Here is a 70027-nt window from a genome sequence, read left to right as displayed (position 1 = left end):
AATACTACTACTCCCTCCATAATACTACCACACCCTCAATACTAATAGAAGTACCTCTGTTATACTACGCTACAATACTACTACTCCCTCCATAATACTACCACACCCTCAACAGGGCGAATGCTACCCCATCACTACTACTAGAAGTACCTCTGTACTACTACACTTCTACTCCCTCCATAATATTCATACTACCACTCCCTCAAAAGGAATAATACTAGCTCACTATGACTACTAGAAGTACCTTTGTACTGCTTCTATATAAAGAGAATTGAAGCTTTTTATACTGGGCTCAAGAGATTTAAAGTGGTCCGCTGAAGCGTGGCGAGTGTGTTGACACTTCGATCTTCTTTCCAGAAAAGGAGGTGAATGAGCTTCTGGAGGAGCTGTTTGACACGGTAAGACTTTTAACTAGGCCAACCTCTTAACTAGGCCAACCTCCTATACTATAACCAGTATACAAAGCTGTCTGTAAACCAATAGAAACCGTTTTATATGCTGTATGTATCAATAGAAACCCCTTTATAAGGCTGTATGTAAACCAATAGAAACGCGTTTTTATATGCTGTATGTAAAACAATAGAAACCCCTTTTATAAGGCTGTATGTCAACTAATCACGGCTCTGCTCCCTCAGTTCAAAGAAGAGCTGGTTGTGGAGGAAGCCCCGTCACAGACGGTGGCTAAATTCAATGTCCCGCAGGCGCTACGGTAGTGCAAACACACACACACACACACTCACATGACCTGCACATGGAAACAAACGCAGTCCTCCCGATGGGACAGCGCAGCAGAGAAGTGCTGTATCTGCTTGGGTTGGGAGGAACAGTAAAATATCCCTCTACTATTCTTCTTCTTTAACAAAGCACCAACAATGAAGTTTTAACTCAGAGGGGACATCCTGAAACACCATTATAGTCTTCTGCCGGCCTCACCATGTACTGCCAGAGTCTTAAGTGGAAATGTTAACAGAGTGCATTTCTCTGTACGTTTTTCCTTGTTTTGTGGCGCCACTAGCCAACATGCTAACAGAGGGCCCTTCTCCGTACTGTTTCCTCCTTGTTTTGTGGCGCCACTAGCCAACATGCTAACAGGGTGCACTTCTCTGTACTGGTTCCTCCTAGTTTTGAGGCGCCACTAGCCAACATAATAACAGAGTGCACTTCTCTGTACTGTTTCCTCCTAGTTTTGAGGCGCCACTAGCCAACATGCTAACAGAGTGCCGCCGGGCTGTGAGAGAGCAGTTTGACGCCCAGCAGCAGCGGAGGGCCGTGCAGGTCACGTCCAGCCGCTGCCCGGGTACCCCCACTGTGGCCCGCAACCCTGGTACCCCCAACACGGCCCGCAACCCTGGTACCCCCACCGTGGGCCGCTGCAATGCCACCCCCACCGCCCCACCACTGCTGGTGCTGCAGCCTCAACTCCGCCCCGCGCGCTTCTTGAACCACGTCCAGAAAGGCCATCTGCAGCAGCAGGTCCAGCAGGTGAGCTCATCTCATGTTGGCTGCCGTTGACTATCACGGCAGCGTTACCCAGTCGAATCCTAAAGCTGACAGGATGCTCCGCCGCCACACTGAGTGGCTCCAGAGGAGCTGTCACACTAAACCTAAACCTTGCTGCACACATTTGATCTTGACGAGTAACGGCACAGTGATGCTGGGCTCCAGTGTGAGACGGTTCTGTTTCCTGTTTCCTGTTCATCAGCATGTGCAGCTGCTGACTCAGGTCCACCTCCTGAGCCGATGTGTTAAAGCTCTTCACAATGAGAGCTCCATCACCAAAACATACCTGGTGAGTAACCATGGCCTGTTCATTTACCGTGACAACACCCGGTCATTATCCAGAAACAACACCAACAACAGGCCAGCAACCGTAACAACACCACACCACTTGGTCAGTAACCATGACAACACCTGGTCAGCATCCATGTAAACACCAAACCACTTGGTCAGTAACCATGACGACACCTGGTCAGTACCCATGACGACACCTGGTCAGTACCCATGACGACACCTGGTCAGTACCCATGACGACACCTGGTCAGCAACCATAACCACACCAAACCACTTGGTCAGTAACCATAACACCAAACCACTCGACCAATAACCATGACAACATATGGTCCGTAGCCATGACAGCACCTGGTCAGCAACCATAACGACGCCAAACCACCTGGTCAGTGACCATGACAACAGCGGGTCAGTAACCATGACGACCCCCGGGTCCCCACTCCGACAGCGGGTCACTCATGACGACGGGCTCCTTGCTCCTGCAGGAGGAGCTGCAGCAGTTCTCCGGCCGCGCTGAGGCCACGGGCCGCAGGAGCAGCTTCAGAGCGTCCAACCTGGAGGAGGCGCTGCTGCTGCTCCAGGAGGTGGAGGAGAAGGAGAAGGAGAAGACCCCCGTCAGCCCGCGGCCGTCGGCCCCTACAGCCGGACGCTGGCTCCCCGAAATGAGCTCTAGCATCAACAGTGAGTCTGGAACCTACCAGGTTAACCCTAACCCAACTAGGTTCATCCTAGTCTCAGTCCTACCAGGTTAACCCTAACCCAACTAGGTTCATCCTAGTCTCAGTCCTACCAGGTTAACCCTAACCCAACTAGGTTCATCCTAGTTTCAGTCCTACCAGGTTAACCCTAACCCAACCAGATTCATCCTAGTTTCAGTCCTACCAGGTTAACCCTAACCCAACCAGATTCATCCTAGTCTCAGTCCTAACAGGTTAACCCTAACCCAACCAGGTTCATCCTAGTCTCAGTCCTACCAGGTTAACCCTAACCCAACCAGGTTCATCCTAGGCTCAGTCCTACCAGGTTAAACCTAACCCTGCACGGTTCATCCTATTCTCGGTCCTACTAGGTTAACCATAGTCTCAATCCTCCTAGTTAACCTTATTCTCAGTCCTACTCGGTTAACCTCAGTATCACTCTGACTAGGTTAACCCCAGTTCCAATAGTTTAACCTTTAGTCTCAATCCTACTAGGTTAACTCCAGTCTATGTTAGGGTGAGGGTTACTCACTCATTTTGACCTGTTTGACAAAGCTTTTCATAGTTCGGCTGGCACCCCAAAACTCAGCTTTGAGTAACTTGGTGCCTAAACAACAAACAGCCAAGTAAAGTGTGTGTGTGTGTGTGTGTGTGTGTGTGTGTGTGTGTGTGTGTGTGTGTGTGTGTGTGTGTGTGTGTGTGTGTGTGTGTGTGTGTGTGTGTGTGTGTGTGTGTGTGTGTGTGTGTGTGTGTGTGTGTGTGCGCGCGTAGGTCACGTGTACCCCTACATCCCAGCAGACATGGCCTGGCTGATGGCCACCAGGAGGCTGTTCCTCCACCCAGAGCTGCTCCCCATCTGCAGCATGGACCCCCAGCTCCACTCCCCCCGAACCAGGACCCTGTACACCCCCGCCGAGGACTGGTAAACACCAGGCACACGGACGCACCACAGGTGTACTCTACATAAAGGAACCGGTCCTGTGGTGGGTGGTTAACATGTGTGATGTGGATGCCCACAGCCTGATAGCCCTGGGGCTGAGGAACTTCTCCGGGACGCTGGACCTCCATCAGATGCTCAGCTCCTACCTGGTGCTGAAGAAACCCTGGAAGCTGCGCAGGAGAGTCTGGGAGATGAGCGGCGCCAAGGCCCCGGCCAACAACCCAATCAAGGTCTGTTGTCTAACACACACACACACACACACACACACACACACACACACACACACACACACACACACACACACACACACACACACACACACATTGGTGTCTGTAGATATTTATATAGATAGGCCCACATGTAGAAAGATTATTTTTTAAATCTATTACAGATTCTCCTTTTGTTTGGATTGACAAAAAAGGAAAAAGGTTTTGTATGAATAAAAAGAGAATTAATCATCGAGTCCCCTTGGCTGACCTCAGTGGTTGCCTACGTATGCCTCTATGGTATGATCGCCCATCGGGACGGGCTCAATCATACACATCGCCACAATACACATTCATTAGGTAGTCTAGAAATGACCCACAGAGGGGCCCCCTAACCTTGACCTTGCAGAGCGTCCAGACCCCGTGACTCTGGTGTCTTCCTGTCAGGTGTTCCGTGAGGGCGGGGGGCTCCCGGCCATGCCCTCGGCCTGCGGACCCACTGAGCCCGGAGAGCAGCGCCCCCCGGTGCACCGGGAGACCACCTGCATGCCCGAGTGGCTCAAGGTAATCCTCCGCTGTTCGCCCGGGTCACGGGTCGGCCCTGTAGCTAAGGAAGGGATTCGCCTCGGAAAAACCTTTTGTTGGGATCGCGATGTGAGATGACTGGATGTGTGATGTTGGTCTTATGTCTCAACGGAATATACGTTTATTAGTCCCTCCAGAAAAATGTGGCGTTTTTTTGTGATAGTTGTGGCCAAAGGTCCTTGATCATGCGACACGTTTTCTTAAAAAATTCGATGAAATGTGCGGCATATATATGCATTTTTATGCGATGAAATTGCGGAAAACTTGCGAAAAATGCAGCTTTCGATGACGTTCACGTCGCGTAATTCCGTCACTTCATAACGTTTCCATGGCAACAGGGGGAAATGGCTGCTCTTGTGTGAAGTAAACGCACCATTTTTCAACTTTCTGCCAAGATATATGTGACTTCTTTGCAACGAAAATGCGGGGATTATGAAATCATGCAAGCCTCGCATATTTTGCGCGGAAATAGGCAATTTATGCGGTGAAAGTGCGGCATATTTGAAAAAATGCGGCCCCCGCATAAATATGCAGACTTCACGTTTTTCTGGAGGGACCGTTTATTGTACTCTGGCGCCTGGCTCTTGGTTAGTGATTTAGTTGGTTGGTTTTTTTATGACTTGAGGTGGAGATGGATGTCGATTGCTGGAATAAAGGGAAAGGTGGATGTGCCTGGTAATCAAGGGCTCAAGGGCACACACTGCCACAACACATTAGATGAATGAAGTAGATCTAGATGAAATGATCTATATAGATCATTATAGACACACAAATTATCTGGTGTGAATTTGACTTTGTCTTTCCCTTACCTCATCAGTCATGGTAATACTATGATTGATTTTCCCTTTATTGATGTTTCTGTGGTTAAACCCTAAACATCCTTTAAAAAGTCTTAAATTCATGTTTCTAAATTTAAATTCGTTACAAATGTCAAATGGTGGTCTTAAATACTGTAACTCAAGGACTTAAATTTGTCGGGGGAGGACTATATATATTTTTATTTTCTCGTGGGACTTTTCAGGAAGGACATGTAGAGAGGCTTCTTTCTTGCTAGCTGCATATACAACAATTATCTGCGTGCTTGCTAGCTAGTCGGCGACAATGGGTAGGGGCAAATTCAAGGACAGTTGGCTGGAAGACGTCCGTTTCCGAAGTTGGCTCGCTTCTGTTGCCAACCCCCACCATTGCGTGTTTTAGGTCTTAAATTTAATTTAAGGCGGTATTAGAAAGGTCTTAAATTTGACTTGCTGAAACCTGCAGATACCCTGTAATAGCTATTGGGTAAAACAAATCAGATAATTTTTAAATAGTGAGAACTGTGCCTTCTAGATTGTTGAGCATTTAATTTCAGTCATCGCTTCCTCTGTACATGGGGGGTAACCCGTACGGTGTTACTTGTCTCCTTCACAGAAGAGTCAGCCAGTCATCCAGAAAGCCGTGCTGAGCTCCGGCCAGGCTTCCTGCCCCTCCTGGCTGCCAAGGGACACCCAGCTGAGGCTGCATCCGTCCCGCCCCCCCACAGTGACCAAGCAGCACCCCAACTCTCCCCCCCGCCGCCTCAAACCCAAAAGACCCTTTTCTTTGGCTCGCAGCTCTCGCCTGCCACCTCTCATCATGGCAAACAGCCAATCAGTCGGCCAGCAGCCAAGCTCGGCTGCTTCAACAGCCTCCGTACCGGACATAAGGCCCAGTACTGTAGAGGACATCGCTCCCTCTCTACAGGACATAAGACCCAGTACTGTAGAGGACACCGCCCCCTCTCTACAGGACATAAGACCCAGTACTGTAGAGGACACCGCCCCCTCTCTACAGGACATAAGACCCAGTACTGTAGAGGACATCGCCCCCTCTCTACAGGACATAAGACCCAGTACTGTAGAGGACACCGCCCCCTCTCTACAGGACATAAGACCCAGTACTGTAGAGGACACCGCCCCCTCTCTACAGGACATAAGACCCAGTACTGTAGAGGACATCGCCCCCTCTCTACAGGACATAAGACCCAGTACTGTAGAGGACACTGCCCCCTCTCTACAGGACATAAGACCCAGTACTGTAGAGGACACTGCCCCCTCTCTACAGGACATAAGACCCAGTACTGTAGAGGACACAGCCCCCTCTCTACAGGACATAAGACCCAGTACTGTAGAGGACACCGCTCCCTCTCTACAGGACATACGACCCAGTACTGTAGTCACAACCCCGTCTCTACGGGACATAAGACCCAGTACTGTAGTCCAACAGGACACGGCCACTTCTGTAGCTCATATTGCGCCTCGTACTGTCACTGTATCCAATGTGCTTCAAGGAGGGGGTCTCCTCCCCATCCGGGCCACACTGCACTGTGCCTCAACATCCACAGGCTGTGGAGGAGTGGGAGGAGTGGGAGGAGTGGGAGGAGTGGGAGGAGGGGGAGGAGGAGGAGGAGTGGGAGGAGGGGGAGTGGGAGGAGGAGTGGGAGGAGGGGGAGGAGGAGGAGGAGTGGGAGGAGGAGGAGGGGGAGGAGGGAGGGGAGTAGATGAGGTGCATATTGAAGGAGCAGGGAAAGAACACGGCGTGGGAGAGGAAGAACATGGAGGAGGAGGTGGAGGAGGGGAGGAGGCTAATGAAGGAGGTGGAGAGGAGGACGGCGGGGGAGGGGGACAGGAAGAGGGGCACGCAGGAGGGGGAGAGGAGGGCCATGAAGGAGCGGGCGAAGAGGGGAACGGAGGAGGAGGAGGAGGAGCGGAGGAACACAGGGAGGAAACGGGAGGCGGGGACGACGGGCAGAGCGGAGGAGAGGGCGACGAGGGCGGGGATAAAGACGGAGAGGAAGACGGGCCGGGCAGGGGAGAGGAGGAAGATGACTTTGACGATCTGACTCAGGATGAAGACGAGGAAGAGGAGATGTCTTCAGAGGAGTCCATTCTCTCCGTTCCAGAGCTGCAGGTAAAGCAAGGGAATTCACTCGTGACTAACTAATGACTGCTTAAGAACCTGGTACGGTTCGATTCGCAAAGGTGCGGTACGGATTGCGTTTCCGCCCGCCAAAAGTGGGCGTGACCCGGACTGAGCCGTACTCGTTTTGCCCTCGTCTTCAGTACTCCTCCGTTGGGGTACTGAGACACCTGAAAGGACGCCGGAAAATTCGAGCTACACACCCCCTCCGTTGATTGGTCGACAGAATCGCCACTTCCGGGCGACGTGGGGATAAAAACAAACAAACAGCAGCCTCGAGGTATTATTCTTTACAATTAACATGTTGCGTAAAACGCTTGCTTGGGCGAACAAGGAGGTGGAGACGTTCCTCTGCATTCTTGGGGAGGAAGACAATGTGTACGATGTTTACATAGCTGCCGTGGCGATCGACATCCAGCCTACCATAAAGGTTACTGTCGGGGACGGAAACGCAACCTCGGAACTGAGCTGGGCTATACCGCCCCCTCCCTACCGCACTGAGGCGAACCGAACCGTACCGCACCCTGCAGTGGAAACGCGGCATTATAGAGTGGCCTTGGCCGCTCTATAAAGCTCAGAGGATACTGTCATCACTGACCTTGGCAGGAGCCTTCAGCAGGTCGCTATAACTCCCCTCTTCTTCCTCAGGAGACCATGAAGCAGCTGACCTGGCTGGCCTCGGAGAGGAGGCTGGGAGGAGAGGACTCTGAGGAGGACCACTCCCCCGGCTCCCAGAACTCCCAGGAGGAGATCTCTGAGGAGGAGGAGGAGGGGCTGGCCAAGGGGGAGGAGGAGGCCGGAGAACACCGGCGCTCCGAGGCGGCCGGGGGCGGCGCTCCGGGCGGAGAGGGACTTCCCAGAGGAACGGGAAAGACGCTGGCGAGAGGGAGAGGTGAGTCTGGTGTCAGGGTTGCCGCGGTGTGGACATTTTCACACCGAGTAATACACTCGTGCCAACACCGGTTTTACCGAGTATAAACTTTGAAACTAGGTCAACCGCCATCTTCTCCGTCAACTCTCCTCTCACACTCGGTGACAGCGTGCCAATTCTCGGTGACAGCGTCTTATAACGATCTATATATAATATAACGGCCAAAAGCTCTGTGCGCCTCCGGATGGCCGTAGCGCGGGGAGCTCTCGTAGGGATTGGGCTTCGCAGGGTTTGTTTACCGGCGTTCCTATGGTTACCGGTCTTGTGTGTTCCAACGGTTTATTAGGTAGCCTATCTATTATTATATCCATCTATTATTATTATTATTATTAAAACATTTTTATTTTCTTGATTATAATTATATTATTAATTTTTACTGAATTTTCTTTGATTGCTGGAAGAAAAAAAAAACTAAAGACTGAGTAATCGGTGTTGGCCTCAACACTGGCAAAACCGTATACCGCGGCAACCCTATCTGGTGTGTTTATACAGTCGCTCACCGAGGGTCCTTCTTTCATCGGCCTGACCCTTGTTAGACATGTGAACCTAGCAGTAAAGTTCAGGTCAATGATCTCCTCTCTAATCTCAGATCTCATTCATATTTTAAGATCTCATCTCAGATCTCATCTCTGATCTCAGATCTCATTCATATTTTAAGATCTCATCTCAGATCTCATCGCTATTCTCAGATCTCCAATCTCAGGTCTCTTCGCTATTCTCAGATCTCACCTGTAATCTCAGATCTCATCTCAGAACACATCTCTAATCTGTGATCTGGTCTCAGGTCGAATCCGTCCCCCAAAGCGCCGTCGCCCGGAGCGGCACAGCAAGGACTCCGCCAAACTGCTGCTGCTGTACGACCACCACCTCCTGGACAACGACCCGCAGAGAGAGAGCAAAGACACAGCCTTCGCCCAGGCCTACCTGACCAGGGTAGGAACCCATCACAACACAGGCTCACCTGATCAGAGTAGGAACCCATCACTACACAGGCTCACCTGTAGGAACCCATCACAACACAGGCTCACCTGTAGGAACCCATCACAACACAGGCTCACCTGTACTAGGAACCCATCACAACACAGGCTCACCTGTAGGAACCCATCACAACACAGGCTCACCTGTAGGAACCCATCACAACACAGGCTCACCTGTAGGAACCCATCACAACACAGGCTCACCTGTAGGAACCCATCACAACACAGGCTCACCTGTACTAGGAACCCATCACAACACAGGCTCACCTGTACTAGGAACCCATCACAACACAGGCTCACCTGTAGGAACCCATCACAACACAGGCCTACCTGATCATCTTCTCACTCTCCTTCCTCTCCTTCCCTCTCCTCCTCCTCCTTCTCCGCTCTCCTCCTCCCCTCCTCCTCTCTCCTTCTCCCCTCCTCCTCCTCCTCCTTCTCCGCCTCCTCGCTCTCCTCCTCCTCTCTCCTCCTCCTCCTCTCATTCTCCACTCCTCCTCCTCCTCCTCCAGGTGCGTGAGGCTCTGGGTGGTTCTCCAAAGAGGATGGAGGACTTCCTGTCCCTGCTCTATGAGTTTGAGGAGGCAGGGGAGGAGCAGGGCTCCATGGTCCAGCTGTACCGGAGCCTGCGCCGGGTCCTCCAGGACAACACCGAGCTGCTCCGGGACTTTGCTGCCTTCCTGCAGCCAGAGCAGGCTCTGGAGTGTGGCCTGGTGAGGGCTGGACCTTTTCCTACTGTGGTATTGCAATGTTAGTAGACTGGGTACCCCCAGCCCATTCTGCCGGCGATTTGAGTTTGCCCCGCAGAAGGGTCTGGAGAAGAGCAACACATTTCTTTCTATTTTAGATATGTTTTTGCGGGAGCCAATCACCAAGCTGGCTTTTCCCCCTTAACACAATGACGACGGGGAACCGACGGCAAGCAGCCAATCGCGTACAGTCATTTGAACTAGGCCCGTTGATCACGCCTCTTGCGCTGAAGAAAATGACAGCAGCTTCTCCAGACCAACGTGCAATCTACGATGGAGCTTGGTCTGGCAATAGTCAGGCTAGCATGCTGCTGTAATAGGATGTTATCCTATATGAGAGCACTGCTGACTCTCTGGCTTTCCCCTTCCTCTTGTCCCCTGACTCTGCAGTTTGAGGAGCAGCAGGCGTTCCAGAGAAGTCGTCGTTTCCTGAGGCAGTTGGAGATCAGCTTTGGAGAGAACCCGTCTCATTACCAGAAGATCATCAAGGCCCTACAGGGAGGGGACGACCTCAGCCAAACCAGTATCCACGAGGTACCTAACCCCAACTCAAACCCTAAACCTCAGCCAGTATCTATGAGGTAGCTAACCCAAACACCAGTCAGTATCCACGAGGTACCTAACCCCAACTCAAACCCTAAACCTCAGCCAGTATCTATGAGGTAGCTAACCCAACTGACTAGCTAACCAGTCAGTATCATAGAGTTAAACACTAACCAAAGCCTTTGCCGTATTGTAACTTTATCACCGCTGGTGTTCAGATGATCAGTCTCTTGGTCTTTTATTCTTGCGTGGTATTTTTGCGTTGTATTGTGTTGTTATTTTTGTGTTAGTCTGTATTCTAAGTGTCTATGTATGTGTATCTCAGCTGAAAGCTCAGATGGCCAGCCTGTTGAAGGGACACACCCACCTGCAAGGTGAATTCTGGGTGTTTTTTGATGAGCTCCGCCCACCGCTGGCTCGTCCAGGACAGTTCGAAGATGCTCATTGGCCAGAGGAAGGAGGCGGTACCTTGGACGGCATCGAGGCCATTGGTGCAGGATCCGGGGGGGGGGCCAACGATGGCTTTGAAGAAGTCACTCTCCCAGAACTCGAGGACGAGGAAGATGGACAGAAGATCCCTCCAATGGCTGTCCGGCGTCGCAGGAGGAAAATGGTTTCCTGCAGCAGCTACAAGGTTTGTGAAAACCTTTTTGGTCTCTAATCGCAGAAAATACCCAACTACAACCATGTGGCTAATGTGTTTTATAGTTAACTGACCTACCATGGTAGTTCATTTGTCGTGGCTCCCTAGTAAGGAATATATACGTATCTTGTTGTTGAAGGTACAATATGTAACAGATTGACTGTGCTAAATCATCCAATGTCATTGATATGTCATCAAGATGGATTCCATGAAGGAGATGCCCTGATTGCTCAGAAAGAAGCGAGGATAAACTGATAAAGAGGCAGACGTACGCAACCCAACACTGATGTTCTCACAGAGCCGTTCACTCTCTGGCTGATGGCTGGTGGCACTGACCTTTCTCACGAATTATACTCCAATTATTTTTTTTAATCTTGCCTTCATCCAGTGCTGTAATTCTCTACCTGTCATTGTGTTTGGGATTGTATTCACACGGTGACAACTCTATGGATCAATGCCTGGGGATGTAGGTATCACAGGGGGGTTCACACCTGGGAACTACCTTCTTCTCTTCTAGACCTCCGACGGAGTCTCTAAAACCGTGAAGAACCTGGAGCCACTCTTCCCTGCTGGAGACAAGGACAGAGGAGACGACGGGGGAGAAAGGGGTCGAGAGAAGGAAGCGGGGGACAAGGGTTCAGAAAAGGAGGGAGGAGACAAGGCTGGAGGAGACGACAACGAAGAAGAGGAGGAGGAGGAGGAGGGGGGAGACAAGGTTTCAGTGAAGGAGGGAGGAGACAAGCAGGGGGGAGACAAGATTCTAGGAGACGATGAAGAAGAGGGGGAGGGCGAGAGTGCAGGAGACAAGGTGGTGGGAGACAATGAGGGGGGAGATGAGGGGGCAGGAGACGCAGAGGGGGGAGATGAAGAGGAGGCAGAAAAAGAGGGAGGAGACATGGAGGGGGGAGTCGGGGAGGAGGCAGAGAAAGAGGGAGGAGATGAGATCGGAGAAAAGGAAGGAGGAGAAGTGGCAGTTGACTGTGAAGCCAGCAGTTCTGGGCCAGGTTGGTTTCTTTTTTCTAAACCGGAGGCTTTTTTTACAGCTATCGTTTGTTTACTTGGGACCAACTCATCATACGTGTAAACCTGTTACATTGGTTATTTTAGAACAACATTCAAGAGTGTGTTTTAGAGACCAAAATGTATAAGGAATGCCATGTGCATTCGTGCCTTATTGGTTCTGCTTACTTCGTTTTTGATAACCCGGGGAATGATTGCAACGGTTATTCTCGTTAATAATTACAAACTGAACTTATCTCACCTTAAAGATAATCCATCACCATGATTCCCTTTCCGATGAAAAGAGATAAGGATTATAATTGATTCTCCTTTGACGGGGCCAGCGGCGTCATCGTGGAACTACATTAAGGTCGGCCCTGCAGCCATGGCTGACGAAGAGGAAGAGGAGATGGAAGAGGGAGAGAATAAGCACAGTGATGGCGAACGCGGCCGCGCTGACGACTCCCCTCACGCCAGGCCAAGCCCCTCCCCCGAGACCGCCGTCGGGGCCAAGAACATGTCCCTCACGGCGAGCGGGGAGAAGGTGATCCTGTGGACCAGGTACAACCTTCTCCTCTTCAGCGGCTTGTAACGCGTCGGCCCCAGTGGGCTCAGGCCTGGTGAAGCTCACTGTCAAACCTGTGTTTCAGGGAGGCCGACCGAGTCCTTCTGACCACCTGTCAGCAGGACGGAGCCAATCAGAGCACATTCCAAGCCATTTCTAATCTGCTCGGCAACAAGACTCCGAACCAGGTGATTGGTTGTGCCATTAATATATCATCTATCTCTATCATCTCATTTGTTTTCAGTAAACAATCTGCGGGAGAGCTCTAGGTTTGTCCAGGGTTAGCTCCAACTAGCGCTAGGAATGTAAGTAAACATCCTGGTTTTATTGAGTCAATAGTCTGAATTTCTTTTCAGGTATCAAGGAGGTTCCGGGATTTGATGAAACTGTTTCGTACCGCTGCCCGTCAAGCCGATTCAGAGGAGGAAGTCCCTCCCTCTGAGCTGGCTGCAGCCAATGAGGGAGAGGGACAGGAATGACTCTAGGAATAAGTGATGTGTATATATATTGTAGCTTGTTTTTACTGTGTATAAAACATGTGTCATTTTTTCTGTACATAAATGAAACTGCTGATGCTTTTGTACATATTGAAGAAGGTATGCGATCATGTCTTCATTTTGTAAAATGTTTTTACATTAAACTAAAATACTTTATTTATAAAACATGTCTGGACAGTTTAATCAGAGCTTTGTAAACTGCAGCTACCAAACAGATCCAACATCAGGTGGGGAGGGATCATCAAGGTTTGGGACGTCACTGGTCGCACCGTTGGCAGAGTATAAAGGCCACGAAGGCCTAAAGAACAATAGCGAGCCCAGGTGGATTTCAGTCCTCCGATGAACAAGATTTACCTGCTGTTCTTCAATTAGACATGGGCAATGACGTGTTCTTTTATAGATTTCCAACTTGATTTGACAAAAATACTAGAAACGATATACAAATAGGCACATAGTGAAAAGGGTACAAACATCTGCCAAGAAGTTTCTATGAATATAAAAAATGGATTTCTTCAAACATAACTCAGTGTCTGTTAAACTATCTAAAATATAATAAAAGTTAAAATATATATTAATAAGGCCCCGGAACTGTCACGTAAACAAGAACCTTTGAAAGATTCTCTACAGAAGCTCCACCATTACCAGTTTGAGTCTCGATGTGTGTCAAAGGTTTTGTCCTTTGTAATGTAAATAGGCAGCTTTCCAACAGGTTCGGGTCGAACCCTATCCCCAGAACCTCTGTTTAGTCGGGGGTGGGTCCTGGTGGGTCTCCACCTCTTGGGCGAAGAGGGACCCTGCAGCCTCCATGGTGAAGATGAAGTAGAGGTTTGCTACCAACATGGTGAGGCTGGGTAGGAAGGACAGACCAAAGCCAAACCCCCGAACACTGCTGCCCAGGGAGGCCGCTATCCAGTACACCAACCTAGGAGAGGGACGAGTAGTATTCATTAAGTACTATTCATCCTATTGATGGACCAACATCTAACCTGGGGGAGGAACAAGTAGTATTCATTAAGCAATATTTATCCTATTGATACTCTAACATCTAACCTGGGGGAGGAACCAACAGTGTTCATAGACTCAAACGCCAAACTTACTAGTGGGAATCCAACTCCCAACACTGTTGACTCCCTGGAAGACCCATTCATCTGCCTTCTATTCTGGCTAGAGTTTGCAGTCCCAGAATCCTTAATCTATCTTGTATTCAGTCTAGAGCTGATCATACCAGAGCCTTTAATCTATCTTGTATTTGGTCTAGAGCTCATCATTCTAGAGCCTTTAATCTGTCTTGTATTCGGGCTAGAGCTCATCACTCTAGAGCCTTTAATCTGTCTTTTATTCGTGCTAGAGCTCATCATTCTAGAGCCTTTAATCTGTCTTGTATTCGGGCTAGAGCTCATCACTCTAGAGCCTTTAATCTGTCTTTTATTCGTGCTAGAGCTCATCATTCTAGAGCCTTTAATCTGTCTTGTATTCGGGCTAGAGCTCATCATTCTAGAGCCTTTAATCAATCTTGTATTCAGTCTAGAGCTCATCGTTCCAGAGCCTTTAATCCGTCTTGTATTCGGGGCTACACCTTACCTCCCCAAAGCAAACACTATGGTCAGCAGCGGCACCAGCTTCAGCTGCTCCTGGGAGAGGTACATCGCCATGACGACCAGCTGCACCATGTACAGCAGGAAGAGGGACGCCGAGTCGGCCAGGAAGCGGCGGTGGACCCTGACCAGCGGGCTCTCCTCACAGCCTCCGTCTTCCCTCACGTCGCCCGTCCTCAGGCGACTCGCTCCGAGGACCAGCCAGCCTGCAGGAGGTCAACACGCCGGGTTAGGAGGCACCCGTGTTTCCGAAGTTAAACTGGTTTGCTCTGATTGTAAATCGACTACAGTAAACTGGTTTCTAGAGCGCGGTAAACCGGATTCATACCGAGGATGATGGGCACCGTGGCGAAGACGGAGCAGCGCAGTGTGAAGACCAGCCTCATGGGGGCGCTCTCCAGCATGGGCGCGTCGAAGGGCAGGAACACAAAGCCCCCCCACACCAGGAAGGGGAACAGGAGGGCCGCCGTGAACAGCGACACGCCCGCCTTCAGAGCGTCTCTGTTTCCACAGCAACCGCCACCTGGAAACCGTCACGGTGAAGGTTAAATGGTGGCTGTTGACACTGCAGAAATTGTGAAAGTATATTGTTTCTTCATGAAGCCCTACAGCAGAGAGAGACAGGTCCTAACATGGCGAGAGAGAGGTCTAGAGGAAGGGGACCCTGGAGTAGAGAGTCCTGACGGTAGAGTGAGGCCTCGAGATGGACCCTACAGTAGAGAGAGAGACCCTACAGTAGAGAGAGACAGGTGCTATAACGTAGGGAGAGGTCTAGAGGAAGGAGACCCTAGAGTAGAGAGTCCTGACCGTAGAGAGAGAGACCCTACAGTAGAGAGAGAGACCCTACAGTAGAGAGAGGCCTCGAGATGGAGTCTAGAGTAGAGAGTCCTGACGGTAGAGAGAGGCCTCAAGATGGGCCCTACAGTAGAGAGAGACCCTACAGTAGAGAGAGACAGGTGCTATAACGTAGGGAGAGGTCTAGAGGATGGAGACCCTAGAGTAGAGAGTCCTGACCGTAGAGAGAGAGACCCTACAGTAGAGAGGCCTCGAGATGGGCCCTACAGTAGAGAGAGAGCCCCTACAGTAGAGAGAGAGACCCTACAGTAGAGAAGACCCTACAGTAGAGAGAGGCCTCGAGATGGACCCTACAGTAGAGAGAGGCCTCGAGATGGGCCCTACAGTAGAGAGAGAGACCCTACAGTAGAGAGAGGCCTCGAGATGGGCCCTACAGTAGAGAGAGAGAGACCTTACAGTAGAGAGAGGCCTCGAGATGGGCCCTACAGTAGAGAGAGAGACCTTACAGTAGAGAGAGGCCTCGAGATGGGCCCTACAGTAGAGAGAGAGAGACCTTACAGTAGAGAGAGAGACCCTACAGTAGAGAGAGGCCTCGAGATGGGCCCTACAGTAGAGAGAGAGACCCTACAGTAGAGAGAGGCCTTGAGATGGGCCCTACAGTAGAGAGAGAGACCCTACAGTAGAGAGAGACCCTCCAGTAGAGAGAAAGAGGCCTAGAGACAGACCCACATTACAGAGAGGGAGAGGACCTTACATTTTGAGGGCTGCTGCTCAGGATACCAGTCGGGGTAGAAGTCTTCAGCTGGGGGGACATGAGTTCCCAGAAAGGGGACTTTTTCCGTGTCTGTATCCCAGAAGTCTTTGCTGCCCATGGGTGTGCAGCGAAGAACTGTCACCTCGGGACTGAGCAGCTGAGCTGCTTCCTCTCTCTCATGTTCCTCAATCTTCCTCCCCAGCGCCAGTTCACTCTCCGTTTGACTTTGTCCTCCATTAAGGGATGAGCTGTCTGGGCTCCGCCTCTTCATCATTTGAGCGTCTTTATCTGTCCACTGTAGAGTACTGGGCTCCAGTCTGGCCGAACTCACCATCTCCTCTTCCTCCATCGCATTCATTTATAGTTGTGGCGCCCTCTGGTAGCGGATAGATGACACTTCTGTTTTGATGCACAAAAATTTTCGATTACATTTCTTATGCGCTTTTAATATGTGAGCGAATCTGGCTCCAACAAACGAAATGCCCTGAAGTTGATAATAAGACAATGAAATATGTAACTACTTTCGTGGTAAGTATTAATTGAGCGTATAAGTTGTTTATTTATTTATTTGGGGACCAAGCTTCGTATTTCCTGGATCTCTGACGCAATAAACAAAAAAAGTGGCAAACCAACCCTAACAGGTAGGTGTTTGTCATTATGTTGAGTTTATCAAGGAAATATATATATTTAGAAGTGACTGTTTTAAAAAACAATGAAATCACTTCTCAACCGGCTACAGGAATATTACAGGAACTAGTTTGGAAAAAGCCATCACCTTTCAACTTATAGGTTGTGACGTATTTATCAAAACTATGTATTCACCCAAGGATGGCTAAAAGGCTCAAATAGAGAGATGGTAAAACGCCAACATTCTTACTTGCTTATAACGCTGTAGCTTTAGTGGTGACTTGGTCGTCGTCTGTTTCTCTGTTTAAAGCTGTGTTTTGTTCCGTGCCGACCTGCTGGTTTCAGTAGGTGTGCTCTGGAGGTTTCAGGTGAAGCACCAGCGGTGTTTTTCTTAAAGGCGTAGCGCACCAATTCAGAACCAAATACAACGACGGAGGGTCAATATTTTATATTTATATTATCCACCATGTCTTCGATTTGAATTACCTGGCCGATCAGCTCTGTATACAAATTTGTTTACTCCGTGCAATTCTACGTCGTTAAAATAAACCAATAGTATACGTTCAGTGCTATAGAGCAAAATCCAGTTCCCTCTCTTTGTACAGGCCTATATTTAACTTTATTTGACAGTACTGTATAGGCCGTCTGTCAGTTATATGTATGTACGCATGTATATACATACATATATATATATATATATATATATATATATATATGTATATATATATATATATATATATGTATGTATATATATATATATATGTATGTATATATATATATATATGTATATATATATATATATATATATATATATATATATATGTATGTATATATATATATATGTATATATATATATACATATATATATTATGTATGTATATATATATACATATATGTATATATATGTATATATATATATATATATATATATGTATGTATATATATATATATGTGTATATATATGTATATATATGTATATATATGTATATATGTATATATATATGTATATATGTATATATGTATATGTATATATACGTATATATATATATGTATATATATATATACATATATATATATATATATATATATATATGTATGTATATATATATATATATATATATATATATATATATATATATATATATATGTATATATATATATATGCATATATGTCTATTTATATGCATATATATATATATATGTATATATATATATATGCATATATGTCTATTTATATGCATATATATATATATATGTATAATCTTTGTATATTATATACATACATACATGCATACATACATACAGTACATGCTGTACATTCTCACATACATACATGAGTGTATATATAAAGAGGGGATGTGTAGAAATGACCTCATGGTTCCAATAAACGGGTGGAGCTGAATGATTCAGGAATATACAAACAAAACACATCTTCATCTCCCTGACACTGGCGTCTTTGTGTTCCTCCGTCAGCTGCAGTCAAGTGTCCCAGCGCCGCTCTTGTGTGAGTGTGTGTGTGTGTGTGTGTGTGTGTGTATGTGTGTGTGTGTGTGTGTGTGTGTGTGTGTGTGTGTGTGTGTGTGTGTGTGTGTGTGTGTGTGTGTGTGTGTGTGTGTGACAGTGACAGAGAGATAGTTTGTGCCAGTCAGTGCCAGGCTGAGCCACTTCCAGAGAGACCTCCACTAGAACTGGTCTCGGACTATCCTCCAGGACATCTAGGACCTGTCTTGAGAAACCAGGTTATATAAGCTTATTATATGTTGGAATAAAAAGGCGCGTTTCGATTGGTTCCTTGGCTCATACAAATAATATTTCGCCATTTCTACGGTGGCCCCCAATAGCATGGTGCACTAGTTCCTACTTGAACCCTGTGCCAACCAGGTTCGCTAAATGCCATGTAAACACTGAAGCCCGGTTGTGTAACCTGTTTTTTTTCCTTGAGCGATACCTGGTTATGACACCTATGGTAACCTGATTCTTATCCGCTTCAGGTCCGATACTATTCCCATGCAACGTGTTACCAGGCAGTTTCCGGGGGGGCTTTCCCTGGAAGCTTGAGGTGTAGTAAGGTGTAGTGGAGACTGGTGGCAATAGATCATGGATCATAGACCAAGATCCTAAGAATGAAGATGTCAGCTCCCAGATCGCAGGATTTCATATTAAGTCTATGACACGCACAAAACTGTCAAATAATATCACCAGTGAAGATTCATAAACCAGGGCATGTTTGGTGTTTGTCAACCCTAGCCCAATATCTGATACCATCCCCAAAGATATATATTTATCTGACACACTTGGCTTTATATTACTTTGGTTGTGCCGGTAGATTGCAGAGATTGGAGTCTGGTGCCTCAGAGGAAAGCTTTGCTTGGGCGGGTTAGGGTAATATTATCTTGGTAACTATAGATCACTAGGTATGTTTCGTGGAAATCGCATAACATCATAAAAAAGTGGTACCTGAAAACGGTATCTTTAGAGTTAGAGTACTGGGTGTACCCTAGCCTTGTCCTCTATTCCAGTATCCGAATCCTCTAACCTCAACACACTGACCCTAAAACACATTGCCTACTCTTTGTTCCCTAACCCAGTACTCTAATCAACCTTTCAACTATACCCCAACACTTGACACCTAGTGCCCTAACTCTTAGGAAAGATACAGTTTTCAGGTAGTACTTTTTTTATCCGAGACGTGATCTATAATAACCAAGATAATATAACCCTAACCCAAATAAAACTTTCCTCTGAGGCACCAGACTCCAATGTCTTCAATCTACCGGCACAACCAAAGTAAAATAAAGTCCAGCGTGTCAGATAAATCTCTATCTTTTGGGGTGGCGTCAGAGAGGGGGAGTCTGCTTGGCAGACTGCAGAGCATCCTTGACACTGACTCTCCTCCTCTCCATGATGTGCCTCTCCTGACAGGAGCATCTTCAGCAGCCGATGCTCCGCAGGGCAGTCGGGGCCCTCCTTCCTCCCTGTGGCCGTCAAGCCGCCCCACCCATCAACCTCAGGCCGAGAGAGGGCGGGCAGAGGCACAGGGTGCTGAGGTGGTCCCAGCCTCCGTCTCAACCCTGTTCTGCTCTGTTTGCTACATCCTCCTTCTTCTTCGCCTTTCTCCCTGGAAAACTATGTCTTAAGGGATCTCTGTTACTGTTGTTTACATCTCTAGGACATCTGGGAGACCATGAGTCTAATTTGCATTGACGGGGACGTAATGTACAATATCTAGGACGTAATCAGTAAACATTTGAATATGATACTATGACTTGGGGTTCGGATTGATTCTGTACAACTATCATACATCGATGTGATCCCAAACGTATACCGGTGGAATTTCGACGTTTTCTCATTGGACATTTTATATTTCGCATCTATCTATATTTCCATAACTGGTACTCGTGGCATTGTGTAATTTGGATTTGCACCCTACCATTAACAATTTTTGTAGTACTTTATTTTATGTATTGGCTCTTTTTCTACTTTGTGTTCTGCAAATGCTGCACAACAATTGAATTTACCTTAAATGATCTATGAATACACATTATTTAACCCCTTAATTGAAATTGTTTATTTAGTATAGCATATGCTCCTGTACGTCAACCAAACCCTAAACAGGCAATTAAATATGTTTTAACATCTTATATTAGTTTATAATCCCGGAATTTGGCAGGATGGGGAGGACCATATGATATAAAATCATATAATTTTATTTTCATCCATAATTTATAAACTATCATAAAAGCATATTTTATATTACGGGACGGAGGGACGGTCTTCCGTCTTGATAACTGATCAACTGTATTCCAATTTATGGGGAAGGCGCGTCTACAGCCTTTTACTATTGAAAGGGGCTCCGCATTGTGATTGGTGATAGATAGGAGCTGTGCCTGTCTATCATTTGGAATTGGGCCCGGTGGGTGGGACTTAAGGTGTTGCCCCTCCCCCTTCTCAATGTTGACCCTTTGGTGAAGTCTCCGGTCTCCGCGCGCAGAAAAGAGGAAGAAATAATAATTAAATAGGCCCCCGGATCGATTATCTTCGTTTTTTTTATCAAATCATCACTTTTGTCCTGAGCCTGAAAGATATTAACGGAGCAGGAGCACGTTTTTCCGCGGTGGCTCGCCCTAAGTTCAGACCGGTGAAGAATAAAGGATCTGTAGATACTCGGTAATGTCCCGTGTCATAGAACCGCTGCTGAAAACTCGTCAAGAGAGGATGAAGGAAATCAATTCGAGGGTGAGTGTCTCAAAGTTCAGACAATACAAATATCTTATGAAATTAAATGGTTTTCTCAGGGGCCACTTCCCCACTTAATGTACAAGGAGCCGTTATTCTAAAGCGCGTGTTTTATTGTCTTTCCGGTTTAAGGTTTATCGAGCCCCCGTTACGGTTACATCTCCCGACGCCCAACATAACGTTACTCATAAAACTAGGAGGTCTGGGTCTACAACTACGCTACTCTTATGTGCCTTTGTGTACGCCGCCTATACCGGTTATCTGTTTTAACGCTTTCAAGAAAATCTACCGCAGAGCGCACATGCAGTCTGCAGCGTGGCAAGAGGGAGGCGCTCCGCTTTGTCCGAGAGGAAAGGCAGACACACACACGCACGCACACACTTGCGTACACGCACGCACACACACAGATGGAGTGCCCGAGGGAGGGGGTGATCAGCCGCTGTGCTGGTGATGAGAGAGAGACTCGGAAGGGTAGATGACCGTTTCTAGATAGTTTCTAAAACAACGTTTCTCGAAGCGCTTCGGGCTACTCTGTCACGAAGACACACAGTTATTTGCATGCTGGATGATTGCATGCGGCGATATTATATGTTCTTAGTGGGGAGTGTTGCGGTGTGTGTGTGTGTGTTAGGCTATGCACAACATACAATATAGGCCTACTGGGATTGATGTATATATTGCCATAAAAATATGGCAATAGTCAAACCTTTCTTTATTTATTGGCTACTGTGCCATCGTGCTTGTGTGTTTAGAACAAAAGGTTTTAAGGATAACCCACAGAAACACCATAATGACTACTGAACCAGCATCAGTTTCATCACCTCAGGATATTTATCATTCAGTTAAAAAACAGACAGCATTGCATAGGAGGTGGACTTTTTCTATTTGCTAAAGCCAACAATCCCTCATTGTTAAAATAGTAAAATACAATTTATATTACGTTGTCCAATAACATGAGCCCACATTCCGCGTCAGAGTCGGCGCCAGCGCGTATGCGGACATCCACGTGGCTATGGTGACATTTACGTTTATTTTGATTATTTATTTATATTTCTACGGAGCCTCAGAGGTGACATAGAGGATTTCCCATAGGATTTTTTTTAAATATAATTTGTGGCCACGGAAGGCGTTTTTCCGAGGCCATGTAATAAGTATTTCAAGGCCACAAATTAGTATTTCGTTAATATTGGTTTTGGCTATAATTTATAATAGAAAATACAAAATAATATTCTTGTCACCTCCGGGGCTCCGTACGTTCGGTAATCAGCCACGAGACTGCAATTAGTGCACCTGCTGAATACAAAACCCTTTATTTTCAGTCGGTTGTGATTTATCCTACGAACGGAGCAAATGCAGGTGCGGGTCCGTTTAGGTAGGGCTTGAAGAACGATCCCAGCAGGGCCGGTTCCAATCCTTTTGGTGCCCTAGGTGAGATTTGGGTTTGGGACCTCAAGTGTATTTTTCCGTGCCTGCTGTCAAATTAAAATGTATCACAAAATGTACAGACATTCTTCCACATATTATTTTGAAGCAATGAGAAAAAAACAACAATAGGGACTTATTACAGATCGTCATTCTCAAACTCCAGACATGTAAACCGTGATACTAAGCAAGTACTGAAATCCAGTTTTCTCCTTGACTTTGATTGTCCATCTGGCGCGGTTTTGACATTGACAATGACAAGCACTGATGACTGTATTGATGCAAACCCCCGTTGAGGTTGATCCAGTGTCATGATTCTATGGAAGGTTTGTCAAGTTGTGGCCATGGCAACGGGTGGGGGTGGTTTGCCATGGCCAGAGGGTGGGTTGTGGTTTACTTGTTAATACCCAATCCTTCATTTGTTTAGATTTTTATGGCGTAGCTGTAGACTTTTATTTGTGTAAATAAAGGTTTTAATTTTGTACGTTACAAGAAGTGTGCATGTAGTGGGGGCAAGGGCGTAGGCCTACGACTTCAAAGCAGGGAAGGATAATAATCCAACCCATTGAACTCTCGTTACCTATTGACAACCAACTGACCAAAAGCATCCCCATATGAATAACCTTAATCCAAAGGAAACACGTTATGAATACATTCATTAGAATGATATACTGCATTAAAGTGCAATTCAGCTCGATATTATGTTCGGCATATGGTGTGTTCCTGAATCCTCGGACGCCAGTCTTCCGAGTTGCACGTTTGATGTCACTTCCGGTCCCGGAGCATTCATAGCTTTCCTGTTCGTCTTTGTGATTGTGGCATGAAATTGGCTAGCCGTTTTTTATTGTTAGCAACATTAGCCTCTTTAGCAAACCAGCCTGAAAACAAACAACACAACTTTACATTGTATTGCACGCACAGCAAGACCATGCAATGTATAAATTGGTGACCGCAATAAAGTAGCAATGTAATCAAGTGTGTAAGAGCATTTAGAATCAACATTAAAATGACCTACGCGGTACAAATACTAAAAACATAAATCTCTTCACGGGTGCAGCCATTTTGTTGAGTGCGTCATCACTGCGCTCGGTCTACTCTAAGATTTTCGAAAGATGAAGACAAAAAGGGGGCATGCCTTCGAGAAATGCCGCAAGAAAGCTCTGAGATCTACGACTTTCGACTCAGAAGTCTGGCGTTCAATGATTCAGGAACACACCATTACCCTTTCTCAGAAACATGACAACATTAGCCTGTCATCATACTGGATCAAGTTTTGAGTCCAGACATGACCCTTGAATACGTTTATGGAGTAGACCAAAAAGCCCCACCATTTATAGAAAACAGCAATGAAATTTTTTTCAGACAAATTGTGCAGCAAGATGGTGTCATCATACGGAATCAGTTTTGAGTCCAGACATGACCCTTGAATACGTTTATGGAGTAGACCAAAAAGCCCCACCAATCATAGAAAATGTATATGTGGCCTTTGGGCCCTAAAATGCCGAAACCGCAGGCCTGCTTAACTTATCCCGTTGCGATGGAACTGTTGTATATGATCACTCTGGCAACATGATGCAAGTGTTACATATAACCACTTTGGCAACCCGATGGTACTAGTGTTGCATATCATCACATTGACAACATAAAGGACAGGTTGTGTATCATCACTATGGCAACATGACAGTTGTTTTGGATATCATCGCTATGGCAACATTGGGGGAAGTGTGCATGATCACTATTGCAACTTGGAGGAAGTGTTATATATCTTCACTATGGCAACATGATTGAGGTTGTGATTATTAACATGTCAGGCTGCAGAGGACAACGGATATGCATGTAACGGACAGCTAGACATTATCTCGTTAACTGTTCTCATGATTTTCTTAACTCATCTCATTAACTCGTTAGCGGTGCTGTAGGCCAGATTGAGGAGCTGCAAGTAGGATTTGTGGGAAATGACAGCCACCCGTCAGCTACTAGTGAAGGAAATTCGAGAATATCTTGTTAGAATATTCTGCTCTCTCTCTCTCTCTCTTGACAAATCGGAATACTTACCTACAGCAGCTACTACAGGTAATGTTTGAGGAAAGAGAGTGGACAGAAGAGAGCCAGACCTTGTAACTGAACAACCCAGACGCGCCCCCCCTAACCGCGCCCTCCCTCCCGATGTCTTTCCTCCATTGAGTAGTGTTGCATTTCACACACCTGTGAGTCATAGGCAAGATTCACGGAACCAATCAGGAACGAGAGGGACATTGGACCGAGAGGTGGAGGAAGCAGTCTAACACTGTAATCAGCTCATTCAAAGGCAGGCCCAGTTAACTCCAACAGATATTCTCACATGTAACTTTGTAAAATCTGATGGGTGGCTTTTTTTTTTTTTTTACTTATTATTAAAATAATAACTTATTACTTCTGCAGCACATTTACAAGCATTATGTAGTAAACGATTAGCTCATCATCTCATGATGACCTCATCTCGTGAACTCCACTTGTTATTCACATTTGGTTCCTATCTGCGTTGACAGCCTCTCTAGTATTGGTGGCTCTAGGGGAGGTTAGGGCTTTTCTCTTGTCTCTGGACCAGCAGTGTCAGGATAAAGAGTATCATTGTTTGGATTATTTTCTCATGGTGTCCGTTATCACTTGACACAGCTGCCTCAAAAACACTAACTTGTGGCTGCCAAGTAGGGCAACGGTACTGCTATGGGATACAAAAAGTTAGTATGGTGGAGTAATACCATGCAAGTAATCGTGTTAAGCCTTGTCTATTTAGTAAGCATGTGAGACCAAGTAGTTAATAGTGTCGAGACTGGTCAATTTAGTTAGTCCAGGGAGACTAGGTAGTTAATAGTGTTGAGACTTGTCAATGTAGTTAGTAAGACTAGGTAGTTAATGGTGTTGAGACTTTTCACTGTAGTTAGTATGTGAGACTAGGTAGTTAATGGTGTTGAGACTTGTCGTTAGTAGTATGCTGAGACTAGTCTAGGTAGTAAGTACGGCGAGAATAGGTAGTAAGTATGGTGAGACTAGTCTAGGTACTAGTATGGTGAAACTAGTCTCGGTAGTTTAGTGAGACCTGTCTAGGTAGTTAGTACAGACACTACCCTAGTGAGTTAGTATGGCAGAGACTCGTCTGGCAGTTGCTATTACCAACTGTCAGTCAGTACTCCTAACTGCCTCGAGACTGGTCTGGATACAAGTCTAGGTAGCAAGCGTGCTAGAGTCTAGGTACTGGTCCTTCTGTACTAACTGTTCATTGTTTTCCAGAACAAGGAGAAGGAGAGAATGAAGGAGCGAGAGAAGGAGGCCAGGGAGCGGGAGGCGCGCTACAGCAACGGCCACCTCTTCACCTCCCTGACCGTGTCCGCCACCACGCTCTGCTCCGCCTGCAACCGGAGCATCACCGCCAAGGAAGCTCTGAGCTGTCCAAGTGAGTCTCTGTGGGGGGGAGTGTGTGTGTGTGTGTGTGTGTGTGTGTGTGTGTGTGTGTGTGTGTGTGTGTGTGTGTGTGTGTGTGTGTGTGTGTGTGTGTGTGTGTGTGTGTGTGTGTGTGTGTGTGTGTGTGTGTGTGTGTGTGTGTGTGTGTGTGTGGGAGCTGCACAGCAGAGACCAGGAAGTGACAGGGTGTCGGCCGAACGGTAAAACAGGAAGTTCCTGTGTAGTTGTCAGATATTAGACTAACACAGACCCACAGTGCTACCACAACAACCCTGCTGCTGACGCCGACCGCCGACCGCGAAGCCCTGTTTCAACAGTGTCCCTACACCATAGCACTCTGTGGAACGGGCAAAGTGGCAGACTGCCCTACTAACACTGACCATGCTAACCCATGTAACTTACTAACACTAACCTTACAGACCCTACCAACATTAACTCTGCCAACATTAACCCTACCAACCATGCTAACCCACTCACACTACTAACACTAACAAAACAGACCCTACAGTCATGAACCCTACTGACAATATAAAATCCACTCACTCTAACTAAACTGACCCATCCATCTCTCTCCATCTGTCTCACAGCCTATCTGTCCGTCTCTCCCTCTGTCACTCACCCTGTCTCTCTATCTGTCCCTCACCCTGTCTTTCTGTCTCACAGCCTGTCTCTCCGTCTCTCACCCTGTCACTCACCCTGTCTCTCTATCTGTCTGTCTGTCCGTCTCTCACCCTGTCACTCACCCTGTCTCTCACCCTGTCACTCACCCTTTCTCTCTATCTGTCTGTCTGTCTCTCACCCTGTCTCCCAGCCGGTCTTTCTCGCTGCCGGTCTGACTCCCTCACTAACTGTCTGTCTCTCTTACAGCGTGTAACGTCACCATTCATAATCGCTGTCGAGACACACTGGCTACCTGCGTCAAGATGAAGCAAAAGGTAAAAAATATGATTATTATTCATATCAACTAGAATAATAATATAATATAACTAGCAGTGTCAAGATGGTAAATAATAATGTAAGTTATATTATGTTTAATTTATTATAACATAATAGCTATAGATAGCAGAAGGTAAATGTTGCAGCTGATATGAATGTATTGTGTTCTGTTTTGCAGCTGCAGAAGTTGGCCTTAGTGAGGAACAGCTCAGCTCTGCAGAATGTAACACTGAGGAACAAGAGTAAGTCTAACCAACCCCGGTTGTGTGCAATACCAATGGAGAGGATTTGCCTTACCTATATCATATTTATATGCTTGTAAACATGGCATCGATTTTGTTCTGCTCTAATGCTGCTGGTTCAACTAAATAATAGATCATTTTTTTCAATGAATACATTCTGTACATATTCCTCCTTTTGGTATATTTAGACATACAATGATTAATAAATAAATGCCTGGCACCACATCAGAATCTGACAGCGTAAAATGAATAGATGAAGACAAACAAATCACAAAAGAACAAGTAGACCGAAAGCTACCATAAATAAAATGTTACAATGTGTTCATTGTATTTTCTTAGTTATTGCCTCATGGCAAAATAAATCAGCTGATATTATTTCCAACCATGATGGGTAGTGTCTGCTGCCCCTAGTGGCCAGTGCGCGCCGTTGCTGTAAGCCTCTCCTCTCCCTCCAGCTCCGTTAATGAAGGAGCGCCCGAGCTCTGCCATCTACCCGTCAGACAGCCTGCGTGCATCGCTGCTGGGCTCGAGGAGAGTGAGGTCTGGGCTCTCATTGGCTAAGAGCGTTTCCACCAATAACATCGCAGGGTGAGATCTTTATGAAATCAAACGACGACATAGATGAAATGATGATCATTATTATTTGTATTATTTTATTACACTATATTATATTATACTCAGTAATAATATGTATTATTGACACTGTTGGTGTGTGTGTGTGTGTGTGTGTGTGTGTGTGTGTGTGTGTGTGTGTGTGTGTGTGTGTGTGTGTGTGTGTGTGTGTGTGTGTGTGTGTGTGTGTGTGTGTGCGTAGTTGTGAGGACTCCCCTGTCGGTCTGAGGAGGATTCTGTCTCAGTCCAGCGACTCCCTGAACTTCAGAAACCGAGCCATGTCCCTGGAGTCACTGACAGACGAGGGTAACACATCCACATACATTGAATTTATATAGCGCTTTTCTAGACACTCAAAGACGTTTTACAGTGAAGGGGGGGACCTCACTAACCACCACCAGTGTGTAGCACCCACTTGGGTAATGCACAGCAGTCAATCTGCGCCAGAACGCTCACCACACACCAGCTTGAGGTGGAGAGTGAGGGAATTAATGAGTCAGCCGATTGTACAGGAGGATGATTAGGGGGCCAGATTGAATGAGCCTGGTTGGGCCTGGACACCGGGGAAACCCCGACTCTTTGCGATAAGTGCCCTGGGATCTTTTATGACCTCAGTGAGTCAGGACCTCGGTTTTACGTCTCCTCCGAAGGACGGATCAAATACAGCACTTATTTTACTCCCACTCACCCAGACCTTGTTGACTTTAAACACCTATTTAAATGTTGTTTGGATGTTGAGACAAGGGCAAAACATATAAGGGCTCTACCTACTCATAATTACAGGCTGGTAATTGTGATGATAGGTGATAGACTCCGGTGAGAATGTTATTTCTTTATAGTATTTGGCAGACATGGGGGACTCGAATCACATGACTTGACTCGAGTCAGACTCGAGTCCTAAATTTGAGGACTTGAGACTTGCTTGACTAACACTGATAAAAGACTCGACTTGACTTTGACTTGGTCTTCATGACTTGAGACTTGACTTAGACTTGTTTCAAGTTAGATTAAAGGTTGGATATGGGATTTGCGAAACGCCAGCAGATTTTGAAAATAAACAACTCAAATGGTCCTACCCCCTCTCCTTCAACGCTGACTCTAGCTCCACCCATTCCAAGTACATGGACACGCAATCACGCACGAGCGCGAACACAGATGGGCGAGAGTGAGCCAGGCTAGCTAGGTTGGAGTTTAGGGTTGTCTTCTAGTGCTAGGTCCAAATGTGGATTAGCTAGTTAGCTAGCTCCAGTAGCTACCGCAGGATGACAACAAACAGAAGCGTGCTCTGGGTCACGAGCTTTGAGTACGTGCACGAAGGGGTCACTTGCGGGGATTGGGGGAGGTGGAGTGCAGTACGACCGTTTGATTGACGTACTTACCGTCCAATGCCACTCGGTGGTTCTGAAAATCATTGGCTGGAGTTTTTCGAGCCCTGCCCGTTCCACAGATGATTGACTTGTTTAATTTTCATGTCAGTAGGCTACTTCTAACTCACTGGCTGTAAGTGGGTTATGATAAGGATTTCAAGTAAAATTACACCGTCAGAGCCAGAGCGTCAGGCTGGGCTGTTCTCAGCATACCGCAAAGAAAAGAGGGTTCAAGTTCCAGTCCCCACATTCAGTTGAACCACTACCTGGACATTTGTGATGGACAGAGCTGCCTTCAGTTTTGGGCCATGAACAGGCGCATCCTCCCCTCTTTGTTCAAGGTGGAGGTAAGAGTTATGGCAGTCCCTGCATCAAGTGCACCTGTTGAACGTGTGTTCAGCCATGGTGGGGTGATAATGGGACCCCATCATTCACAACTCAGTGACAAAGTACTGTCAAATTTTTTTTTTTGCAAATGCAATGCATTGTAAGTCAATCTTGATGCGAGGCAGCAAGATTGCTACCAGCTTTCAGGCTTGTGTATTACTATTTCCCCTTCCTGAAGTATGTGTATGTGATATTACTTTTGAAATACTCTTTTTCATGCCTGATGCCATGTGTTGCAAATAATATTCTACAACATGTAGGGAGATTGAGTGATTGACTTGAACTGTTCTCGTATACAGCCACCTAGAGGTTCTATTTGATTCTGTTTATAGGTTGGAGGTAATTATCATAAAAACATTTTCAAACTATTCACATAATGGTTTTGGAATGTTTTGAATAGTTTGAGTTATTGTTAATGTTAAGACATTGTTATTGTTAATGTTGAAATAAAACTCAACTTATGAACCACTCTCTTTACCGATTTTTAAATGTGGAAACTGGGTTAGATCATCAGACTTTTGTATGACTTGACTTGTGACTTGCTTGACCTGAGCAATGACTTGACTTGTGACTTGCTTGATTCTCACCACAGTGACTTGAGACTTGCTTGAGACTTGAAGGTTATGACTTGACTCTTGCTTGTGACTTGCACATGAGTGACTTACCCCCACCTGTGTGTGTTCACTATTACATTGTTCTGGGAGGACCCTGCATTGCATATATATAATAAACTATACATTTCTAATGGATGTTCATATCGTCTCTTATACATATAGTCTCTATATATACGTGGTGTAAAATATTCTTTATATCGTAATATTAGCCTATATATAGTAACGCTGTTGTCACTGTGGCTCTGGGCCAACAGGGGAGATGTACTACTCCTCCCTACTGGAGGAGCTGCAGGAGGAGGGTCGCTGTGTGTCCACAGACAGCTGGAGCGTGGCCGTGGACCACAGCTTCCTTCAGAGTCAACGGAAAGACGTCATCAAACGCCAAGACGTCATCTACGGTGAGCTTACGTGCTCGCCTTCTACCGAAATACTGGTCCAATGTCATTTCTATATATTGCTTTGATTGAAAGTGTGTGATATTATTTCTACACTACTTTCAATCAATGTAATTGCTATATTTTGCTTGAATTGAAAGTTTATAATATTATTTCTATACTACTTTCAATCAATTTAATTTCTATATATTGCTTTGATTGAATGTGTGTGATATTATTTATGCACTACTTTCTCCCAGCTTTAGCCTCTTCTAATAGTGTGTGGTTAGTTTGGTTAGTTAATTCATTATAATCTGTCCATCTAGCTAGTCAGTAGTTACCAGTGGGATGGCCCTGCTGTCATCACACCGTTACTCCACCTGGTGGGTTGTACTGTAAACAGGATGATGGTTGTGTATACATAAACTCTATTATTAATAAAGTTGCCTGGCCTTGCCTATACAGGATGTTGGTCATCCCTTTAGTGGTGTAAACAGGCTGTTGTTTGTTGTACACAGGATGTTGGTTGTGTAAATAGGAAGGACGTCGCTGTAAACAGGACGGTGGTCGCTGTAAACAGGATGTTGGTTGCCCCTTCAGCGCTGCAAACAGGATGTTGGTTGCCCCTTCAGCGCTGTAAACATGATGTTGGTTGCCCCTTCAGCGCTGCAAACAGGATGTTGGTTGCCCCTTCAGCGCTGCAAACAGGATGTTGGTTGCCCCTTCAGCGCTGTAAACATGATGTTGGTTGCCCCTTCAGCGCTGCAAACAGGATGTTGGTTGCCCCTTCAGCGCTGCAAACAGGATGTTGGTTGCCCCTTCAGCGCTGTGAACAGGATGTTGGTTGCCCCTTCAGTGCTGCAAACAGGATGTGACGTTAGGCACGATGATTCGAGTAGACTGTAGGAGTGTGTCGTGCGGGGATCGTGTCGCAGGTGTGATCTCGACCCCAGTGCGTGACCCTTTCCCCGTTCCTCCAGAGCTCATTCAGACAGAGTTCCATCACGTGCGGACGCTGCGCATCATGGAGGGGGTGTACCGACGGGGCATGCTGGAGGAGGTGCTGCTGGAGCCGGGCGTGGTTCACGCCGTCTTCCCCTGTCTGGAACAGCTGCTGGGCCTCCACCAGGCCTTCCTGGCCCTGATGATGACCAGGAGGGCCCAATCACTGGCCCCTGGCAGCCCCACCAACTTCAACATCCAGCAGCTGGGAGATCTCCTGCTGAATCAGGTTACTACACACACGGAACGCCAACGCCCAACGTTGCGACACCCACTCCAAACACACTACTGGCACTCAAAATATACACGACCACACCCACCCTATTCACACACAACACCCGCACTATTCTGTGTATTTTTCATACGTTTGATGTGTGTGTGTGTGTGTGTGTGTGTGTGTGTGTGTGTGTGTGTGTGTGTGTGTGTGTGTGTGTGTGTGTGTGTGTGTGTGTGTGTGTGTGTGTGTGTGTGTGTGTGTGTGTGTGTGTGTTTTGATGTGCACAGTTTTCAGGTCAGAGTGCTGAAGACATCCGGAAGGTTTATTCTGAGTTCTGCAGTCGTCATCCCAAAGCCGTGAAGCTTTACAAGGAGCTGCTAGCCAGAGACAAGAGGTTCCAGCACTTTGTTCGGGTAATTACTACTACTTCTAGATATATACAGATAATTTCTGTACTATATACACTAGTACAGTTGGTAAAGTACAGTATTGCACTATTCTTGTTGAAATCTGACATCTGGTTGACATTCGGAAGCGTTGTTTGAGGTTCCCATGGTTACGATGTGTGTTGACTCCATCTGTCTGTAATAAACAGAAAGTGACACGAGGTCCTCTGCTGCGTCGTCATGGGATCCAGGAATGCATTCTCCTCGTAACTCAAAGGATCACCAAGTACCCCGTCCTGATACAGAGGATCTTGGACAACACCAAGGGTAACTAACCCTACCCCAATTACCTTCCTGCCCCTCAACCTTACATTGTCCTAACCCCTACCCCAACCCTACAACCCTTCAACGGCCCCTAACCCCTACCCCAACCCTACAACCTGTCAACGACCCCTAACCCCAACCCTACAACCTGTCAACGACCCCTAACCCCAACCCTACAACCTGTCAACGACCCCTAACCCTAACCCTAACCCATAACCCATACCCCAACCCTACAACCTGTCAACCACCCCTAACCCTAACCCTAACCCCTAACCCATAGTCCAACCCTACAACCCTTCAACAGCCCCTAACCCTAACCCTAACCCCTATCCCATAGTCCAACCGGTCAACGGCCCCTAACCCCAACCACAGCGTCTAACCCGGTGTCCCTGCTAACAGCCTCCTCCTCCCCTCCCCAGGGAACGAGGAAGAGGTGCAGTCTCTGAGCACCGCGCTGGGGCTGCTGAAGGACCTGATCAAGTCTGTGGACCAGGAGGTTCTGGAGCTGGAGCGCACCCAGCGCCTGCAGGAGATCCAGGCCAGGCTGGACCCCCGGGCCCAGACGGAGGTCAGCGGAGGAGGCGTGTTCAGGGGAGGGGAACTGCTCCGCCGGAGGCTGGTGCACGACGGGAACCTCCTCTGGAAGATCCAGGGCTCCCGCATGAAAGGTACCCCTGGGGTCGGCCCGGGAGGAGGGCCTCAGGGTGGGGGGGGGGGGGGGAGGTTAGGGTTAGAGGAGAGGGTAAGGGGTAGTGGTAACCTTAGAGTTAGTAAGGTTAGAGTTAGGGGTCGTTTTAGAGTTAGTGTTAGACTTAGAGTTAGTAAGATTAGAGTTAAGGGGTTGTTTTTAGAGTTAGTGTTAACCCTAGAGTTAGTAAGATTAGACTTAGGGGGGTTGTTTTAGAGCTAGTGTTAGGCTTAGAGTTAGTAAGATTAGAGTTAGGGGGGTTGTTTTAGAGTTAGTCGTAACCTTAGAGTTAGTAAGGTTAGAGTTGGGGGGTAGTTTTAGAGTTAGTGGTAACCTTAGAGTTAGTAAGATTAGAGTTAGGGGATAAAATCAGAGTTAGGGGGGTCGTTTTAGAGTTAGTGTTAGATTTAGAGTTAGTGGGTAAGATTAGAGTTAGGTGATAGTTTTATAGTAAGGGGGTAGTTTTAGAGTTGGGGGTTAGGATTAGAGTTAGGTGATAGTTTAATAGTAAGGGGGTAGTTTTAGAGTTGGGGGTTAGGATTAGAGTTAGGTGAAGTCTCGGGACCCTGCCCCTCTATCTCTCTGTGTGAGCGGGTTAACCCGAGGGTAGATGTTAATCCGAACCAGCCATCCCTAACTCTAACCAACTAACTATCCCTGTGTCCAGATGTGCAGGTTCTGCTGATGTCTGATATCCTCGTCTTCCTCCAGGACAAAGACCAGAAGTTTACCTTCCCCTCGCTGGTCAGTCCTCCTCACCTCCTCCTCTAAACCCCCTACACCGATTACTCACTACCATCTCCTACACCGATTACTCACTACCACCTCCTACACCGATTACTCACTACCTTCTCCTACACACCTCCTACACGATTACTCACTACCACCTCCTACACACCTCCTACATGATAACTCACTAGCTCCTCCTCCACACCTCCTACCCACTAGCTCCTCCTCCACACCTCCTACCCACTAGCTCCTCCTCCACACCTCCTACCCACTAGCTCCTCCTCCACACCTCCTACCCACTAGCTCCTCCTCCACACCTCCTACCCACTAGCTCCTCCTCCACACCTCCTACCCATTAGCTCCTCCTCCACACCTTCTACCCATTAGCTCCTCCTCCACACCTCCTACCCACTAGCTCCTCCTCCACACCCCCTACCCAATAGCTCCGCCTCCACACCTTCTACCTATTAGCTCCTCCTCCACTCCTCTCCACCTCCTCCCTCTATGGTAAACAGTCCGTTAAGCCCCTCCCTAAACGGTGTGTTTGGGCCAATCCCTGAAGTTGGAGGGGAACAAGAAACACCACAAAACGGGACAGACTCTGACGCTGACGTGTATTATATTGAATGTCATGAATTCCAAATTAAAGTGTGTGTGTGTGTGTGTGTGTGTGTGTGTGTGTGTGTGTGTGTGTGTGTGTGTGTGTGTGTGTGTGTGTGTGTGTGTGTGTGTGTGTGTGTGTGTGTGTGTGTGTGTGTGTGTGTGTGTGTCCAGGACAAGCCATCTGTGGTTTCCCTGAACAAGCTGATCGTCAGGGACATAGCCAATCAGGAGCGGGGGATGTTTGTGATCAGTGACTCCACCCCCCCAGAGATGTACGAGCTCTACGCCGCATCGAAGGAGGATCGCAAACACTGGATGACCCTCATACAGCAGACGGTCCTCAGGTAGGACCAATATCACCAAGACCACAACTATTAACAATATCACCAAGACAACAACTATTAACAATATCACCAAGACCACAACTATCACCAATATCACCAAGACCACAACTATCACCAATACCACAACTATCACCAATATCACCAAGACCACAACTATCACCAATACCACAACTATCACCAATATCACAACTATCACCAAGACCACAACTATCACCAATATCACAACTATCACCAAGACCACAACTATCAACACTATCCAAACGATCATTAATATCAAAACAATCACCAATATCACAACTATCAACACTATCACCAATGTCACAATCACCAATATCACAACTACCACCAATATCAAAACTAGCACATAACTATCACAACCATCAAAACTATCACGACTGTCATAACTATCACGAATACCACAACTATCACCCATGTCAAACTAGCACGTCTGTCATAACTTTCACAACCATCATAACTACTACCTCTCATAACTATCATGATTATCACTGCTATCATAACTACCACAACCATCAGGGTTCGGTCATAAGACCATTACAGGCTGTTTTACACGTTGATCATGCCTGTGAAGAACCGACCACTTCGCCCAACTCTTTGTCCAGTGTCGGCTCTCGGTTCTACTGTCGTGTATTGTGTTTTGGTTTTCTGCTTCCGCTTTTTTTCCTTTAGTTAAATTATAGGTCCCAAGAGGAGTATATATGTATGTCTAAATCTCTGTCTGTCCATCTGTCTGTGTAGGTGTCCATCCCGAGAGGAGTTCGCCCTGATTGAGACGGAGGATAAGGCCTTACTGCGACGACTGAGAGGTGCTCCTCTACAACCACCTCCTCTCATCCTGCTCCTCCTCTCTGCCTCCTCATCCTCCAACTCTTTCTCTTATCCTCCTCTCTTCCTTTCCTTCTCCTCCGTCATCTCCTCCTCTCGACGCCTCTCCTTATTCCCGTCCTCTCATCCTCCTCCCCTACCTCCTTCTCCATCTCCCCCTCTCAACCCCCTCTCCTAATTCCCATCCTCTCCTCCTCCTCCTGCCCCCTCTCCCCCTCTACCTCCTTCTCCATCAGACTCCTCTCACCCTTCTCCTAATTCCCATCCTCCTCCCCCCCCCCGATCCCTTCTCCATCTCCTCCTCTCAACCTCTCCTCCTCCCCCCTCTCCCCCTCCTCTCCTCCTCCTCCCTCTCCCCCTCCTCTCCCCCTCCTCTCCTCCTCCTCCCTCTCCCCCTCCTCTCATCCTCTCCTCCTCCCCCCCTCTCCCCCTCCTCTCCCAACTCTCCCCCCTCTCCCCCTCCTCTCATCCTCCTTCCATGTCTTAGTGATGAGTACAGGAGGAGCTAAAGGTGAACGCGTGCTCGTCGGTAGGGGTCGATGACTCGGGGCTAACGGGCTGCTCCTCCTCCACAGCGGACATCCAGCAGAAGGACAGGGAGGTGCTGGAGCTCCTGCAGGAGAGGGTCACCCTGTTCTCGGACCTGGCTGAGCTCACCAAATCGGGGGAGAAGAGCCCCAATTCCTCCAACACCCGGAACCTGTTCCGCCTGGACACGCCCCATGCACCCCACGCTGAGAAACGCCTCACCGACGCCATCTCTGAAGGTACGGCTGGGTCTCTGTTCTGATTGGTTCCTATGCCGGTTTCTCTGTTCTGATTGGTTCCTATGCCGGTGTCTCCGTTCTGATTGGTTCCTATGCCGGTTTCTCTGTTCTGATTGGTTCCTATGCCCGTGTCTCTGTTCTTATTGGTTCCTATGCCGGTTTCTCTGTTCTGATTGGTTCCTATGCCCGTGTCTCTGTTCTGATTGGTTCCTATGCCCGTGTCTCTGTTCTGATTGGTTCCTATGCCTGTTTCTCTGCCCTGATTGGTTTCTATGCCTGTGTCTCTGTCCTGATTGGTTCCTATGCCCGTGTCTCTGTTCTGATTGGTTCCTATGCCTGTGTCTCTGCTCTGATTGCTTCCTCTTGGTTTCTCTTTTCTGAACGGTAATAATGACCATTGGGGTTAGCTATGTGATATAAAAATGCAGATTCACGGTTTAAAATAATATTTTCCTCCCTCAGTTGACCGACTGACTGAGTTATTGGTGGGATCACAGTCGTTAACGTGCAGCATCGCCAACGGCAACCAGGACCACCCGTGCTCCCCAAACCGTGAGTCATGACCTCAAATCCTTTGAAGTAGCACTATTTCAACAAAGTTTTGAATGCATATTAAAATAGACCCATCTCCCCTTGCGAGCAGGAGAGCCCGCCTTAAATGGATCGTATGAGTTCAGCAGTCACATGTCTGAGGTGAGGCAATCTCCAACCGGTCCAGCCATGACCTCACTTCTTGTTTTAAGTATTTTAAGCCATGACCTCACTTCCTGTTCTAAGTAAATATCAATCTGTGTCCTCACAGGACACCAACGGAAACCGGTTTCAAGATGGAGGGATGAACGAGGTGAGATAATTGTTTTGAAATAATTATTATTATTTGGTCATATCCCTTCAGATATGTGCTCTGGTTTCAGGACACACTACATCCCTGTCATTGTCCAACCCTTACCCTATTTGAACAGATTCAGTCACTGTCTAACCCTATCCCTATCTAAACAGATTCAGTCACTGTCTAACCCTTACCCTATCTAAACAGATTCAGTCACTGTCTAACCCTATCCCTATCTAAACAGATTCAGTCCCTGTCTAACCCTTACCCTATCTAAACAGATTCAGTCACAGTCTAACCCAGGCCTATTCAACTAGCGGTCCGTGGACCAAATGCAGCCCCTATTAATTTTTTTCTGGCCCGCAAGAGGTTGCATGCAAAAAATAAATAAAATAAAGGAGAAACACAGTTGCATGCAAATCAGGTTTCTGTGTGTAGCCGGTGATACTAGCCAGTATCAGTACCCCAAAATCAGGAACTGGCATCACTTATTCTGACAATGTTTGACTCAACCGATACGTGTGAGTCTAGCTTTTCTCATATGAATGCCGTCAGAACAAGGGCACGTTGCTCCATGACCTATGAGAAGCTGCATTAGTGTCTCAGGATGAGCCAAACTAGGCAAAATAAGGCAGTGCAATCTTTCTCACTGACTCACTGGCTCAAAATGTCTCATATGTACAGTAGTTCTGTTTTGTGATGATTCAAACAACATTGTTGAATTCTAAATACGTGTCCAAAATATGTGAGAACAAAATCTTTTATAATGATACGATTAAAAGTGAAGAAGGAAGGAATGCTTCTGACAAGTTTATTCCATGTAGTAGTACTATATATATTAAGTTAACACTACTTTAAGTACGATTTATTTGTAGCGATTCATTCAAGTAGTTTTACTCTGTGTGGCCCATGAACCCCCAGTGGTTTTCCTTTTCGGCCCACTTGTTAAGGAGGTTGAATAGCCCTGGTCTAACCCTTACCCTATCCGAACAGATTCAGTCACTGTCTAACCCTTACCCTATCTAAACAGATTCAGTGACTGTCTAACCCTTACCCTATCTAAACAGATTCAGTGACTGTCTAACCCTTACCCTATCTAAACAGATTCAGTCACTGTCTAACCCTTACCCTATCTAAACAGATTCAGTCACTGTCTAACCCTTACCCTATCTAAACAGATTCAGTCACTGTCTAACCCTTACCCTATCTAAACAGATTCAGTGACTGTCTAACCCTTACCCTATCTAAACAGATTCAGTCACTGTCTAACCCTTACCCTATCTAAACAGATTCAGTGACTGTCTAACCCTTACCCTATCTAAACAGATTCAGTCACTGTCTAACCCTTACCCTATCTAAACAGATTCAGTCACTGTCTAACCCAGGCCTATCTAAACAGATTCAGTCACTGTCTAACCCTTACCCTATCCAGCCTCAAGCTTCTTACGTGTTGTTTTTTCAGGAAGTATGTCAGCGCCTGGTCAGCCTCAGTACGACGCTCCATGCACTCCAGGTTTGTGATGCTAACCCCTCCCTCACTTCCCCTCTCCCTGCTCCTCCATCCCCCAACCGGCCTCCCCTCCTACCCACCATGCCTAACCCGGGGTTCACCGCCTTATACAAAAATACATAAAAACGTGCAATCATTTGAATCTGATCGCCTTGTGTTGACCCCTGCCGTCGGTTGACCTCCAATCCAGGCGGCGGTGATCTGCCAGGACTCGGTGCTGGAGCTCTGCGTCCCCGGGGGTCCGACCGGCGGCCTGTCCGCCGGGACCGCCGTGCCCCGCCTCTCCCGCTCGGTGTCCAAAGACACGGGGCTGGACGCCGGCGAGGCCGCCATGATGCGCCGGCAGCTGGCGCTGCTGCAGGAGGAGGTGGCCCGGCTGAAGCCCCTAGAGGGCCAGCTGGGGGAGAGCGAGAAGGCCCGGGCCCTGGCCGAGAAGCAGCTCAAAGAGATGGCGCCCAAGGGCCACCGCAGGAACCGGGGCAAGGGCCACGGCAACAAGGGAGAGGTGGGTGATGCCCTGGATGACCCCTGACCCTAACCAGAGGTAGAATGACCCCTGACCCTAACCAGAGGTAGAATGACCCCTGACCCTAACCAGAGGTAGAATTACCCTAACCAGAGGTAGAATGACCCCTGACCCTAACCAGAGGTAGAATGAACCCAGACCAGAGGTAGAATGACCCCTGACCCTAACCCAAGCACAGGTAGAATAGTCTTGGGGTTAGTTGTTTGTATGGGGTTAGTTAGCCCTAATGCTAGTTGTTTGTATGGGGTTAGTTAGTTCTAATGCTAGTTGTTTGTATGGGGTTAGTTAGCCCTAATGCTAGTTGTTTGTATGGGGTTAGTTAGCCCTATGCTAGTTGTTTATATGGGGTTAGTTAGCCCTATTGCTAGTTGTTTGTATGGGGTTAGATTGCCCTAATGCTAGTTGTTTGGATGGGGTTAGTTAGCCCTAATGCTCGTTGTTTGTATGGGGTTAGTTAGCCCTAATGCTTGTTGTTTGTATGGGGTTAGTTAGCCCTATTGCTAGTTGTTTGTATGGGGTTAGTTAGCCCTAATGCTAGTGGTTTGTATGGGGTTAGTTAGTCCTAATGCTAGTTGTTTGTAAGTATGGGGTTAGTTAGCCCTAATGCTAGTTTTTTGTATGGGGTTAGTTAGCCCTAATGCTAGTTGTTTGTATGGAGTTAATTAGCCCTAATGCTAGTTGGTTGTATGGGGTTGTAGGGGGTTAGTTAGCCCTAATGCTAGTTGTTTGTATGGGGTTAGTTAGCACTAACGCTACTTGTTTTGTCTGGGGTAAGTTAGCCCAAATGCTAGTTGTTTGTATGGGGTTAGTTAGCCCTAATGCTAGTTGTTTGTATGGGGTTAGTTAGCAGCACTAACGCTACTTGTTTTGTACGGGGTAAGTTGGCCCTAACGACTTGTTTGGTACAGGGTTAGTTAGCCCTAACGCTAGTTTGTATGGGACTGGTTAAACCCTAACGCAGGTTGTTTTGTATCTTTTTGTGCATACCGTTCCTCTGCAGAAGGCTTCACGGAGGAAGAGCTGCAGTGACATTGATATCCCCACCGTCGCCCCATTGGCCAGTCAGGAAGCTGTGGACCAATTAGACGGTCCGATCCAGGAAGTCAGCGAGGAGGACGAGGAGCCAGATGTGGTCCGGATCTCCCCCCGTTCTGACAGCCCCAGAGGTGGGTGTGGCTTAGCTACAGATAGCCCGGTAAGGGACTGGTGGTTCCATTCTACTGGTTCCACCGGTTTCATACTACTGGTTCCACTGGTCCATTCTACTGCCCAGACTATGTAGTGAGGGTCAGCCCCGGCTATGATCTATGGTGCAGTGGGTATGATTTAGAGATTGTTGACAAAAATGTGACAAAAGGAACCCAAAGAAATGCCAGTTTGTCCACTATGCACGTGTTGAATGTCACACACCCGTTATTGATGGGCAAGATGTTTCACCGAACCAATCAGGGAGGAGACGATTTGTTGAGTTCAGCCTTAACCCGACCAACAGTGATGAGATTCGTAACACAGAACTGATTGTCCAATTATTTCCAATTATTTCTACAAATATAGTATATAACAATTGTGTCACCCTAAAATAACGTGTAACAATGAATATCATTGAGTGACCGATGTAGATGTTTATTGATGGCCAGCTGGTGTTTAGTGACCACTAGCCGGTCATTAGTGACCAGCTGGTGTTGAGTGATGACTAGCTGGTGTTTAGTCGCCACTAGCCGGTCTTTAGTGACCAGCTGGTGTTGAGTGATGACTAGCTGGTGTTTAGTGACGGCTTTTTTCTTCCAGATCTCCAAGACATTCCTGAAGAGAGCGAGTGCGGTCATGAAACCATGTCCACTTGAAGGCAGATCCAGATGTTTCGTATTACATTTATATCACACACACACACAAACACGAACACACACACACACTAAGTCAACAACTATCAGTTGACAAAGTTGCTGCTTCAGGAAGCAGAATGTTGTAATAATGTATTAAGCTAGGGGTTTGATCTGTTAGCCACCATCAACACAGGTATTACGTGTCGGTATGGTAGGGTGACAGACATCCCCGTTTTCAATGGACCGTCTCCGTATCTGGAGGCTTTTAAACAGGGTTATGACCCCTTAAAAAATAAAAAGATTCTATAAATATATATATACTCATTTTTGGACAGTTGGTAACTAGTGCCGTGTCCCTCTCATAGGCTGTGAAACCAGCTCACTACACAGGGGTGTATCTATCAACTTCATACCATAAGTAGTAGGGCTTTGACTCCGAACTTCGTTATTCGAATATAATTCGAATATCAAAGAATAAATCAAAATTCGAAGGAATATTAGGCAGCCCTTAATATTGGAACCTGTTATGGCCAGGCCAAGAGGGAGGGACGTCGGAGAACCCCGACGCAGTCAATTCATAATATTGTAATGACCACGGAAGAGGCAGTGAATGAAGTATTGATTAGACAGCGATTTATTAGAAACCTAATAAACCGTTAGAACACGCAAGACCGGTAACCATAGTAACGCGGTAAACAAACCTTGCGACGCCCAATCCAGGCATTTAATGGTCAAAATATTATTAATAAATATTTGAATATTAATATTAATAAACAAACAAACTTCGAATATGATTTTTGGGCAAAAGTCAAAGCCCTAATAAGTAGTAATGACCGATCATGAATAATAGGCTATCAATGCACCATTCCTTATTTGAGTGGCCTCGATGGCTTCTTTCGGGGTGTTTTACCAAAGCTTAAAAACACATCATAGTAAACCATTTGGCCTTCACTGCACAATACTCTGCTAGGACTACATTTTCGATTGATAAGAATAGGCTAAATGTATTAGCATTCATTTCAGAAATCTGGTCACCTTATGGTATAGCAGTTTGGAGGCAATTCTTTATCTGTATATTACTTTTAAGAACACGCTTTGCCTCTGAGGATAGTTCAATAACAAGAACTCATCCCTGTCAAGTTAAAACATTTAGCCATCAACAACCCCTTGAAGAGGGCTGGGGTCAACATGCTTTATCCATAACTGCCTGTACATCTTTAGAAAGAGGATGATGCTAATCTTTATGAAGAAGGGCTATATACATTGGCTGTTGGAACTGAAGCCTGCTGACTAGAAGGGTGAAGGGGCACTTGCCCTTCCCAATGAAGATATGTGTATGTTTTATGATCAATCCTATTTAATGTAGCTTTATACTGAAGGTTACCGTAATAGTTAGATAATGATGACCACAGTGCTGGATCTTATGATTGTTTAATCTCTAATGCTGTCTTTTACAAGCTGAAGGAATTGTATGTATACATTTTGATCATTTATCAAAAGAAACTGTAAATGTTTTACTGTAATATTGCTGATAATTATTGCAAGTCGATCTACATTATCTGTGTGCTCTTTATAAATCTAATGTATTGATACGCGTCTGGAATGGTCACCGTGTATGTTTTCAGCAACAGCTCGTCTTAATGTACTAATGGGGTTTCATATCTTTAACTCTATCTGCATTACCTTCCCTTAGGGCTGCCTTTAAATACGCCATGCATATTGTAGCTATACTCGTACCACTACTTCATTCTAGAAAAAGCGATATATATATTTTTCGATATAGATTGGATATCCCATGGGTTACATACTAGGCTCCCCTGCATATCAGCCATGATGGGGCGCGGACATTACAATTAGGGCATTTAGCTGACGCCTTTATCCAAAGCGACTTACATCGGTTAATACACACATTGACACACCGACGGCAGAGTCAACCATGCAAGGCGACAGCCAGCTCGTCAGGAGCAGTTAGGGTTAAGTGTCTTGCTCAGGGACGCATCAACACTCAGACAGGAGAAGCTGGGGATCGAACTAGCAACCCTGCGGTTACAAGGCAACTGCTCTACCTCTTGAGCTAAGCCGCACATTAAGTGTTCTCTATAATAACGTCTTTATGTTGAAGCTTGATCACTCGGGCTTCAAGCAGGCACCGTAGTCTGGCAGCGCGAGGAAAGGTGCAGTGTGTGTGTGTAGTGATCGTTAGCTGATTCGGTGTCACAAAAGGAACCATTGATGATGATCTGGCCCAATATATCTTGTGAAAAGGAGGTAATTTTTCACTCCTGTGTATCACGGATATAATAGCCTCTGACTACGTTTTTGGAGTTGATTCCTCTTGGTGTATATGTTAAAAAGTTAAAGTGCTGAATATTTTGATAGTTTCTGTAGCTGAACGTATGCAGCAGTAAGTAGTAGACCAAAAAAGAGGCGCTAGAAAAAGTACGTATAAGAAAAATAAAAATATCAATATCCAGCTGATTCAGCATTCACGCTAATAAGGCCTATGAAGAACCATAGTTGGGTGCTACATGCAGCACTCGCCTAATTACTGAAGAAGAGAATATTTTAGAAAGTTATTTATTGACAGCCCCAAACTCATTACAAAAATTATCCATATGGACAAAGTTATCCATATGGATCACTGACCTCACATATGTAGCTTATTACTAAAATCATTCAATCCATTAGAAAAAGAGCCATGGTATGTGATGAACAAATATCTCGGCCTTGGACATTAATGATTGTTGTAGAAAAGCCGTCTAGGAGTTCTTCTGTGGTACCTTAATGGTCACCTGGTGGGAAAGAACAACATTGACATTATGTGTGGGAGTATAGAAGAGCCAAAATAAAATGAAGGTATTTTCTTTAAAGAAAAAGTGCAGTTTTGAAATTGTTCCATTTACCGTTTTGACCTCTGTGTAATTGTCCAAACCATATTCTCCCAGCTCTCTGCCATTCCCAGAAGCTTTGAAACCTCCAAATGGAGCTTGGGCTCCAAAGACATCATAGCAGTTAATCCTGCCAATTTATAAACACATGCAAACACTTGAGATTAATGAGTAAGTGAAAGTCTGTTATTATTTGCAGAGACATTTCCTGTAGAACATTGAACATGGTTACATAGACTGATCCACTGTACCTAAAAACAACATTTTCAAGGTCAACAATCCATTGCCATTATTCAATTTGTGCAAAGGGAGTCCAATAAGCAGGCCCGACCATTGTGTTAAGGGTGAAGGGCAGAAGAATACAGACCATCAAAACAATCTAACCCTAACCCATCAAACCAGATTTGAGCTTGTCTGCCATCAGACTTATAGATACAAGTCTAGGATATTAATTTAAAAAGTCTGTTTATAGGGCAAGGGTTACTCTCCCAAGTCTAACCTGTTAGCTTGGTGCCAGCAATATTTCATGCGATGCATCTACATCCCCCATCACAAAATAGACCAGCCTTTTGTCAAGCATTTGACTTCAATCCCGTGAAGTCAGACAGACAACCCCCATCAGATGATGTCAGACAGACAAGACCTTCATAAAAGCAAGCCACGTGACCAACGGTTGAAGCTGATGAATAGAGTTTATCAGTAACCAGTTGGATGAACTCCAAAACACTCGCAATAAAATGCCACCGTTTGGTTTATTTAATGTTAATCATTCAACCATCCTGCTTACCTTTAGTCTGATATTGAGTCATCTGGTCATTAGCCCAGTGTGAGATTAATAACCGGAGCAGCCCCACCCTAGATTTCAATCATATACCCTGAATACGACGGCTTTGTCTGAATCCCTCCAGCCGCCTCAGTGCACAATGCTGCACACGCCCTGGTCAAATAAAGACTTGCTTTGATACTGTGGCCTTTGACGTTAGAAAATAATGTGCTACCAGACGGTGCCGGCGCGGAGACCGCTGGAGAGGTAGTGGGCCTTGTCGATGTCCTTGGTGAAGACAGCCGCTGCCAGGCCATACTTGGTGTCGTTTGCTCGCTCCAATACCTCTTCCAAGGTTTTGAACTTCATGATCTGCATGACAGGGCCGAAGATCTGGAGGGACAATAAAGATGCATGGAGTATGTACATAGGACTTTTCCATCGATACAGACCGAGCTCTAGCTTAATATTTATTTCTGAACGTCAATTACACATAAAATATAAACCAAACTATTCTGCAAAATATCTTTCAAGTTTCAGCCAGTACTCAGCAGTGACATCATGTATGTAATCAGTGGTCCACATTGTGCACGTTCCTTCAGCACACACACACTCATTCGGCGGTTCATTTGTTGGCCAGTACACCAATAACCAGCTTATCCCCTCATATCGGAGAGGGGCTAAAACTGCTTGCTTGCATTCTTGCGGATGGTAGGTTTGGTAATCAGAATGTGCTGAATGCAGACTAAGGTTTCATGTTTTGGATTTTCTTTTTGTAAGCGGTTCATCGGTTTGCATGATCATTAATGAAAAGCATGGCTCTTCGACATGGACATGTGTTGGTGTTGGTCTACTGTGATGTTATATTTAGAAATCAATATACATTACATATTGTTCCAAATGTTGTCTATTGCACCCTAGACTATCTTCGCTAGATTTTCCAAGGCGGCTTGCCTAGATAACCTTTAAAGGGGATATAATCTGTAACCAATAACCAATGGCCTACCTCCTCTCTAGCGATGGTCATCTGATCTTGGACGTCTCCGAACACAGTGGGCTGGATGAAGTAGCCTTTGTCAGAGGCCGCTTTTCCTCCACACAGCATTTTGGCTCCTTCTTTTTTCCCGATGTCGATGTAGTTAAGGATCTTCTTAAACTGTTCATCGTCGATCTGAAAACGATGTCACACAGGTCTGAGCGTGGAGTGTATAGCGGCTGTGTTATTGTATCGTTGTCTTTTAGTTCAGTAAATGCTGGCTACATGTGTAAAGAGTAAAAAAAAAAAAAAGGTCTTTCCCAGTTAGTGTACCAACAACCGCATGTACTCAACCTCAAAAAATCAATAGCACTTGTGCAGTTGTTTGTAGACTCATTGTGAAAGACATCAATAATGGCCAGCTGTGTCTCCCATGTTACCTGAGGACCGTGCTCTGTCTTCAGGTCGAAGGGATCCCCCGTCACGCGGTTCTTGGTTCGCTCCACGCTACGCTCCACAAACTCATCGTAAATGTCGGCCTGGACGTAGGTCCGAGAACCGGCACAGCAACACTGGCCTTGGTTGAAGAACAGGGCGAAGTGGGCCTGCTCTACAGCTTCCTCCACTTTTGGGAGAAGGGGGAGGAGGGAGCACATAGATAACCATCAATCCATGCATAGTATCAGAGCAGAGGATATAAGGTGTGTTAACACCAAAAGCAAAGCAAATATTCTACTCGCTTTACTTGGGCGAGGATGCTCGCGCGAACCGCAAACTTTTTCAATTTTTCACGAGAATGGGTCAGCAGCAAGCGAAATTCGCGGGAAAATTCAAATATTTAATCTCGTTCAAATTACGAATTTGCATCAGTTTGCGCCGTGCCATTTAAGCCATCCCGCCGCCTGCTTGGTTGGCAGAATTGTTCAATCTATTCACGTCTTTGCGTTGACCTTCATGTACTCGCGCCTCGCCTTTGCCTTTAGTGTGAATTCTTCAGTTACTCCTGGATTATTTCAAGTGCTATTCCACAAACCAAACCAGAGAAATCGGTCATGTGACCTTGTCGCTGCAACATTAACATGTGATAACAAGTACTCCGTCACACCCATTATCCTTTGCACGCATACTTAGAAGGTACTCACTGTTTGCATCAGACAGGATAATGTTGGGACTTTTCCCGCCCAGCTCGAGAGTGACTTTCTTCAAGTTGCTGCTGCCTGAGGCTTGCTGAATCAGATGGCCCACCTGTCAGATAGGAAGAGCGATGCTGCAGAATTAGTAACCAACAACATTTATTTGTTTTTATAAATGTGTTTATTGCAAGCTTGTTGTGGCCACACAGGAGTGTCTGTGCTAGTTTCAGTCATTTGCTAGTATTTAACTTTGTCTTGATGAGTTTGTACCTCGGTGGACCCGGTGAAAGCCAACTTGTCCACATCCATGTGTGCGGCGATGGCAGCACCGGCTGAAGGCCCCATACCGGGCAGAATGTTCACCACGCCTTCTGGAAAACCAACCTAATAGAGAGAGAGATCCAGCGTTATTATGTATGAACATTAGTACAAACACATCAGTGTTCAGTTTATTTCTAAAAAAAACAACATTAATCAGTAAGGAATCTCCTCTCTTTAACAGGGTATTGAGGATTACAGATTCCACAGAGTGGTTCTGTGCTCATATCAAAGCTAAACCGGAGCAGCGCTCATTAGATGAATGCTGGTTTCACAAGGCTAGGCCGAGGCAGAACAGTTCACGCTCATTCTGATATCAAGAGACTTGGGATTCTTTGCAATTATGCAATTAATGGTTGCAGCAACTAGCAATTCAATCATTTGTAAAACATCCATTTTGAAATACACATGGCCTATATTTAAAGCATTCCTCTCATTCACTAGATATCATGCACGTGTTGAAGGTTAAACCTCTTGAATGCACTTCAATGGTAGAGTAGGTTCACTGCCTAATAGGAGGGATGTCTCATACGCAGACCAAAGCAAGGGAGTACCTCTTTGATAAGGTTGGCTACATAGAGAGCTGTCAGGGGAGTCTGCTCAGCAACCTTCATCACGACGGTGTTGCCAGTTGCTAGGGCAGGTCCAAGCTTCCATGCTTGCATCAGAAGAGGGAAATTCCACTAAGGGAGCAGAAGAGACAGATATCAGCTTTAAACTGACGTTTTGCTAACGTCCGTATGAATTGAATTTGATGGTTTTCTTACTGGTATGATTTGCCCACAGACACCAATGGGCTCGTGCCTGGTGTAACAGAAGTAGTCTCCGTCGATAGGAATGGTCTTCCCCTCCCACTTGTCAGCCCATCCTGCGTAGTATCTGTGCAAGCACAGGAAAACTTGCGTCACGAAAAGGACTGCATGACGGTAAAGTCACGACAAAAGTGGAACGTTTGATTTACTCATCGTCTACATAACTCAAAGGGGTACATATGCTCAGTTGTACAGTTCAGGAAAGTTTGGAGCTTAATCTATTATATGAGAAAAGAATAAATCACTTCTGTTAGAATGGCGACAAGCCCTAGAGCGTGTTAGAGTGGGTTTATTGTACCTGAGACACTTGACCACGTTTGGAATATCCACACAGTAAGAAATAGCGTATGGCTTTCCATTATCAAGGGTCTCCAGTTCCTGGATGGAAACGACATGAGCAAACAGGAACACGATGGCAGTCTGTTCATTCAAACCTCTTCCGATACAGTAGCAGAGTGGGGGGGGGGGGTTATCTGTGGCAGTCGTTATGAAAAGAGGAAGGCTGGCTCACTGCAAGGTAACCAGCATCCCTTTCTATGGCGTCAGCCAGACGGGTGAGCAGAAGGCCCCGGTCTGAGGCGTCCATCCGTCGCCAGGGTGAACCCAACCGAAAGGCAGCGCGGGCCGCTTTGACGGCCCGGTCCACATCCGTCTGAAATAAAGAGACATTTGAAATTTATTTTGATTCAAAAACGGAGGATTCACTGCGGGAGACTTGGTGGGGAAAATAACATTGAGTATTTTACGTGCACAGCTCATTTGGGGTATGGTAGTAAAAAAAACTGATCACTGGTCAATTTCCTCGTGCGGTATTTAAATACCCTTTACAGCCTTGGCACAAAAGTAGTTCAGTGTTCAGCAGAGGTCATCATCGTCAGTTGTATAAGTGACAGGGGCTGTAAGAGCTCAACTAGAGTCGTGTTGACTCGGAAGATTGAAGATACGGATGACTGTGTATACAAAACAGTTCACATTTAGAGCAGCATAGTTTGGATTCTAGACCTATATCTCTCCACCCACGTGACTCTTCTGGGGGGGGGGGGATAGCTCAGTACTTGCTGGCAGGGGTAAGTTGGACCGTCAGAGGCTGATCACATTCACATTCTAATTCTCCTGAATCTAAATCTGGAAAGTTGGCAGGCCCCTGACCTACCCCCAAACCAGCCCCAAAAACACAGCAGGGTTAGTCGATAGTCTTTATAATTGTTTTAAGATAATGCATACCTTGTCAGCTTCTGCAACATGACAAATGACTTCGCCTGTGGACGGATTGATTGTAGGGAAGGTTTTCCCACTTTGTGCATCCTGCCACTGATTGTTGATGAACAGCTGAAAAACAATAAGGATAATATGTAGATGACAGGAGGCTACATAAAGTTCATTGTTGGATGTTTCTCTGCACCCCTCTCCAAAGGTATTTTGTTGTGATCTAGGCTTATGTCCCACCCAAAACGTATTCTCATTGTTGGAGAGCATCAGATGAATATTGCTGAAGGCAGAGTTGTGAATATCTGTATCCATGTCAAGTAATTTGAGCGCGTCATACTAGGTAATCGCTCTGTTGAGGACGCTGCCAACCTAGGCCCCCACCACAACACCTGGAGCACGCAACACCTATGTCTACAGCCTGTGCATTGCCTTTAACAAGATAGACTCGTTCAAACGCTTCAATAAAGTAATATACATGAAAATGGTTAGGAGCAACCTCCCATCCAGCTTTCTGAATCTCAGCGCCCCAGGGCTGTGTACTTTACACATGCCTATGTTCCCTCATACACAGAAAGTACATTGAATCCCCACACGACTCCGTCAATAATATACTGAAGTGCGCAGGGGAGGACCCCACCATCATCGAGAAAATTGTAACATTCAAAATAACTCCTCATAGGCTTAAAGTAAAGTTTCTCCCCTCCCCCTCCTATGCATAATTGCACAACAGTTTAGAACCGTTACTTTTCGATACTCCTACGAAACCTATACATTTCGAGGTCTACTTTACATCTTGCACTGTGACCCAGTGAACGAGTGATTCACATTGTCAGAATAGTTCAGTCGAGGGCAATAGAAGGCTGGACCTCCAAACGGACTAGTGGAAAAGATCAGAAAACAAGATAACGAAAATATGGTGCTTGTTCAACCCCCTAAAGGCCTTGTACCAGGGTGAGCATTGCGCAAATCGCAAGAAGAAAAAAAACTCGTTTGTGTGCAATTTGTGCGTTTGGGTGCAATAGTCAAACGTTATCAGGGTGGCGGTGTCGAGCTGAGGAGATACTTAGCTAAACGTAGTTTAAGGAGATTTTTATTGTATAGATAAACGTTTGTAAGAGCTAAGACAGTCCAAGGTTCAAGCATGCTTTAAAAGGCATGATTCTGCAGCACTAGACTCGGTCAGCCAGATTGAAATGGCACGAAACATGAGACTTTACGCAGGGGTCCTTCTTTCACTGACAGCCTGCAACGAAGTATAAACATCGACATAATGCTGCGTAGCGTAGGCGTAGCGTAGGCACAGCGACTATTAGTTTAGGTCGCATTTGAATAGAACCCCTACAGTATTTTTATATATCAACCGTTCGAAGACACGCATGCAGTATTTATTCATACCTTTGCCACCATACCTTATTAAACTGAACCACAGGCTCAGGATTCGGCTTAGGAATGCTGGCAGCGGAATATGGACATTTGGCCAATCGGTAAACCGGACGAATATTCCGCAAAAACATGGCACGATGCATGTTGACCCAAAAGTGTTGGACGAAGAATCACTGCTACAGCTCGCAATGTCTGAATAAACTTCGACTGGACCCAGTGGACTTGAACTCCTCAGGGCAGGCGCGCTCCCGAGTCGGACAGAGAAGATATTCGCATAGTCACGCGCAAAAGGGGGCGGGTCAGACGCGGCTCCCACGATCGGTCACGTGGTTGGCGAGAAAAGTAGCAGTCTCGTATTGAACGGCCTGGCATATGTGATCTCACTGTCAAACATAGGTGGAAGTACGTAATTATCCATGTTATTATTCTATTAACATTCAAATATATGCAAATATATGCCAAAATGAAGTATTGAAGTATTATTGGCAGTGTAGGTCAGACGTCTATTTCTTCCGTGTTGATGCGGGTATGAAAATACCAGAGCCTTTTAGAGAGCCCTTGTTATGTGACTGGGTGTGTAATTTATGGAGCTAGGCTCTCTATGCCCATTAGTATTTTCCTAATCGAAATAGCTCTGGGAAATACTTATGGGCACACAGAGCCTTTCCGATACACACCCAGTAAAATACCAGGGCCATATAAAACTTTTGAGAAAATGCTAGAACCTGATTTGGCTTTGATCCATCTGGAGAAGGTCTGAAATGTGAAGACGATTCAGGGGCCCCTGAGTTTGGTAGACAGGGCCCTGAATGTTAAATGTTATATAAATCAATGGGCAATGACATTTGACGCTTACCATTAACATGGGAAAAATGTGAAAATGAAATACTGCAATAAAAATATATGTTTAATAAAAGTTTACATACAAGACTATAATATTTGCATGTAAATTAAAGTTCTCGATCATTATTACTGCCATTTCCCGTTACTTTATATTAGGTATATTATATAATGACTACAACTAATAAACTTGCATTTGAAAAATACATTTCCCTTGTTTAGGAATATACATATACTGTATATTGACCATGGCAACAAATGAACAACTAAGAAGTTACTTGGACCATGATATTGCAGTTGGGTGCAATGTTCATATAGGGTTAAGCAGATGCAAAACAATCTAAAACATTTGGAATGCAATCATTTTCTGACCGAAAAATTTGCTAAAAGGCCAGAAAATGTTTGGAACCAATGGTGTAGGTGTTACGGGTAAAGATAATCCAGCATTTGTATTCTAGGCCAGTAGCGATCCCAACCTTAAATTCAAGACACACCAATTTAAAGTTGTAGGGCTGAAGGATGTCACACATTATTACCAGGGTATTATCATATACTCGGTTATTAGCAATTTTCTCAATATTTATTGAAATAAATATTGCTGTGTGGATCTTACAACAGATTTGTGATTATCGCCATGCCTCATCAGCCATCATGTCGAATGTTGCTTCTTGTGTTTATCATGAATAGCAGGTTCCTTCAGCTGACAAAAAACATCTCCAAGCAAAGATACCGGGGACATCTGAAAGGCTTTAACAGCTGTTAGACTTTATGTTATGTTATAGGAAGTATAGCCTACTCCAGTTGAACTCTGCATACCACTTCAAGAGATGCACAGAGTGTACTTCATACACTGTTGATTAAATAAATCTAAACACGAATTATCAAACATGTTTTATATAAAAATAATAATGAATCGTTTACATTATAAATTGAGCCTCTCCGGTCTTGACTTAATGGCCAAGAAACAACTTGTGTCTAGACCAGTTAACCACCACTGCTCTAAAAAGTGCCCCGCATGGGCCACAACGGGCCACTAGAGATCACATCGGACAATATTGGTTCACACTAACTTTAAACGCTACGATTCTACCAGGGGGCCACACGTTGGTTTGGTATTTAAACCTGCACTATGCACGTTTTCCCATTAACAACCTCTAGTGGCTTGAGATGTAGCTACAGCTAAACCTAAATATTTATATTTAATATCTCAGACTTTCCCCAAGCATTGAATCTACAAAAAACGATTTACAGAGACAAATTCCCTGGATGGATTGAAACCTTAGTTACGATAGTTAATAGAGTAAATAGCTGTCAAGTTATAGTGAAGGTTTAAGGCTATAGCTTGTGAGATCGACTATCATACTTACCTCAGACTTGCATATCATTACACACATAATACTCAATGTACCAAAGAATTTCTTTGAAAGAATGAACCGTTTCCTGTTTTATACACAATAGCTTATTAATGAGAAATATATTAAAGTCACTAAGGTCTTACATTTCAAAGGTAAAGGTTAGATTCAAGTTAATGATCCGGGAGGTTTCCGAACATTCACCACAAATGGTAGATATCTAAAAAAAAAATACTTCAAGGAAGCCCTTCGAATCAGAGCCTCTTCTTCTGTGGTTCTATAGCTACAAATTAATTGTTTAATTTGCTGTTTGAACCTTTGCCATCTAGATGGGAAAATAGATTCATATTTAAAATATTTGTATTATGGTTATTGGTGCCCTAGTGTCAATTGTGCAGTGGTGCATATAATTACTTTATAGTAGTACTAAATGTGATTCCTATCAAATGTCGTCTGGTGGAAATTAGCTTTGGATCATCATGTGAGTGCACAAAAAGTAAACGACCAGCAGAAGGTTGATAAAAGAAAAAGTATGACTACTCTTTACGATAACATCTGAACCTGGAGTTAACATTTGAGACCTGTGCGAGAACCCGGGATGACATGCAAGACAAGACAAAAAAGGGCTCAAGGAGAACCAAATGACGCCGGCAGTTAGGGTCCAGGGAGGACGGATCAACAGCAAAAAAGGCGCACATTTGCGGTTTCTTTGACCTTGGTGTGCAAAAGTATACTCTTTATTCTTATTATATATCCAACTTTATTCTGCCCCGTCCCTCTCCCCTCCCACAGGGGCTGACCCAGCCCCCAAACCAGTGGCAGACCAACAGAACAGGACAATGCTGACTGCCACCAGTTTACTGTCACTATTACAATAGCCAATCAGAGCTCACCTGCATAAAGAAGGCAACCAAACAAAGAAGAGCAGAAAAAAGGGCTTATTTTTTCTTTTTTGTTAAATAGTAATAAATACATTGAGATGCAGTGGTTCGTTCTTTATCCCTTTTCTCTGAAGCAGGAGGGTTAAAAAGTTTGGATGTCATGTAGTTGTGTTTTTTTAAACGTTTTTTTATTGATCTGTGTTGGTTCTTTAGCAGCAATCCGCATCAATTGTCATGGTGATTAGCAGCACAGAGAGGAGGCGGCTATGTCTGGGGAACCACCACAGGAGGAGCAGGGCAAGATAAGAGGAGGAGGAGGAGGTTCCCTTCATGTGCCCCGACACATTCCCCTACCAGACACCCCCCACTTCTACCACATAAGAGAGAGAGAGAGAGACAGAGAGAGAGAACAGAGGGACAGGGGGCTGTAGTCCGGACAGATTTCAACCGTATTCCTGTTCCTGAACCTTTACGTCATTGAAAATTAAAGCTGGGAAGCATTTTCATTTTTCAAAAATGCTAACATGTTCTTGTGTTTTCTAACTGCTGTGGGCTGAAATAGCATTTCTCTTCATTTTTTTTTTTTTTCACTCAACTCGGTCCTGGATGAATGTGGGAAAATGAATCCAACGCTGTCATTTATAAAACTCTCCCCCCCCCCCCCCCCCCCCCCCCCCTCCTCCTTCAGAAGCAGGAACAATCAAGTAAAAACACACAGCTCCTCAAACCACAGAAAAAAATCTAATATTAAACAACAATATTCATAAAAACAAGCCAGTCTCAATTGTTCCATTCTAATTCACAGCTGTTGCTCCTCACTTACTCTTCAAAGAAGACAAAAACTTAAAAGAAAGAATAAAATAAGCTTTCCCCCCCCCGCCTCCTCCTCCTCTCTCCTCCTCTCAAGTAGAAGAAATGATCTCCTTCAGCTCAAAGTTCACCACTTAGTCTCTGAACTGAGTATGTGTGTGTCTGAGACCGTGTGTCTGTGTGTATGTATGGTGGAGGGGCTCTATGTCTATTTACCACTTTTGTATGTGTATACTGTAGTTGTTAAAGTCGTATGGCTTTAGGGTGTGTTTGAGGGTATATCAAGAGTTGGCTGCCCCTTCGTCCGAGTCCGGTCGCGCCCTGCCGCCCCCTGCCAGGTTATTGTTGTTGGACACGGGGTAGTAGTCCTCAGGAGGCGGGGCTTGGGGCCCCTGGGCACCGGAGGCTGTCCGAGTCCGGAAGGCAGACAGTCCGATTGGCAGAGCTAGGGGCAAGGAGGCGGAGCCAAACTGCGAGGCTTCCATGGAAGACACCGCCCCGCCCAGGTGGTGAAGCCCCAGGGACACGCCCACATCCATGCTGTCACTCATCTGGGGGGAAGATCCCTGCTGGCCTCCGACGCCGCCGCCGCCGCCGCCACCACCGCCTCCTCCGATGCCCGTCGGCCCCTGGCCCTGCCGCAGGCCCCGCCCGCCGTTGCCGTGGTGGGTGTAGACCGGGTGGGGGTGGTGCGGCGCGTCCAGGAAGTGACGCTGGTGTTGCTGGGAGGCAGCCGGCTTGTGGAGGAGCAGCTGAGTGTAGGACTCCTGGCCGCCGCCGCCGCCGCCGCCACCGCCACCGCCGCCACCGCCGCCGCCGCTCTCGCTGCTGGGCCAAATACGCATCTGCTGCTGGGAGGGAGCCTGGAGGGGGAGCAGGGGGGCCACGGGCAGAGGGGGACGCCGTCAGCATACTATTGTGGACGGGAGCCGCCCGCCGCACTACCCAGCGGGAGGCCTGGTTGGCTGTCATGATTGAACGCTAGAACATGGAATATTAGGCCCAATCCCATTTCGACCCCTTCCCCTTACCCCTCCCCCTTGTTTTGAAGGGGAAGGGGTAGAAATGGGATTGGGCCTTAGTATTGAAATGAAGAACAGTTCTGAGTGTGAGTCCTTGATTTAACGGTGTCTGACTAAGACCGTTGACTTTTGTGTTTAGGCGTGGCTGTTGATGCTTTGCCAGGCAATGGTGATGACCACTGATAAAAGGGAGTTGTACATTTGTTTGGGTCCAATCCATTTTTTTGCAGATAAGCACTCCTAAGCTACCTGATTCCACTTTAACTGATACGGTGTCCCAATGCCGTCAGCTTTATTATTTCAATGCAATATACTTATGGCTTTCTGGTACTTTTATCCAATATATATATTAGGGTTGCCGCTGTGTGGACATTTTCACACCGAGTAATACACTCGTGTCAACACCGGTATTACAGAGTATATACGGTAAAAACTTTGAAACTAGGTCAACCGCCATCTTCTCCGTCAACTCTCCTCTCACACTCGGTGACAGCGTCTTATAACGTTCTATATATAATAGTATAATACAATTCAATATCACGGCAAAAAGCTCTGTGCGTCTCCGGATGGCCGTAGCGCGGGGAGCTCTCGTAGGGATTGGGCTTCGCAGGATTTGTTTACCGGCGTTGCTATGGTTACCGGTCTTGTGTGTTCCAACGGTTTATTAGGTAGCCTATCTATTATCATATATACATCTATTATTACATTTTTATTTACTTAATTATAATTATATTATTAATTTCTACTGAATTTTTATTTTATTACTGAAAAAAAACAAAAAAAATACTCTGTGATGCCGGTGTGCAACACAGAGTAATCGGTGTTGTCCTCAACACCGGTAACACCGGTAATACCGTATACCGCGGCAACCCTAATATATACATTACATTATGTATTACTCTGTGCTGGTTGGTGAATGATCTAATAACATAAGACTTGAACCGTGGCAGTCCATATGAATCCTGCTGAATCCACCTAATTCTTATATCCGCTGTACATTCGAATAATAAACAACACTATATGCATCTGTTTCCATTGGTCAGTACCTGGGGGCTTGTCATCTCGTAGTCCGAGTGAGTAACAGCAGAGTTGTAGTAGCGATTACTGTAGCGGTAGTTACGGTTGTCATTGGAGGAACCACTCGAGCCACCTGGTGAGAGAACACGTAATGAGGATGATGATATTATTAAGTCCTTCTTCAAATTCTTTTTTAAAAGGCACCACACATGTTGTAGAAAGAAATATCAGCTCTCTGACGGGTTGGTAGTTCCTTGTTTAAAAATCATGCTTCTCATTTTGAAGCATGAAAAGGTCAACTCTTATCCATCTCTAGTGGCTGCAGGAGCATTTAAATGCAAGGCCGAAACCATTGCTTGCCTATCGGTGCAACAAGGTGCCAGCATAATATTCTTCCCTCTTGCTAACAGAGTACGAAGAAGTAGCAAGTTCATGAGACTTCCAGTCTTAGCATCAAGAGGCAAACTTTAGTAGGCTACCCGATGGCTTGTTTGGGCCTGATTGATCTATAACAAATTGACCCCATTGTTCGAACCACTGAACAAGCCAAGTAACACCCATCTCATGAATAGAGCAATAGCTAGAGCTATAATATCTAGGCTACCTGGTTAACTCATTAAATATATCGATAAGTTAACAATTGAAGATGGATTCGCTAGCCACGTATACACTTTGGGAGTTATTTAATTGGAATAAAGAAGTTTGAAAACAGATGGAATAAAAAAAGATATGACATCCCTCTATTGATTATTATTTTTCATGATGAAAATAAAATATATACAGTTGATTATTATCCTTTATAATATTGACCTTAACCATCAATTGTGAAAAAAGCCTTTCTGAGCTAGAGCAGATGTTTTAAAATGGACCTCTAGCATGTTCAGAGGGTCGATCAGGATCTCCCTATCATGATTTAAGCATAGCAGTAAGATTGTGTTTAACCATTAGAGGGCAGCAAACCCTAAAAAGTGTGTTTGGGGGGAAGTGCAGTAGGTGACAATCTAGTAAATGGCCTTGACTTGAATAAGTGACACCAAAATTTCAGGTGCATGTGAACATCTCATAAAACATCCATGGCCATGAATTGATAGGTGAGAGACATCTGTATACCAGAGCTAGAGACGGAGCTTGTAGTGGAGGTTGAATGAGAGTGGTCCATGGCAGGAGACGTGGATGTCGATGAACTTGTGTTGGTTCCCTCGTCTGTCGTCTTTTTGAAGAAATTGTGCTGCAGAGCGTAGAATGGAGTGATTCGGCTCTTCGGGTCGTAGTCTAGCATGCGCAGGATCAGGTCTGGAACACAAAACGTTGCGCGGCGTTGATACGAATTCAGGAAGAAAGTACGACATGATTCATAGGATATGATGTTATATTTCTGTGGTGCGTCATCAATCAAACATCCAATCGAATGGGAGCTTGATCAGGACATTCTTATTGAATCTGTATCGTCACACAACATGATGATTGGTGATGTTTAGTGTCCTGTACACTACATTGCTTTCTGTTGATCGTTTACCTTTAAACTTCAAGTAGTCACATGGGGCATGACCTGGTTCCCCGGCACGTCGGCCTCCTGGCCCTCCGGTCTCCACCCCCAGGATCTCATGGAGACGTCGCGTGGCTGGAGGTTTATACTCCTGGATCCACACACACACACACACACACACACACACACACACACACACACACACACACACACACACACACACACACACACACACACACACACACACACACACACACACACACACACACACCGTCAACTACCGTTGGATTACACCAATCATTTAGAATGGCTAAGAGGAGAAAATTAACATTGTGGTTATGGTACAGGTCAGGATTTAAGTACCTTCTTAATGTCCTTGTTCTTTTTTACTGTCCACAAGCCGTCTGACAGCTTGTCAAAATACTTCCTGGCTTTAGGAGCTGTGTCCAGCATGTGGCTGGGAGGGACACCGAGCACCTCCACGATCTTATTCATCTGGTCCACCTGCAGACGCAACGGAGAGGGAGGTGAGCCCCGCGCTCCAACGACAACATTCAAACCGCACCACCAGAGAGGAATACACACTAACGCATACACATAAGGACTGCGGAGCCCCGATGATGAAACTCAATCATTTTTAACATCTGGGGAGAGCCATACATACACGCCAACATTAAGTCAGTCTTTGTTGGCCTTGTCCTAACGCACCGACTACATAAGCATGTCTGGGAACAGGTGCGTCTCCATGCGTCTCAGCCGTGTACCTCATTGGATCCACTGAACAGGGGCTCTCCGGTGTGCATCTCCACCAAGATGCAGCCAAGAGACCACATGTCGATAGCCAGGTCGTAGGGCATCCCTAGCAACACCTCTGGGGAACGGTAGAACCTGCTCTGGATGTACTGGTAGATCTGCAGAGGACAGTGAAGGAGGAGAACGGGCGTCAGAGGAGTGGAAGAGTGTGGAGTGTGTGGAGCGTGTGAATCGAGGGTGGACTGTATGGAGCGTGTGAATCGAGTGTGGACTGTATGGACCGTGTGAATCGAGAGTGGACTGTATGGACCGTGTGAATCGAGTGTGGACTGTATGGACCGTGTGAATCGAGAGTGGACTATATGGAGCGTGTGAATCGAGTGTGGACTGTATGGAGCGTGTGAATCGAGTGTGGACTGTATGGACCGTGTGAATCGAGTGTGGACTGTATGGACCGTGTGAATCGAGTGTGGACTGTATGGAGCGTGTGAATCGAGTGTGGACTGTATGGAGCGTGTGAATCGAGTGTGGACTGTATGGAGCGTGTGAATCGAGTGTGGACTGTATGGAGCGTGTGAATCGAGTGTGGACTGTATGGAGCGTGTGAATCGAGTGTGGACTGTATGGAGCGTGTGAATCGAGTGTGGACTGTATGGATCGTGTGAATCGAGTGTGGACTGTATGGAGCGTGTGAATCGAGAGTGGACTGTATGGAGCGTGTGAATCGAGTGTGGACTGTATGGAGCGTGTGAATCGAGTCTTGACGGTGAGTCAGTTTGATACAAGTGGATGAAAGGTGGGATGTAGGTGAGTTTGGATTCTGTCACTCCGCTGAACACTGAGTTTGTTGCATGCCGTTCCAGCCAGTGGAGTGAGAGAGTGTGGGTAATGGGGTGACATGAGTGCCTTCTTGACCGTCACCTGGGGCTTTGTTCCTGTCTCCATTATTGTGAATTATGAAATTAGGTCCTTTGGAGTTCACCATGGATGTGTTGTGTGTGTGTTATTAGATTGATGTGTGTGTGTATATGTATTGCTCACCCTCTGTCCAAGCTGGCAGGAGGATCCAAAGTCGACAATCTTGATGGCGGATCGTTTGGGGTTACATAACAAGATATTCTCTGGTTTCAGATCGCAGTGGATGATTGACAGCTCTGGTGTGGCCAGGAATAATAATGCTGTAGATAAAAACAAAAGTTACATGTATAAGCATATCACTTTCATTACTCATTATCTATTGTCGTTAATATAATTTGCCAAATTCCTAATAAAACAATCAAAAGTGTAAAATGTTTTATTTGTCACTGCTCAATGTTTTCTTTGACATATCATTTTATCTATAAGATATCAATTATGGACTATAAGCCGTCCGAAATATATCAAATATCTTGAATGCTTTTGGAATATATTTTGAAGGGCTTAACTGACAACTGACAAGACACTTCTTATTTAGATCTTGTGTATTTATTTTATATTCTAACAATGAAGTCAATGAGCACAGAATTGTATTCTCCAACAAGTGGAATCTAGGGTTTGCTGCCATCTACAGGGGAAGAACATAGTTGGCTCTCTGTGATACAGGCATGGAACAAGACGTTATTGTTCGTATCACAGAAGCCAAATCACTCCGGACTAAAATACCAGGTGTTATTCTCTCTCTCTCATATATTATGTTAGGAGTCAAACACAGATGATAATTCAGATTTTAGTGTGTGTGTGTGTGTGTGTGCGTGTGTGTGTGTGCGTGCGTGTGCGTGTGTGCGCACATACCTGTGCAGAGCTGCTGTGCAAATTTCCTGGTCAAGTTGAGGGACACCCCCCTGAAGTTTGTGTTCCTCAGGAGATCATACAAGTTGTAACTTAATAACTCAAACACCAAACATAGATGGTTTCTGAACATAAAGTGACGCTTCAGGTGAACTAGAGAGAAGGAGAAGTCAGAGGGAAACAATGGTCAGTTCAGAGGTGGGAATAAGAGGCCAACCTTAACACCAACAGCATCACCCATCTTAAAATAAGACCCCTAGCACTACGATAGCTGTTGTAGTTCACCTACCCCCCACCCCCCCCCTCGTAGTTACTGTTGCCAACTCGGACAAACAAACTGACCAGAGCCCACCATGCCGGGTTGTCCTACAGAGTAACTGTCTGCTATAATTAATCTGTGATGACAGGGTGCTTTGGATGAATGCAAGCCCCCCCAAGACAGTCCGATGATGCCATCCCGCGTGACAATGCTGCCCTAGGAGTTAGGAGGTTATTGGTGCTTACCTATGTAATATTTCATCTCAGTGTCGTGCTTGTTCATGAGCTCCAGCAGTCGGAGCTCAATCTGTGCCTGGTTTAAAAAGGCCTTCTTATTCTTTATGATCTTAATCGCCACCCATTCCTGCTCATGGTGGTCGTATGCCTTCACCACCTGGAGGAAGAGAAATATTAAAATTACACATTTATCAAGATCACAATCAGAGTTTCGGATTCACAGGTTCAGATTAGTTTTGTTCCTGGTGTCACATATGCATTATGAATAATAATGCTTTACCTTTAACCTCATTTGTCAGGTCATTAGTCATATTTTTATATTCTAGGCAAGAACAATGAGTGTTTTGTTCTCATAGATAATATCACTAAGTACTAGTTGAACGACAACCTTAGAGAAGAGTCTTTTATCAGAATGACCATTTACACAAGAGAAATGTGTGGATCCTACAACCGATTTCTTTAATTATATGTTATAACAAATGAATAAAAGGAAATGAAACATTTTTCAGGAAATGTTTATCATATGTATAACCCGTTACCGTAAACTCGATAAGAAAAGGGTTCTTTGTTCTATATATAGTTCTATAGCGTCGCTGCAGACAGTAGATGAATGCACAATGGAACTACCTGTTGAGGCCTTAATATTGCTGAAGAGATAGGTAGTACCACCCATCGAGTTGCTAATTTACCCTGAAAGGAAAGTTATGACAGAAACCCCAACCCTTTGTTGGCTGTAAACATATTTTCCCGAAAGTGTATTAAATCGATAATAAAACACCAGGCAATGGCACAGATAGTAGTAAAGATTCATATTGTCCTCATTATGCAGATAATGTGTTTGGCCACACATCTCAGAGCCTCAATGTACTTCATGCAAATATTGTCATGTTGGAATGACTAAACACTCTGTGCCATTTTGTTACATCTGTTACATCTTCCAGTGTGCGACGTCCAGAACATTTCTGTTAAAGATTGATGTCAAATACATGTGTTTTCATTTGCCTGATGCATGGAAAACTTAATAACGCAGACTAGTTGTAACCATTACAACAGTCAACCACACTGCCTTCACCTGTCCAAAGGAGCCCTTGCCGATGAGTGAGTCTATCTCATAGCGGTCCAGCCACTTCTCGCCATTCTTGACAATGTAATCGTAGTTGTCGTCATCATAGCCATCATTGTAGACTTTCCGCTCCTTCTTAGTGCTGCTGTCCTCTGGGGGCACCTGCTGGGCTCGCCTCTTCTTCTTGGTATAGTACACCTGGACGGAGTGGGGGCACACACAGCACATACCTGACTTGTAACATCCTTCACAACTGTATATCTGGGGTTTGGGCTTTCTCAATGACGTTAAGCTTAAGAACTGGTCCGTATGACTGCCACACTCTCCTTTAAAGTAGCCTTCTGGTATCCCATTTGCATTTAATAAAATATTGTATACAATTTAATTAAAAATAACCAATGTTTATAGATTCCTTTTGGGTCACTGTGGTTACCTTGCTTCGAGTGATCCTCTGTAAACATTCTGAGACTTCTTTCTTTAATTTACACAGAGCATAACAAGACCAGGGTGGACCCAGCGAGGAGCGACAGAAAATCACCATCCAACAGTATTGGACGGTCTGAACATTTTACTTCATTACAAACAATATAGCGCTTTCATACAAATAAAAAAAACAATCAAATGATCCAGCCTATATTTTTTTTACTTTAAAATATGGCTATGTCTATTTACACATTTATCACCTTTGTCTGATACAACGATATACTTTACACTTTTCAAGAAAAAGACTAAATGGGTACATCGTCCATGACACTGAGCGGCACGGTCTCCTACCTCATTGATGTGCTTGTAAGTCTTAATTAGGTCAACGGAAAGTTTCCTTAATGGAGCGCAGGCTGGGTCTCTGAAACTAGGTGGGATCCTCCGCTGGAGTATGGTCATATCAGACAGCGCCTGCAGGAAGACAGGGGTTAGTGGTCGTCAGCTCAACCAGGCACCAATGAATGCTTTGTTTTTGTATTCGTTCTGTCCTGGTGATTACAACTGTGAAAGTAGTTGTAAAAATGAACGCGTGTAGTTTCTGCCGAGGATATAAATGGTTGAGGGATGATCCATTTCTTCCCCCTGAGCTAATAAATCCTCCTAGTGGCGAGGTGCCTCGGGAGTATAAAACGTCTTGCCAGATGTCCTCCGTGTCAACTTTACAGTATACACTTCTCAATTAATCTTTATTTGTTGCTCTCAGACGCGGCCAGGTCGGACATCGAGCAGGTAAGCGTTCCCACTAGTGGCGCCTACCACCAATGTGATCCATCACATTAACCCATCTTAAATGGTTGGATTTTCAAAATGCCTGCAAAAACCCAATGCAGCCTAACGAGGCAGCTGCTTACGTAAGACAAAGGCAGTAGGCTCGCTTACGGCTGGGACGCAGTCAAATGCGTTTGCATATTATAGGCTGTAGAGTGTATGAGATTGATGTCATCTCATTCTTTATCGCAAAGGCTGTATTTAATTACAAAATCTGACTTGACACTAAAACATACTCAATCGCAAACGTGAACGATTGATTTCCTGCTCCGTTGAATATGTACACACCTCTTCAACATAGCATGGTACAAACATGTTTTGTATATTTGCGAGTTAGATATCTGAAGGCAAATGATTGAATTCCCCAAATCAAGTATTTGATTATAATATATTAATAAAAAAAGGAAAAGGAAAAGGAATATGCCCCACTTGGCAAGTGAAGGGTCTCAGTTGAATGTAGGGGTGAAAAAAATAATCGATTCTTCGATGCATCGCAATTCTCTCTAGAACGATTCCGTCTCGATGCCGAGACGGAATCTTTTTTATTTGTTCGCCTGCTACAACATTCTGTTAGCCCGAGAGGGATACTTTTAGTAATTTTACAATTATTTAATTTATCTTCAGTGTGTATTGGCCAATCTGATTTGTCACGATTGCGATTCAGCCTACGCATAGCATGAACGCAAACTCGCAGCAAGACACAAGAACTCCTTCTAATTCAAGCGAAGATTTTTCTATAATGACATAGAAAAGAATGATTAGAAAGAAAATAAAACTGAAACCTATTTTTTACATACTTCCATATTGTGTTGTAATGCAAGCTGCATTGATTATTGCATTGTTTATAGAATAGTAATATTTGTGACAGAAGCTTTTTCTCTAGTTAAATATTAGATAAGTTAATTCATCTGTTGATGTCTTGAATGATCATCACAAAAGTAGGAAGTGATTAGCAAACTCTGAGTAGCAAACTCAGATGTATATATATATATTTTTGAAAATCGCGCAATAATCGTTTTAGAATCGAATCGTTGTCCTCATAATCAGAATCGAATTGTGAGGTGCCAAGAGATTCCGACCCCTGGTTGAATGCCAGTCATATTGAGGCATCGAACCCTAATATCAGCTCTCAACAATTGATGCCTTAGCAGACTTATGTGGATCATGGGTCACCCTGATGGTCCGACCGTAGAAGGGAACGCGTTAGGCTTGTGTCATACTGAACACTGTTACGGTGACACTTAATAAAAAGGCACTCAGTGGGCACATTACAGGAAGAAATCTTGATCGTTGTTAATGCCAATTAACGATCCATGATCATAACCATTGGGCTGCTTTAAAAAATATTATAGAGGCCTGGAGCAAGCATGTTTATGACTTTCCCGCAAACATTAAACAATTGGAAACTATAATGGTCAAAAAGACCACCAAATAAGTGAAGGAATTGACCTGTAGATAATCCTATCGTGTTTGGATCATAAGCCCGACAAGGCCGGTACCAGATTCAGACTGTGTCTCTCTGATGTCATGCTGCTGTGATCGGACTGATCAATAAAAATTGTGACCTCAAATCTTTCTGCAACTCTTGAGTTGGGTGCGACTATGACGATTAGCACTGTTGGAGGTGTTGAAGTGATGTCCCGGACTTGGCAGACCGCTTCGACCATAGATGTTTTTTTGAGCTCTGTCTGAATTGTTGTGCTTCACTCGTCTATTATCCAATTTGGTAGAGTTGCAGTATTGTCGAAGTGGGATGCCCGACACCATAGTCCAGCACTCGAGCTGTAACTACCTGCATCTGGCCCGCACCCGCAAAGAACTGGATCCCTCCAGTGATCCACAATTATCTCTATGCTATTCTGGAGCCAACCTGTACCGCTAGTAGAATACATTGCTCCCCGATGCATTTCAAGCAACAAGAAACTACTGTTCAATTTCATCAAAACTATGCTCAATCAACAAATCACCTATGTTAGGGGATAATTTGGAGGGCTCCCTATATTGTCGAGGCTGTGCATCTTTGAAAACTTAAGACTGAAATTCTAGTGTCTACACAGTCGGCGTGAGTCGGACCAATGAGGGGAGCCGAAAACAAGGCGCACGCAGCGAAGAATCAGTTTTCCTTTTTGATAAATTATTAAAATCGATCAGTGATTTGTTTTAGTGAAACGAGAAAATAAAGGTTTAGAACACCAAAACCTAAACGAGAGGGACTGGATGAGGAACGGGCTATACGGTCCAAACTGGGACAGTGCCTAGGGGTCCAGGGTCGGGCTCTGATTGGTACAGTTATATCGGTATTAACGTTGGGTTTTAAAGGAAATATTATTCAGATAACAAATGTTCTCATCTGATTTGAATTTTTCAGCTCCACTGACTTTTACATTTTTTTTTTTAATCCTTTTTATTGTAGAGTAAGACAGGAAGCTATGGGAGAGAGAGGGGAAGATAATGCAGCATAGGACCGAGGCCAGGAATCGAACCCCGGTCGGTGCGGTAAGCACTGGGCCTTAATGGCACGCCCTCCCCCCGCTGAACCACCAGGGTGCCCCCTAGCACCACTAACTTAACAAAGTGGGTCTTGATGGAAACAGTAGCTGTGTTCGAAATCGTTCCCTAATCACTCACTCACTATTCCCTATATAGTCAGTGTATGATATAGTGCACTATATAGAGAACGGACAAACGAGAATTCGGACACCACGCTGAACATTTCAAAACGACCGCATTGCATTGTGGTATACGGGAGTAATGCGTAGGGAACATCGTGCGTTCACTCCAATTTTGGGTATTTTATGTCCACTATATAGTGAATGAAGTTAACCCCCGAGAACTCGAACCCCACTACAAAACGGCGAGCGCCCTACACAGGGCACTACACCCGTGACGGGGGCCCGGTTCCGGACACAGCCAGTCAACGTGGCCCCCGGTAGGGCTGAACGATCTATCGTTTTCGACCGAAAATCGTGATCTCAAGCATTACGATTTTGGGATCGTCAAAGCGTTTTTTTTATATATTTTACAAAAGTGCAATTATTTTGATGATGATGAGCCATTGAAGCAAGTTTACAAGAGGGCTCCCTTTTTATTTGACTTTTTTGGTTGTTGTTTCTTAGGTACTTGAATAAACAGTCTTGCATTTGAAATCTGTTGCCAGCAGTTTTCATTATTGCATTACCTTAATGGAATTCATTGGTTATATTAATTTATACTGAAACTTGATTTAAAGAAAATAAATCGTGGTTGAAATCGAAACCGCAATCTCTACCAGATAAATCGCAATTTCAATTTTTTCTTAAAATCGTTCAGCCCTAGCCCCCGGCGTGGCCCCCGGCGTGGTGGCGTTACCTGCTGCTGCTCTGCCATGGAGTGGATGGAGCTGAAGGAGGGGTGTGCGTGGGTGTGCTGGCTGGTCATGGCTGGCTCAGCAGGGGAGAAGCCCTGGGCAGCGGAGGAGGAGGAGGAGGAGGTGGTGGGGGGACATCCTGAGCTGCTTCCACCTGGGGAGGGAACACATACGATGGATACGCCGTTAGCGGAGGTCTGTGATTAATATTGCGCACGGACCAGTCGGCCTCCAGGGATGCCAGCCACAAAGGAAAGCATTGTGGTCATTGTGTTATCCGCCCCCCCCCCCCCCCCCGATTCAATATGCATTCCGTATGCCGTTCATGGTCCTTCTTGTGTAGGTCAACTGGTAGAGCATGGCATTTGTGCCGCCAGGGTCAACGGTTTGATTCCCCAACTGCTGAGTATGTGGTGCACACAACGTTGCTTTGCTGAACATTGCTTTGCTTGAGTGAAGAAAAATGAGCATCAGTGTTGAAGCACAACAAATTGCATTCAACTCTTTGTTTGTGATTTGAACAGACAGTGATTTCCGAAATTCTGAACAATTTAAATGAAATGATACAATTTAAATTACTGAATGACTAAAATAGTAGACATATAAAAAGGTTTCCTTCAATTCCTTAAAATGTTAAAAGATGCATTTGAGCTAATTCGTGGTTAAAAGACTTTGTGGAAACTGTAGTGTACCAGGGAAAGCGCAACAAAATATAAAATAACGAATTAGCGATTTCCTCCTTCTCTGAATGTGAATGTCCGTTGGTGGGGAGAGGGGATCATCTCTGCATGTATTGACCTCACTGTGTGGACACAACTAGGTAGTTCAGGTCCGAGCACCTTTCCACCAGCCCATGTTTTCTACCTAACTAAACGAGAGAGCAAATAGCAGTTAAACAAGCGAGCCTAGTTCATCCTATTTGAACAATTGGGCAAATAGCCGGTCCATGACCTGTGAGTTCACATTATGCAAATCCAAGCAAATAACGTTTTGTTTTACACACAAAATTCCTGTGTGGATTTCCTTTGTCTACACATTCAGTGTCCTCAGCAAGTCGACTCCATTATGTAGAACTTTAGGGACCGTTATAGGACTGTTCCTCATCATGTCCCCCTCAAAAATGTTCTCCAAAGAAACCGAAAGGGGCCAAAGGCGGAATGAATCCCACCTGCTCCTCCAGGTAGCCATGTAACCTGTGCAATGTTCATTGCCAACATTAGCAATGGTTTGGTTTCAATGGACAAGATGTTCTAGAGGTGCCTGGGCCCTCAGACCTTGCGATGCCGTCCAGAGGAATGAATGAAAAAACAAGAAGAATCAAGAGACGATCTTGATGTAGGCCTTTGTGAATGGCTTATGGTTTTGGATTTATAACAATTTGGAATACACAAAATGAACTAGTACTAGAGAACCAGAAGAAAGAAATCTGTATTCGTCCATATCAGCATAAAGTCAATATGGTTTCTTCATTTGTATGTTGCCATTTTTATGATAATGGAAATCATGATAAATACTTCAAGGCCAAATGTCAAAAATTAACAGACAATCCTCGGCATCTTAAAAATCCTGTATATTCATCTCTCCAACAGATAAAAAACACATGCAAGTCTCAGTTACAGTTAAACAAACAAGACAAACATGTACAAAAAATGTTCAATGTTTCTCAAATGGAAATGGGAAATAGTTGGTGCCGGTGTGGTGTTAATATATGATGTTGTCCCGTCAGCAAGTAGTGCTGAATATCCCAAAACGTGTGAGACAGACAGAGCTTTCTCCCCTCTTCCTTTGTGACCACCCAGGTTTGTATTTTCTGAGACTCGGAAAGCATTTCCAAAACCTTATTGAAAACATTATATATTTTTTGCAGCTAGTGCAAAACACATTTAGCTAAATAAGCCACTGGACAAACAAGACTAACCCCCTAAACCTAACCCTGTGGCAACACACATGTGTGTGTTACCGGCTGCTGTTAGGGCTGTGGAATAAATATCAGAAATGTCAGAAATCTGTTGATTGTGGAGGAGGTTGTGGTATTTAATTTGACAATTAGTAAGGTTGAACAACCAATTAAAACTTTTTAGCTATTAACTGCATAAAGCAGCAATGTTCAATACACAGATTACCATATTTGATCATGTAGGTCATGTCATTTGCCCATGTTCAATGTTAATATAATATAGGATGGTTGTATTTCAGTAAAGTATTATAACACAAATTGTATAGATTGCTTAAGTCAGAAGGATGGTTTATATGTAGCTCTATGAGTAATATGACCAATGTCTACTGAGCAATAGGGTTAGGTTGCTGTTGTCTATTTGCCTGTCCTTATTAGGGATGATCACAGAGGGGGAAACGGAAACTGGAGTAAGGGCTAGTCACTCTGTCTGAGAACACTGTTGTTATGAGGCAGTAAGTTCTGCCCTGAAAAGAGAGATGACGTAGAGAGAGAGGGAGAGTTTGATCAAAGAGAGAGTGCTAGTATATCTGCCTGGCACTGAAATAAGTGCCTCCGTCCCTTTAAGAAGCCAAGAAGCACTCAGAGCACTTCCTCACTCTGACAACCCTCTTTTCCGCAATACCATTGGCCAAGGCCCCCCTCCCTCAGTCTGAGCTGATTGGATGTTAGTATCCAAGGGCTGGCTGGCCAGCGCTCTATAAATAAAACGCTGTGCTTTCTCAGCAACCAGCCCCTCTCTGTCTGTATTGCTATTTACTTCTCTCTTCTTTTCTTCTTCTCTACCAGCCTGCAGTAATAGTTAGGGGCTGGCTCTATCTCCCTCTATCAACCAAACATAGAGCAGTAAGACAGTACTCTGTTCTTGGTTTAGCAGGGGCTCATAATACTTATAAATCCCTTAATAAATACAAAGGGAGTTTGTGTTTATTCTTCAAAAGATTCAAAAGATTATTTCTTCAAAAGATTTAACACAAAATATTGGTTAAAAATATGATACAATTCTAGGAAAAGCCTTGTCTAAAGTAACTATACTGTTACAATACTATTAACTCTATTCCTCCTCTCCCATTTAGTCAAAATATGATCTTTTTTAAGTATACATCATCTATTAATGATAATTAGCTTTGGCTTTGAATGCCATACAGTGAAATAGGACATAAACATAAGCTATGTCATGTAACAAACTACTGATGGCAAAAAGCTTTTGTTTCTTATCTGGGCTTTGTTATAATCACCCTTATATTCTGTTGTAATTATAGAACATGTAGTATAGCGGAAGTAACGTCATATATATGTTTTTCTTATTCCAAGCCTTTCATTTTGTGGCATTTCCACTGGATTTATATATCTTCAGATATCTACTGAAGGATTACACATCCAAAGTTATAACAGTAACAGAGTATTAGCAGGTCAAGTGCATATCTCTCCCTATTGTCAATGGCAGAAGCATCATA

The 70027-nt window shown here is 45.3% G+C and overlaps 5 protein-coding genes across 9 annotated transcripts in view; 2 read left to right on the top strand and 3 right to left on the bottom strand.

The window, feature by feature from the left end:
- Positions 1–14228, top strand: part of LOC130392342 (GON-4-like protein) — a 20911-nt gene extending 6683 nt beyond the window's left edge. Inside the window, exons 12-31 of the mRNA XM_056602834.1 lie at positions 358–398; positions 636–709; positions 1185–1482; positions 1703–1926; positions 2210–2469; positions 3258–3408; positions 3506–3656; positions 4080–4196; positions 5628–6599; positions 6864–7145; positions 7803–8046; positions 8870–9018; positions 9575–9775; positions 10202–10345; positions 10680–10988; positions 11515–11658; positions 11743–12001; positions 12341–12557; positions 12647–12749; positions 12918–14228. Coding sequence (XP_056458809.1) covers positions 358–398; positions 636–709; positions 1185–1482; positions 1703–1926; positions 2210–2469; positions 3258–3408; positions 3506–3656; positions 4080–4196; positions 5628–6599; positions 6864–7145; positions 7803–8046; positions 8870–9018; positions 9575–9775; positions 10202–10345; positions 10680–10988; positions 11515–11658; positions 11743–12001; positions 12341–12557; positions 12647–12749; positions 12918–13040 — 4463 coding nt within the window. The 3' untranslated portion in view covers positions 13041–14228. The remainder of the gene's footprint in view (positions 1–357; positions 399–635; positions 710–1184; positions 1483–1702; positions 1927–2209; positions 2470–3257; positions 3409–3505; positions 3657–4079; positions 4197–5627; positions 6600–6863; positions 7146–7802; positions 8047–8869; positions 9019–9574; positions 9776–10201; positions 10346–10679; positions 10989–11514; positions 11659–11742; positions 12002–12340; positions 12558–12646; positions 12750–12917) is intronic.
- Positions 12450–17214, bottom strand: LOC130392528 (transmembrane protein 79-like). Of its 2 annotated transcripts, none has more exons than XM_056603065.1 (5): positions 17080–17214; positions 16203–16601; positions 14982–15176; positions 14640–14859; positions 12450–13980 (listed from the first exon to the last, which is right to left on the bottom strand). In XM_056603065.1, the coding sequence occupies exons 2-5, from the start codon at positions 16558–16560 to the stop codon at positions 13782–13784; spliced, it is 972 nt and encodes a 323-aa protein (XP_056459040.1). In that variant the 5' UTR covers positions 16561–16601; positions 17080–17214; the 3' UTR covers positions 12450–13781. The 2 variants fall into 2 exon arrangements, with proteins under 2 accessions (XP_056459040.1, XP_056459039.1); XM_056603064.1 differs by having other exon boundaries at positions 12453–13980; positions 16203–16578.
- Positions 17215–20749: 3535 nt separating this feature from the next.
- On the top strand, positions 20750–45067 carry arhgef2 (rho/rac guanine nucleotide exchange factor (GEF) 2). Of its 3 annotated transcripts, none has more exons than XM_056602083.1 (22): positions 20750–21065; positions 25758–25920; positions 26796–26863; positions 27043–27106; positions 27562–27694; positions 27921–28024; positions 30341–30484; positions 31441–31691; positions 31967–32092; positions 32275–32392; positions 32809–33057; positions 33745–33821; positions 34581–34753; positions 35510–35577; positions 36172–36363; positions 36826–36915; positions 37007–37056; positions 37166–37207; positions 38655–38705; positions 38893–39207; positions 40232–40394; positions 41017–45067. In XM_056602083.1, the coding sequence occupies exons 1-22, from the start codon at positions 21000–21002 to the stop codon at positions 41070–41072; spliced, it is 2763 nt and encodes a 920-aa protein (XP_056458058.1). In that variant the 5' UTR covers positions 20750–20999; the 3' UTR covers positions 41073–45067. The 3 variants fall into 3 exon arrangements, with proteins under 3 accessions (XP_056458058.1, XP_056458057.1, XP_056458059.1); XM_056602082.1 differs by having other exon boundaries at positions 20751–21065; positions 40229–40394; XM_056602084.1 differs by lacking the exon at positions 20750–21065 and adding an exon at positions 21072–22493 and having other exon boundaries at positions 40229–40394.
- LOC130391805 (aldehyde dehydrogenase, mitochondrial-like) lies at positions 43607–50787 on the bottom strand. Its single transcript, XM_056602085.1, has 13 exons — positions 50560–50787; positions 49166–49270; positions 48453–48593; positions 48240–48319; positions 47897–48008; positions 47684–47812; positions 47082–47195; positions 46821–46923; positions 46119–46303; positions 45709–45873; positions 44938–45095; positions 43955–44069; positions 43607–43843 (listed from the first exon to the last, which is right to left on the bottom strand). The coding sequence occupies exons 1-13, from the start codon at positions 50674–50676 to the stop codon at positions 43811–43813; spliced, it is 1557 nt and encodes a 518-aa protein (XP_056458060.1). The 5' UTR covers positions 50677–50787; the 3' UTR covers positions 43607–43810.
- A 3497-nt stretch (positions 50788–54284) lies between these two features.
- dyrk1b (dual-specificity tyrosine-(Y)-phosphorylation regulated kinase 1B) overlaps positions 54285–70027 on the bottom strand; it is a 38644-nt gene continuing 22901 nt past the window's right edge. For both annotated transcript variants that reach the window (XM_056602080.1, XM_056602078.1), the window contains exons 2-13: positions 66619–66770; positions 62794–62913; positions 62029–62217; positions 60966–61113; positions 60465–60614; positions 59736–59872; positions 58706–58852; positions 58305–58445; positions 57972–58092; positions 57566–57748; positions 56485–56588; positions 54285–55279 (exon numbers count right to left, since the gene is read on the bottom strand). In XM_056602080.1, the coding sequence (XP_056458055.1) occupies positions 54698–55279; positions 56485–56588; positions 57566–57748; positions 57972–58092; positions 58305–58445; positions 58706–58852; positions 59736–59872; positions 60465–60614; positions 60966–61113; positions 62029–62217; positions 62794–62913; positions 66619–66687 (2091 nt within the window). In that variant the 5' untranslated portion in view covers positions 66688–66770 and the 3' untranslated portion in view covers positions 54285–54697. The remainder of the gene's footprint in view (positions 55280–56484; positions 56589–57565; positions 57749–57971; positions 58093–58304; positions 58446–58705; positions 58853–59735; positions 59873–60464; positions 60615–60965; positions 61114–62028; positions 62218–62793; positions 62914–66618; positions 66771–70027) is intronic.

Source organism: Gadus chalcogrammus, chromosome 11, assembly GCF_026213295.1.
Source record: "Gadus chalcogrammus isolate NIFS_2021 chromosome 11, NIFS_Gcha_1.0, whole genome shotgun sequence".
In the NCBI taxonomy this organism is placed as follows: domain Eukaryota; kingdom Metazoa; phylum Chordata; class Actinopteri; order Gadiformes; family Gadidae; genus Gadus; species Gadus chalcogrammus.
The sequence above is the reverse complement of the archived record's forward strand: the minus strand, read 5'-3'. Positions and strand labels throughout refer to the sequence as shown.

Coding starts and splice junctions, on each gene's coding strand:
- LOC130392528 (XM_056603065.1), bottom strand. CDS start 16,560: ATGAATGCGATGGAGGAAGAGGAGATGGTGAGTTCGGCCAGACTGGAG. Junction 15,177..16,202: donor TGAGCAGCAGCCCTCAAAAT/GTAAGGTCCTCT, acceptor GACGGTTTCCAG/GTGGCGGTTGCTGTGGAAAC. Junction 13,981..14,639: donor ATAGTGTTTGCTTTGGGGAG/GTAAGGTGTAGC, acceptor TCCCTCTCCTAG/GTTGGTGTACTGGATAGCGG.
- arhgef2 (XM_056602082.1), top strand. CDS start 21,000: ATGTCCCGTGTCATAGAACCGCTGCTGAAAACTCGTCAAGAGAGGATG. Junction 27,107..27,561: donor TGTAACACTGAGGAACAAGA/GTAAGTCTAACC, acceptor CTCTCCCTCCAG/CTCCGTTAATGAAGGAGCGC. Junction 32,093..32,274: donor GGTTCCAGCACTTTGTTCGG/GTAATTACTACT, acceptor TGTAATAAACAG/AAAGTGACACGAGGTCCTCT.
- LOC130391805 (XM_056602085.1), bottom strand. CDS start 50,676: ATGCATCGTGCCATGTTTTTGCGGAATATTCGTCCGGTTTACCGATTG. Junction 48,320..48,452: donor GGGATGCTGGTTACCTTGCA/GTGAGCCAGCCT, acceptor GTTTCCATCCAG/GAACTGGAGACCCTTGATAA. Junction 46,304..46,820: donor TATCCTGTCTGATGCAAACA/GTGAGTACCTTC, acceptor TTCTCCCAAAAG/TGGAGGAAGCTGTAGAGCAG.